The sequence below is a fragment of the Neltuma alba genome, unplaced genomic scaffold (genome assembly GCF_004799145.2).
Source record: "Neltuma alba isolate B1F8T4 unplaced genomic scaffold, ASM479914v2 tig00011345_pilon, whole genome shotgun sequence".
Classification (NCBI taxonomy): domain Eukaryota; kingdom Viridiplantae; phylum Streptophyta; class Magnoliopsida; order Fabales; family Fabaceae; genus Neltuma; species Neltuma alba.
The window spans coordinates 78,313-150,401 of record NW_021636046.1 but is presented as its reverse complement, the minus strand read 5'-3'; the positions used below and the strand labels follow the sequence as shown (position 1 = coordinate 150,401).

At 32.4% G+C, this 72,089-nt stretch overlaps 5 protein-coding genes, 1 long non-coding RNA gene and 1 pseudogene across 8 annotated transcripts; 1 reads left to right on the top strand and 6 right to left on the bottom strand.

Moving 5' to 3' along the window:
- Positions 1 to 2,325: 2,325 nt before the first annotated feature.
- Positions 2,326 to 6,234, top strand: LOC114712333 (formin-like protein 1; annotated as a pseudogene).
- A 6,485-nt stretch (positions 6,235 to 12,719) lies between these two features.
- On the bottom strand, positions 12,720 to 17,481 carry LOC114712329 (acyl-coenzyme A thioesterase 9, mitochondrial-like). 3 transcript variants are annotated; one of them, XM_028896848.1, is made up of 6 exons: positions 17,023 to 17,481; positions 16,094 to 16,271; positions 14,930 to 15,396; positions 13,866 to 13,994; positions 13,570 to 13,732; positions 12,720 to 12,892 (listed from the first exon to the last, which is right to left on the bottom strand). In XM_028896848.1, exons 1-5 carry the CDS (start codon positions 17,383 to 17,385, stop codon positions 13,586 to 13,588), a joined length of 1,284 nt encoding a protein of 427 aa, XP_028752681.1. In that variant the 5' UTR covers positions 17,386 to 17,481; the 3' UTR covers positions 12,720 to 12,892; positions 13,570 to 13,585. The 3 variants fall into 3 exon arrangements, with proteins under 3 accessions (XP_028752681.1, XP_028752680.1, XP_028752679.1); XM_028896847.1 differs by lacking the exon at positions 12,720 to 12,892 and adding an exon at positions 13,170 to 13,473; XM_028896846.1 differs by lacking the exon at positions 12,720 to 12,892 and having other exon boundaries at positions 13,170 to 13,732.
- Positions 17,482 to 21,040: 3,559 nt separating this feature from the next.
- On the bottom strand, positions 21,041 to 24,173 carry LOC114712332 (B3 domain-containing protein Os03g0622200). The gene is made up of 4 exons (XM_028896851.1): positions 24,108 to 24,173; positions 22,378 to 23,053; positions 22,009 to 22,091; positions 21,041 to 21,289 (listed from the first exon to the last, which is right to left on the bottom strand). Exons 1-4 carry the CDS (start codon positions 24,171 to 24,173, stop codon positions 21,041 to 21,043), a joined length of 1,074 nt encoding a protein of 357 aa, XP_028752684.1.
- A 2,683-nt stretch (positions 24,174 to 26,856) lies between these two features.
- LOC114712328 (uncharacterized) lies at positions 26,857 to 27,743 on the bottom strand. Its single transcript, XR_003737228.1, has 2 exons — positions 27,691 to 27,743; positions 26,857 to 27,375 (listed from the first exon to the last, which is right to left on the bottom strand). It is a non-coding gene; the product is annotated as an uncharacterized LOC114712328 (long non-coding RNA).
- Position 27,744: 1 nt separating this feature from the next.
- Positions 27,745 to 30,934, bottom strand: LOC114712331 (putative B3 domain-containing protein Os03g0621600; the record flags this gene model as incomplete). Its single annotated transcript, XM_028896850.1, has 4 exons — positions 30,757 to 30,934; positions 28,698 to 29,012; positions 28,076 to 28,613; positions 27,745 to 27,812 (listed from the first exon to the last, which is right to left on the bottom strand). Coding segments are annotated over exons 1-4 (969 nt in total), but the record flags the coding sequence as incomplete, so codon positions are not given.
- A 5,668-nt stretch (positions 30,935 to 36,602) lies between these two features.
- Positions 36,603 to 39,114, bottom strand: LOC114712327 (UPF0481 protein At3g47200-like). Its single transcript, XM_028896844.1, has one exon. The coding sequence runs from the start codon at positions 38,026 to 38,028 to the stop codon at positions 36,670 to 36,672; it is 1,359 nt and encodes a 452-aa protein (XP_028752677.1). The 5' UTR covers positions 38,029 to 39,114; the 3' UTR covers positions 36,603 to 36,669.
- A 3,832-nt stretch (positions 39,115 to 42,946) lies between these two features.
- On the bottom strand, positions 42,947 to 45,618 carry LOC114712330 (UPF0481 protein At3g47200-like). The gene is made up of 2 exons (XM_028896849.1): positions 45,556 to 45,618; positions 42,947 to 44,707 (listed from the first exon to the last, which is right to left on the bottom strand). Exons 1-2 carry the CDS (start codon positions 45,578 to 45,580, stop codon positions 43,323 to 43,325), a joined length of 1,410 nt encoding a protein of 469 aa, XP_028752682.1. The 5' UTR covers positions 45,581 to 45,618; the 3' UTR covers positions 42,947 to 43,322.
- Between the last annotated feature and the right edge of the window lie 26,471 nt (positions 45,619 to 72,089).

Sequence of the window (72,089 nt, the reverse complement as noted above, 5' to 3'; positions counted from 1 at the left end):
AAACCGAACTATAACCGAAAACCGAACCGAACCAAATTTAATTTCGGTTTTTCGGTTCGGTTATTTCGGTTTTCGGTTATATATTCGGTTTTTATTTTTTAAACAATTCGGTTTCGGTGTTCGGTTCGATTAGTAGAAAAAAATTTGATTATAACTGAATAACCGAAATAAATATATTATATATTTATATTTAATAAATATTATTATAATAAATATATATGTGGGTATATGTGAACTTTTTAAATATATTATATTCAATAAATATGATTATAATAAATATTATTATAATAAATCACATTGAATGATGAAATATTTATTAATTAATGGTTATAATTGTGTTTTATTATTTTAATTTAAAATTATTTTTCATATTTATATATTTCGGTTAATCGGTTAACCGAACCGAAATTTTCGGTTAATTCGGTTTCGGTTAGTTTGGTTATTCGGTTTCGATTCGGTGTTTAAAATTTACTCTATTCGGTTATTCGGTTAATTCGGTTATTACCGATAATCGAACCGAAAACCGAATGCTCACCCCTACAACTAATGTTGGTATGATAATGTTAGTATATATAGGGATAATGATTGGAAAAGATTGAAGCAACAAATTCAAGAAAAAGATAATGCATGGCAAAAGAAATATTACACTAATAAAATAGCCCACCATCCAGTTTTAAATATAAAAATTTGTGGAGAAATATATTTTAATTTTAAATGTAAAACTTCAATCTATTTTCTCTTATTAATTTATAACTTTTAGATGAAGGAAGTTTTTCATAAAGAAAATAATTTTTAATACAAATAATTAAAATGAATATTTCAAGTAAATTAACCCACATATTTTAAAAGATAACTAATTTAATCTATTTTATTAATCTTTTGCAAACTAATTATTTAATCCTACATTAAAGACTTAAAGGAGTATTAACATAAGTGGTTTTCTTAAAACTCATTTACACGATATTTTTTTGGCACAAAAATTTACATGAGATTAAAGTTCTTTCAATGGACAAAATGAAATTAAATAAAAAAGAGAATAAAATAAAAAATACTTTTATGATAACAATATTTTAAAAACGGCTAGATGTTGTCTTTGTATATATATAAAACAGATTCAATTATTTTAGCAACCGATCAAATTCAAATTCAATGAGTATAGTGACGATAGTAGGTTGTCACCAAAAAATAAAAACAAACTGACGTTAGTAGAATTTAATGAACTTAAAATAGAATTAGGTAATTGACACAACAACTTAGTACCCATGTCCCATGGTTAGTTAATTAACTAAACTGATAGGGAATTAATGATAATTAATTTTGACATCATTATCAAAATATCAATATCACTCATATATCCATCAAAAATAAATTGTAACCAGACATAATAGATCTGTTATCAACCAGCTCGGAGCTCAATTAAGTGTTGAGATAACGTTTTTGTTAGTACTTGCATTAAAACCTCAATCAAATGCTCATAAAAAAAAAACTTTTCTCACTCGAATTTAAAAAAAAAACTCGTATTTGATTATAAGACAAAATTTTATAGGATGTATCTTATATACTATAAAATAAGATAATATATAAATTTTAAGGTGAGTAATGAATATTCTCAAAAATGCCCCCTTGGCTTTAAGTGAAAAAAAAGATAAATACTATAAGAAAATAAAAAAAATTTATATAAGTTTTTGAAAAATATGAAAGTGGTGGAGAGTGATAATTAATACAGTGATATAGTAACATATAATTAATAGGAGTAAAAATGAAAAAACTAATTAAAATTTCATATATCATATACACGTAATAAATAAATAAAATATTGTGTCCAATAAACTACGAAAACCTGACATGATTAGGATTTAAGTGGATTTCTTAAATATGTAATAAGGGGTTTGATCGAGATGCAGATGAAGAGAGTCTCATAATCTGCACTAAATTCTTTTTTTAAAAAATTAAATTTTTAATTAACTTTTGGGTAAATATATATAAATTTTTCGAGTGAATAAATATACACGAGTTGGGGTTCCGTTGCCTCTCCCGCCAATTAGGTCTTGGAAATGGGGTCTCTTATTAGGCTTATGAAGGCAAAAGGATCACAGTGTTGTGCAGAATCTTAGCTGGATTCACTATCCTCTAAAGTCCAATTTACCCCTCTCTCCCTCTAATTTCCTCCTTCGCGCTCAACCTTTTCACACACACCGTAGCCCTCTCTCCCCCCGAAGTCGAAGTCCCCACAAGTCATCCCCATTTCTGCCCCTCTCCACCCAATACTGTCACTCTCTCAGAGCCACCCACAGAGAGAGCTTCAGAGTACTGCTCCCCGCCACAATGCACCCATCCTTCTTCTTCATCTTCTTCCTTTCCTTCTTTTCCTCTACACCCTTTGTTTCTTCTTCCGCTCGCCGGAGCCTCCACGAGCCCTTTCGGCCATTGGACAACCAGTCTCCTCCTTCCACCCCTCTTCCTTCTCCGCCTCCTTCTTCAGCTTCAGCCCCAGAAACTCCCAAGTTACCATCTTCCACAAATACCCCTGACCCTCCTCCTTTTTTCCCTCATCTCCTGCTTCTCCTCCTCCTCCTCCACCTCCGGTTGCTACCTTCATTTCTTACCCGGCTAACATTTCCTCTCTTGCTATCCCTCAAACTCCCAGACAGAAACCAAACTCTTCCGCCAAGCTCGTCGGAGTCACAGTTGCTGCCATTCTCTCCGCCGTTGCCTTCGTTGGGGTTTCTGCCTTTGTCTATTGCCGGTGGCGAGGACGGAGGCGGTATTCTGATGATGAGAAGGTTATCAGATCCGAGAGTAATCTCAGGTTGTTCTCTGATAATGTGGAAACCGGCAATACCAGTCGTAAGGTCCGGCATACTTCTTCCGCGAGCTCTGAGTTTCTTTATCTTGGTACTGTTGTCGATTCGCGCGGCATCGGCGACGATCGTGGCCTTGCTGATTCTCGAGGTAATGATAATGGCGGCGGCGGTAATCTGGACCCTCGCAGAATGGACTCTCCGGAGCTTCAACCACTTCCGCCGCTGGCCCGGCAAGCTTCGGGGCAGCAGAATGGACAGGAGCGTTATGATGTGCGTTCGACTACAACAGCAGACGAAGACGAAGAGGAGTTCTACTCACCGAAAGGGTCTTTGGGTGGCCGGGATAGTTCCAGTGCTACTGGGTCGGGTTCTCGAAGAGCGTTCGTGGCTAATGCAGGTGAAAATATTGGCGGACGAAGCAGTGACTCGGGTTCTACTTCGTTTTCTTCTACCTCAGGTTCGCCGGACCGGTCACATTCCGCAAGTCTCTCGCCGCCGGTTAGCTTAAGCCCCAAAAGGTCGCAATCAAAGTCACCGGAGACTACGGTGGTACAGATAAACCAGGTTGAATCACCGGCGTTATCTCCTGTTTACAATAATAATCAGCATGCGCAATCTTCTCTGCCATCGTCATCTTCGACCCCAGAGAATGCTTTTGCTCGTGATGGCCAATCTCCTTTGCTGTCTCCACTTTCGTTATCACCAAATAGAGCTTTGCAGAAGAGTTCTAATATGTCATCTCCGAGATTATCTAATGCAGTTTCAGAGGGAGTGGAGAAAAATGTGGGTGCTTCTCCAAGATTATCTAATGCTTCATATCAAAGTACGAAGTCTGTGTCGTCATCTTCAGCTTTTTCTCTGCCATCGTCGCCGGAGAAAGCATGGGAGCGAAGCTTTGATCAGTCTCCAAGAATTTCCAGCTTCTCCGATCGGTATAGGCAATCTCCTCTGTCTCTGTCATCACGGCCATTATCTCCAACCTTGCTTTCATCACCGGAAACGGAATTGTGCAAAATTCCAGTGCAAGATTTCACCCCACAGCGTAAACGATGGGAGATTCCGATTCTCTCGACAGCCGTTGCTCAGCCACCTCCGGTTTCAGCTCCGCCACCACCTCCGCCACCTCCACCGCCAGAACATCATCGGAAACAATGGGAAATTCCATCCCTTTCAACAGCCACTGATCAGTCCGTTTCTAGGCCACCTGAGCTAATACCTCCTTCGAGACCTTTTGTGTTGCAAAACGCATCAATGAAGGTTTCACCTGTTGAGTTGCCATCAAGTTCTCAAAATTCAGGGGAAGTCGATGAAGCCCAGAAACCGAAGTTGAAGCCACTGCATTGGGATAAAGTGCGAGCAAGCTCTGGTCGCGAAATGGTGTGGGATCACTTGAGGACAAGTTCTTTTAAGTAAGATTATTAGCTATCACTGTAGTGATTTCTTTTTGTTGTTTTTACTGTTTACATTTCAGATATGTTATTGCTGGAATTTTCTTTCCATGTTCCGGGATTAAGTACAGAAGTTTGGGTTTACTGCAGATTGAATGAGGAAATGATTGAAACTTTGTTTTTGAATGCGCCTAAGAATTGTACTCCACGCCCAGGTCTTTGCCAGCAAAGTGAGGAGGACAGAATACTTGATCCTAAAAAGTCACAAAATATTTCGATTTTACTACGAGCACTTAATGTAACTATAGAAGAAGTTTGTGAAGCTCTTTTAGAAGGTATATAATATCCCTTTCATTGAGAATAATATCATGGAGTTTGCAATCTTGAAGCCTTAGATTTTGTGGTGGTATCTAATATCTGGGAAGATGTGGCAATTTCATTGTTTTGTAGTTCCTTGATTTAATTTCTGGCTCTAAGGTTTTACCGACTTTTAAAGCCTCGTGTCTCTTTTTAATCATGGGAGTGTCCTCGTATTGCTTGAAATTTCTCTGATCATATGGTTTGTGTAAGTACAAGTGATTATAGCGCTGTCTTTGGAGATTTAGATGGTAGTTTTAGTGCACAAGACTTTAGTGTTTGGAAACTGTTCAATCCACTGCTGCAATATGGTTTTCATTGAGGTACACAAATTAAGACTAAAACCACTTTCCTCTGTACAGGTACTGCTGATACACTTGGATCAGAACTACTTGAAAGCTTGTTAAAGATGGCGCCGAGCAAGGAAGAGGAGCGGAAATTGAGGGAATACAAAGATGACTCGCCGACCAAGCTTGGTCCTGCTGAGAAATTTCTGAAGGCTGTGCTTGATATACCTTTTGCATTTAAAAGGGTGGAAGCAATGCTTTACATTGCTAACTTTGAATCTGAGGTGGAATATCTCAGGAAATCGTTTGGAGTTCTGGAGGTAATCAACCATTCTTGTAATTTTTGATGAAGTGTACTCAAACTTGAAAGATGAGTTTTGGGTTTGATCCGCAACTTGACTGCTAATTTTACAGGCTGCATGTGAAGAGCTGAAAAACAGTAGGATGTTCTTGAAACTTTTAGAGGCTGTGCTTAAAACCGGGAATCGTATGAATGTGGGGACGAACCGAGGTGATGCGCTTGCCTTCAAGCTTGATACACTTCTCAAGCTCGTTGATGTCAAAGGCGCAGATGGAAAAACCAGCCTCCTGCATTTTGTTGTCCAGGAAATTATAAGAATTGAAGGCGCTCGAATCTCAGGTACCAATCAAACTCCTAACCCTAGCTCCATTGAAGATGCCAAGTGCAGGAAACTTGGACTGCAAGTAGTATCCAGTTTGAGTTCAGAGCTAGCAAATGTAAAGAAGGCTGCTGCCATGGATTCTGATGTTCTCATCGGTGAAGTCTCAAAGCTTTCTCAAGGGCTAAAGAATGTCAATGGCGTTTTGCAACTAACCGAAACTGCCAAGTTGGATGATGAAAGCAGCCAGAAATTTTCAGAGTCCATGAACAAATTCATGAGAATGGCTGCAGAGGAGATTCTGAAAGTTGAAGGTCAGGAAAGAGTTGCTCTGTCCCTTGTGAAGGAACTCACAGAGTACTTCCATGGAGACTCAGCGAAGGAAGAAGCTCATCCTTTCAGAATCTTCATGGTGGTAAGAGACTTTCTTACTGTTCTCGACCGGGTCTGCAAAGAAGTCAGCATGATCAACGAGCGAACCATGGTTAGTTCTGGGCATAAATTTCCAGTTCCTGTAAACCCTACGCTTCCTCCTGGCTTGCATGGGAAGGAGACAATGCAAATATGCAATAGTTCTTCAGATGAGGACGATTCATCTCCATAGCTCTGTACCATCTTGCTTGCATCTTCTGTTAGAAACAATCTGACACAAGGTGATTGTGACTAGTTGAAGTGTGCATGTAAAATACTTTTGTAAAAATTAATGTAAAAGATTGAAGCTGTATGTTATATGTTATTGATAATATATAAAGTAGAAGATTTTCTTTGGGAAGAACTAGCTTTACCCCATGACTCCGTTCAAGGCGCTTAACATTTTATATGAATCTTGAATGTAGATATGAGGTGTGCCCTAGAAATGATGCAACATTTTTGATCTAGAATTTACGATAGTCCTTGATTTTCAGTCATGTTTGTTTAAAGGTTTTGATTATTTATTTTGATTCTTCTCCCGTCTTGCCATTTGGTATAATGGCCCGTTTGTTATCCAAAAAAATCTTACGAGGAAAAAGGAAAATTCAGATTTTTGGAAGTCATTTTCCAATGGCAGGACATTTTCCTCTAAAGATGGGAAGATGGTTTTTCACTATTTTTGGTGGGAATCCATTTTCCATCCGGTTAAGTAAATTTTTGGGACAATTTTATCCCTAAAAGAGAAAGGGATAGGTGATGGAGATGATGAAGGAGAAGAGGAAGAGTTAGATGGATCTCTAAAATTATACTGCTAAAGTAAGAAATGAGAGGAAACTTTTGAATATTTTCTAAATTAAACCACTAAACAATGAGTGGGCATTTTTAGATGAAGTAATCTGATTTGCCCTATTCAATACCTGAAAAACAATGTGTTCAATGTTGTTGAATGTGAATGACCTATGGAGGAGGAGATTATAGCGTTACCTAGCTCTTTAATGGCGACAAGGTATTCAATGTTGCGTTACCCAAATCTTTATAAGCTTTCCAATAATATATACCTCAATAAAAATGTTCTCATATGAAATATATACGATTTTTCAAATCTTTTATAAGCTTTTCAATAATATATACCTCAATAAAAATGTTCTCACATGAAATATATATGATTTTTCAAATCTGGAGAAAAACATTTGTGACTCTTGCTCAGTATTTTGATGATAACTTTAAAATCACAAATCATTTTTGAATGGACTTAAAGAGCTTTTCAATGATAGTTTCTTTGCCTAAATTGAATTTAAATTGAGAAAGTTATATCTAATTGAAAATTACTACTACTTCTGGTCCTTAATATAAAACATTGTTTAACTTTTATTTTGGTCATAAATATAAGACCCTAATATACTTTGTTTCTCATATTTCTGTATTTTTTTCAAGGTTGTCCTTCTAATAATGATAGTTTTAGCTGATACACTTGATTAATAAGGATATTTTAGAAAAGACAATAATTATTTATTATAAATGACTAACTTAACTTATTTTCATAATCTCTTCAAATTAGTCAACTAGCTCTTATATTTAGGACCAGAGATAGAATGTTTCAGTGCGTCCAAAACAGAGTGTTTGAGTAAGACATAATGGAATTCAAATTTTCTGCCAAAGTTAGAATGCATTTGTTGTTTTCCGACTTATAAAAAAAAAGAAAAAAGAATGCATTCGTGCATGAATAAACAAATTCCAATTTACATCAGTAAAACCATTGTTGAGTTTTAAATTATGACAAAGAAATGAAATAAGTACATTTAATTTGATGCAAGCGAATTCACATTTTCTTGTGTAGATTTGAATTTGATACAAGAATATTTTTGAATTTTCAGCATCAAATTTGATTTTACTTGCTGCTTTCTTTGTCATATTAAAGCCTAAATTTTATCAGACATAACTTTATCAATTTAAATATAAATTAGGTAAATGGCTTATCACTAAAAGGCTATTTAAATCTAGTTTCCAATGAAACAAAAATCTATTCAAAGATTTGAATTTGATACCCCATGGTTTGGAAACGAGAAGTTTTGAGTAGGGAGTGAAAATGCAAATTGATAGAAGTAACGAGAAATATGTTGACTAAAAAAAACCGTTGGAGGCATTCAGAACTACAAGCATTTGAAAGAGGGAGTTGTGGCAAGAAAATATACGAAAAAATTATATTGACTAAAAATAAACACTATCTTAATGTTTATATTTATATTATTTATTATTGTTATTTATTATTTTTAAAAATTAATATTTAAAGTATTTTTTATGAAAATCTATGATGATTTTTATATTTATATTGAGTATTTATATTTATTTATTTAAATTATAATTTATTATAATTTTTTATTAATTTAACTTTTTAGATTTTTGAATTTTTTAATAATAATATTATTCTTCAATGTTAAAAACATTTTTATTTAATAATGTTATATTTTTTCCTTAAGGGTAACATGGTAAATTGTATAATTTTTTAACCCATTTTTATTCAATCAAACATAAAATTTTTTATCAATCCACTTTCCATTTCGGTTCTTACCAAACATGTTATCACCAAAAATTTTTTTATTACTTTCCACTCTAACCAATTCTTTCTACCAAACAGGTTCTCTAAGTTTTAAAACGATATTGGCATACTTAATATGACGAATCACCCAAAAAATAGATTATATATCGCAGCAGAAATTTTTCCATAAAATTTAAGAGGTAAATGTACAATTTTTCTTCTGATTTTATTTTTATAAATAATTTTTTTGGTATGCAATTTTACTTCTGCTATTTTATCTGTGTACAATTTTACTCTTGATATTATTTGTCAGGTGTACTAAAATAAAAAGATAATGAGTACAATTGCACAAAAAATCATGGATAAAATTTTCCACAAAAAATCCGGATACCAGATGCATATAAAAAATAAGATCAGTATAAAATTCCACTTTTTTCCAAATTTAATTAAAAGACGCGGAATTGCTGTGATCATATGATATACCACCCACGCCTATTTATGGGTTATAAGTTGCCTTTTAAACTTTTCTATATTAATTTTTAAAATTTACGAATCAGCAAACATCTTTTAACACAGATATTGTTGAGTACTTGTGGCGGAAGGGTAGCTTGAGACATGGGTATTAAGAGTATCATTGAAAAGATGAAATAATTTTAAGATTATAATTAAAGATTAAGACACATCTAGCACTCTCAAATGCATTCAGTATTTTAAAATATTTTGTAATATATTTAGTATTCCGAAATATTTTTTCAAATGCATTTAACACTTTAAATTATATTTTGGTATAACCGGTATTCTGAAATATTTTATCAGATATATTTAGCATCATAAATTATATTTTTAGTAGATAAGTGTAAAACTGCACTAAAAATATTTCAGGATGTTAAATATATATGAAAAAATAATTTAGGCAGGTTAATGGACGCATAACAAAAACACCTTCATCCTATAATTTAATTTTGACTAATTTTCTTAAGTCACCAGTAGCAAGTAATTTCGGACGTGTACGGATACATTCTTGGTTTTTTTTTTTTTTTTGGGACTCAAGATACATTCTTGGTTATTCACAGATTCAGAAGCGTCCCTTTCTTTTCCGTCGTTTGGTTCCGCGTTCTGCAAAAACCTGGGCATGTGGTTGAAGTTTAATCCATTACCTGGATAGTGAAATTTTTAAATATAAGGGTCCTATGACCGGAGGGGATATTCATAATACTACCTCCGCTCTTTAATATAAGATCTTATTTGATTTTTATTTTGGTCCTAAATATAAGACCCCAATCCACTTTCTCTCTCATATTTATGCATTTTTTTCAAGGTATTCCCTCTAATAATTATAGTTGTAGCCAATATAGTTAATTAGTAAAGATATTTTAGGAAAGACAATACCTATTTATTACAAATAACTAACTTAATTTCTTTCCTTAATCTCTTCAAATTAGTTAACTGGATCTTATAATTAGGATCAGAGGTAGTATTATTATTATGGAGACACGCGCAGGGACTGTTATGAGACATTGAGACAATCTCAAGGCTGATTCAAACCTTGTCGTCTTCGAATGGGATTGACTCTGTACATTTGTGCCGTTGTAATCACTTGGCCGGTTTGTCACGTGAAGTCTGTGAAACCAAATACTATCCTTCTCTTTTCTTTTTACATTATCCCATCTTTTAATACCAGAATTACTTGATTAATTTAAATAGATTAAGAAAATTAGTTAAGTTAGTTATTTATAGTCAATAGGTGTTATCTTTCCTAAAATATCTTTGCTAATCAAGTGTATTAGTTAGAACTACGAAATCCTAAATAAAAAAATAGATAAACATGAAGGATAAAGTTTATTTAAGACTAAAATAAAAGTCAAACAAACTATTATATTAAGGGCTGAAAGTAGTATTTTTGTATAAACATGTGTCTCACTACCTCATTTCCAAGCATTACTTTAATAATGTTTTGTAAAATTTAATGGCTTAATACTACTTGTAGTTTTTGAAATCTGACCTTGCTTTGGTTTGATTTCTAAAATTTGAAACAAGTGATTTTGATTCTTAAAATGATTTCATTTTAGCCTGCCTGAAGACATTTAACCCCTAGAAACGTGTTTTTGGCTGATGAAATTCAAATTTCAGAAACCAAAACTAAAATAAGAATAAATTTCAAAAACTAAAAAAACCAAAATAAGATTAAATTTCAAGGACTAAAGATAATATTAATCCTAGTTGAATTTTATCATCATTCATGCGTTTGTAAATGTCACACTTGATAGTTTCTTTGAGAAGATTACTCATTTAATCCTTGTATTTCATCCAAATTTTGACTTTATCTTTATTATTATTTAAAAATTCATAAGTCCATTCAAGTGAATTTAATTCAATAGTTTACATAAAATTCCCGTAATCATGTTATTGCTGTTATTAAATCAACTACATACTCCTCTGGTTTTTAATATAGAATCCAATTATTGAGTTGGTTTTTATCCTAAATATAAGATCCATTTTTCATATTTATCAATTTTCTCTAAATTACCCCTATGGATACTCCCTTAACCATAATTAAGTAGAAGAGGAAGGAAGGGTATTAAAAAAGATGATTATGGTGTTTTAGGAAAAACGTGTTACATTTCTTATAATTAACTAATTTACCTAACTTTCTTAATCTAATCAAATTAGTTAAATAAGTCTTATATTAAGGACTAGAGAAGTATCATGTTATACTACTACAGGTAATTTTAACCAATCCACTCATAACTCAATAATAATATAAGGCATGCAATTTACACGAATTAATATCACTTCATTATTTTAATTTTATTCATTTTTTTTAATCATAGTATTCAAAATATTTATATGTATGAAAGGTCACATAATCGAATAAACAATAAACAAGTCAACACTAGCTATGTCACTGGTTGAAAAATCCCCATGTCAAAAAAAGACAAAAGAAAAATTCCCAATAGTCCCAAATCTAAATATCATATGAGAAAAATATATTCAGCTTAAGATGAAATGACTGGCGCTTCATCGAGTAAGTATGGCCCGTTTTAAAGAGTACGCAAGTAATTTGATTCCCATCATAATTTCTATTTCTTTGGGCACTGTTTTCTGCTCCACTACTTCTAACCAAGATTGAATGAAGTGTCATAAAGTGAAATATTTCAGAGTGTAATATGACCAATTGATTAATAAAAATATATTCTCTATTTCCATTATAACACTTTCTAGAAGTAATGAATAATGCTCATAATAAATCACCAAGCGGGGTATTAATTATATTTTTCAAAGATTGCCCCCTTTAAAATTTGATGCAGATACGCAACTTTCCTTCTCTACTTCTGAATAGAGCCGGGAATCAGGACCGGCCCTTCAGGGCTGAAGGGCTTAAAAGAGCCAGCCCTCCAGGGCTTAAATTTTAAAAATATCCCAATTTACTAAGCTCGGCCCTTAAGCTACAGGGCCAGGGCCAGCCCGCGGGCTTTTGGCCCGTTTAAGAAAAAATACTATTTTTTATATTTATCATATTTTTTTATAAAAATATAAAAATAAACCAATGAAATTATTAATAAAAGACATAAATATGAATAAAATTAAGTCACAAATATAAAATATTATTATATATAAATATTCATCAACATCTAAGAAACATCTAAAAAACATTCATTAACAATATAACAACATCTAAAAGTTTTATCTATAATGCAATTGTGCAATAAATAAACACTATCATTAATCTTTTGAAACTTCATCATCACTATAATTAATTATTTTTTTTCATAACAAAAATATCAAATTTTTCTTCTTTATAATAATTTTATTTTTAAATTTTGTAATCTAACTATTATTTTACTTTAATGTGAGAAATATTGTTGTTGAAACTCATGAATTTCTAATTCAAATTATAGAATCACAAGTTATATAAGTATAAAAATATTCTATTATCAAATATATATATAGTTTAAAAATATCAACGTATATAATATAAATCAAATCATTATTAAAGTCCAAATTAATCCATTTTTTAAAAATTTAATTGGATAAATTATTGTCTAAAACTAAATTTAATTTTAAAATGATAATAATAACTAAATATTTGAAATATTATTAACAATATAAAAAATTAATAACATTAATATTATATAAAAAAATTTAAAAAATAAAAAAATTATAAAAGGGCTTAAAAGGGCCGGCCCTAGGGCTCGGCCCGTTTTCCCGGCTCTACTTCTGAAGATGTAATTCATGGTTTTAAATATGGGTAAATTTGAAAAAAAATATATTTTATTTTCAAACCAATTTAATGGCTTGACCACTTTTCTTTGCCTCAGCGGTTGGAGGTGCCTTCTAATAAAAATCAGAGCAGTAAGATGGATAATCTTACTCAGTAGTATTGCTGCTAAGCACTAAAGTGTAATAATTTTCCCACCTCAATAACCAACAATAACTAACTTTTGAGATAGAGTTCTCCAACCTGTTCAAGTACTCATATTTATCCAAACTGCCCATAAGCCATTTAAAGTAGAGCATATTAGTCAGTGTATGTGATTTGAAGGCAGGGAACGGGATGAGAGACACAATGATAGAATCGAGGAGAAAGACTCAGTTTACTGAATGTACTGTATAGGTTTATGTACTGAAGTCATCTAATCTGAACTATATACAACTAAAACTGGTCAATACATAACAAAAATATATTAGCCAACTAAGTGGAGTACTGGACTATTAAGTTTCAACAGTCAGCGTATGAAAAGAACAGGGATCATGCTTCGAGCTTATTTAAAACAAATCCAAACACAAGTTGTAGCATTCTTTAGCAATTATAACGTTCGATGGTGTGTTATTAACAAAATATAACAACATTTATCAGAGTTTTATGGAAGATGTTACAACATAAGGCAAACTTGTGCACTAAGATACACGTGTGGCCAAACTTATCATACATAGAACTACTTATAAGGAGATCCCTTGTTCATCCCCAACAGATGCATGTATTTTTAAAGCAAGAGCTTTAAAGGTTTCCTTCTATCAAATAACTTATTCATTGAAAAATTCTATCTTTGAATTCGAACTTCCTGTAACCTATGACATTAGAGATAGCCTGATAAGGAACTGTGCATTTTTAAAGTTTCACAGCTAACTGCTGTCACTTCTATTTTATGAACAATGTACTAATACCTTCCTTTATTCTGAATCATTGCATGCTGTCAGCATCCATGCGTTCCAATATGAGGCGGGCTTCTTCCTCTGTCGCTGGAACCACGTTTCGAAGTTTAAATCCATCTTTTGTTGCTTTTGCCTCAGGGCGAACCGTGAAAGTAAAGTAAAAGGTATTTGATACCTATATCAAGTAATAAAATGACGCTGAGAAATTATAAAATAACAACAACACTGAGAAAACCTATATATAATCATTTGGATGCGAGAAAGAGCTGACCAATTGCTCATGTGTAAGTACAGTCCACCAAACTTACCTCACTGGTTCGCAGCTCTGGCCTAGTAACATGAGCCACAACTTCAACACTGATTAGTGGCTGATCTGGGTTGTGGAGTTCTGTATACAACACACAGGATTTGAATCGCAAGAAATCTCCAACATCAACCTGCAGCATATTAATTCCTCATCTTCAGGGTATATTGAAATTGGGCAATTGTTTGATTCTTGATTTGTTCACTCCTTACTATAGCAAATGAATATATTCCTGACAAATAAACAAGCAGGGGAAATGAAAGCAGAAAAAGATATGTGGATCTTCATCTGTGAAATTTGTAGGTACACAATGTGAAGGCTAAAACTACTAAAAAATTGAAAACAGTTGTTAAACGGAGGAGGCAATCACTCTGTCAAGGGTATTCTATGGGGAATGACGGAGAAAGGAAAGGAAGGCTTCATCAGAACATCTCCTTGCTGGGAGTTCCTTAAAAGGAGGGACGCAAGGAAAAAGAAGGATTTTCAACTAACCATCCATAATTCTTTAAAGTCCTCCATTCTTTGCAATAATAAGTTCCTTCAACCCAGGATTTCCGAGAGACCAAACATAAAGTATTATGTTATTAGTTATGTGTTATCACGTCAATCAACCAAATTATTCTGATTAACCATTTTAAAGAAAGGTAAGAACATACGAATATATTGTAACTAATTATTCTTTTTCTTATCATTAAATTTCTTACTTTGTTAATTTTAAATATCTAAACAAAGGAAATTATCATTTAATTATTCATTTCCATCCTCTGCACTTCTCTATCTTCGTATTCCTCTCTTCCCCTCTTAAATTCCACAAAACCAAATCCAATAGTTGATACATTTAGTAGCAGAAAATTCAGACATGCTCCCCCTCTGGCCATAGTACAAAATCATGTAACGTAGGTATACCTTTTGTTTTGCGACCAGTAGTGGAGTTAAACTAATTTAGGCTACTGATTTATTAATATTTAATGGATTTATCGTAACAGCAATTAGTTATAGGCAAGCAAGCTTTGATAGTTGATGATGATGGTGGTCGTCATAATAATAATAATCATAGTAGACACTCACAGGTCTTAAGAAATCAACATGATCAACTTCTAGGAAGCAAGGAACCGATCCAGCAAAAGCATATGCTGTTGAAAAGGCCAATTCAAATGCTCGATGCATCAGAAAACCTCCAAAGATTCGTCCATGGATGTTCCTCTGCTGTGGCTGGCATATTAAAGAGTTCTCAAGGCGAGTATCCCTTAGAAGAATACTGTCTCGGTCAGCTAATGCTGGCATGTCACAGAAAATTCTTCCCTCAGCCAGTAGTGCTTTAAGTCTGTTTACTTCCCCACTCTCAAAGTCCCTCTTCTCTCCTCGTTTCTTTTTCTTCAAATTATTTCTTGCTTCAGCTTGTTCAAAAAGAACCTTTTCTTGTTCAGTTTCTGGTGAAAGACGATTCACAGGAGCAGCCTTCCGGGTTTTTGAGTCCCGTGCAACAAATATGAAGTTTGCTGTCAGTGCTACAAAATCTGATGTTTCAGAGCCATCTGCATCATATCATTCATGTTTTATTGATCATTGCATTTCATATCAATGAAACTATGGTCAAATATTACTCTGACTGTTTCCTGAGAATTGATGCAGTTAATATTCTTCAACTTGCAGAGGCAAAGCAATATGAGGAAAATATTCAATAATCAGCACAAAATTGTCAAGGGGCTGACTCAAAACCAGATGGTGCATATCATAACATGATTTCTTAAAACTTCTCGAAGGTTAATAGATGTAATCTTCCAATAAGGATCTTATACAAGGGCACATTTGAATAATTTGAAAGATGATTTAAACATTAAAAATCAGATGCAACAAAACTGAGCAAAAACTCTTCACGCTTGTAAAGTGGCACTGGAAAAATACAAATAATTAAGAGCATCTGTCCAAAGAATGCTTCTAATAATGTGTCTGAAAAAGCCAGCAATGATTTTTTTTTTTTGGTACAGATGATATTCTAATAAACATACAAGTAGTGGAAAAAAAAAACCAAATGAACAAAAAGAAATTGGATTTGCATCTTATGAAAATCAACCTTGTAGGGCCAAGTTGTGGAACAAAATGAACTTATGTATGATATTTTGAAACACCAAGAGCAAACAGAAGGAGGCAATGAACGGATAGTTTGCTTTAAATTGTCATTGGACCCTACCATGCTTAATTTTCAGACATTTATATGTTAAATTTATGTACCTTCTGGTGATTGGATCACATCCAACTGAATCTCAATAGATGATCGCCCAACCCATATAACAGAACCAACAATTTTGAGATCCTTGTCAACACTAATTGGCTTCTTCAGCACAATCTTATCAACAGAAGCAGTCACCAGTAAAAGTGGCCTAGTTGTGCAGTCATCATCAGAACAGTGCTGTTTCACAAGCAAATGGAGATTGGCCAAGTCAAATCAGGTACCGAAAGACAGAGAAGTTGAAATAACGGCAATTTTCCTTCAAACTTCAGAAGCTAACAAGCCATTTGGGCAACACACCCAGATTAGGATTCAAATAAAACCATGGTTCTTATCAAAGTTCCAAACATAAAACGATAAAAGTATCAAATAACAGTTTCCTAAACTTAGCATGAACGTTCACCCACAATTGCCAGATATTAAACACAGTTCACTGTAAAGTCTGTTGCTCTCGATGAAAACTCTAATTTAATTTACTCTCCGAGAAATAGGTGCAATATCAGCTTGGTCCTCCTGACATTGTTTCTTTCAATTCGATTCCCTCCATCATTGAGACATTTGCAATGTAAACTTTTGAATTCCATTTTCATTTAAAATTTAGGTCAATACCAGTTTCTCGACATGGATGTTTACTGTGACTCACTACTAGAATCAAAGTTGTCATTCAATAATGTTAAGGCAAACAAGTTACTATAGAAGAGTGAGCAACCATATAGGCATTTTAATGATTGGGGGATTAAATAAATTGAAATAACTGGTGAAGAGCCAAAAGTTCAACTGGTGACTAGACTTTTCTTTAGTTGTCATCCACTTCCCCTATTAAGATAATAATATCAGAAAAACCAGCCATGTAGTCAATTCAGCTAAAAAGCTCAAACCTACAAACACAAAAAGGCAAAGCTGAAGAACGGAGAATTGGGCATGGGGCAACCTTCACCGATATAGTACCAGCCAAGGCGTCAAGATCTTCAAGCAATTTCCCAATCCGGACCTCGTTCCAGGGATCTCTGTACTGCTCTCTGAGGATGAAATCCGAGGAGAAGTTATACAGAATGCTAGTCCTGCTCTGGGAAGGAGTTTTGGTGAGCAATTCGCTCTGGGGTGGGGCGTCCACGGGTGGGTCTAGAAGCCTCTCGAAGATCTTCGACCTGGCTTCCCACAGAGCGGTGGTGACCGGCGAGTGGTACATTCCCGGCCACAAAGCTATGGGCTTCCGACCACCGACAGAGTTTGACGCATTCGGAATCGTGCCATTCACAGGGATTGTGTGGGAAGAAGGGTAGTTCAAATCCATGGAGTTACGATTGAGATTGTTGCAGAAGTGTGAAGTGTGAACTACCGAACTCCTCTTGAGGAGGAGTTGAGTCTTCAGACGATCAATGGCTCGTCTGGACGGCCACAATCCTCTCATGGTCAATGCACCTCGTGTGCATCGGCCAATTTTTATTATTTTCTTGTTTTTGAAAAAAAAAATCAATAAAATAGATTTTTTTGTCCATTGACCTATTTTCTCTCTTGCCCGGAAATTTAATTTTGCGTTTTACTAAATAATTTTTTTTACATATTTTCTGTTTATAGCATAAAATTACTTAAAATAACTTAAATTAAACTACCCACTTTGGGATTACCAAGGTGACTTCCAAACTGAATTCTTCACTCTAAAAAGTTGGAAAAAATAACTTTAAGGTTAAAATATATATTTGGACAGGCATTAGTAGTAAATGAACTTGTCCTCTAAAAGTAGTTTTTTCCCCATCAAAGTTTTACTTCGTTTATTTGGTACGAGGAAGACAGAGAAAAAAGAAGAAAAGAAATTTTTTTGATGAGTTTGTTTTAAAAAATTGAAAAGTGGGGTTAAAATTTTTTTATTTATTTTAATTATTCTTTTATCTTACATGTTCTTCTTATCAAAATTTTATAACCCCATTTCTTCAAGTTTTTATAACAAGCTCATCAAAATTTTTTCTCTCCTTCCTTTCCTTTCCTTTCCTTTCCCTTGTACCAAACATACGTTAAACCTTCTCCGCCGTACTCAGTGAGAAAAGTGGGATCAGCATGAGGTGAGTAAGAGAATGCTTTCTTTTCCTTTTTTGTTATAGAGAGGGTCCTTTCATTGATCTCTTGAGTTCTTTTTTTTTCCCCAGTCCCTTTAGTCGGTTTTTAATATCAATGAATCATCTTTTAAACAATAAATCTATTTTTTTTTAATTCACAATCATGTTTATAAGACTTAGGGAAGATTGAGAAAAAATTTCTGTTAAAAATTTAACTAGTAAGATTCAATTGATAAATTTTTATATACTAAGTGTAAATTTTATACATATAAAGCACTTGTATTTTGATTTAGATCTTTCTCACAAATTATATTTTTAATAGGTGGATTTTCTCCCAATTTTTCCTAAAATTTTAATATATTATTTTAATTTTAAATATTCTCAATAATAAATATTTTTTAAAATTTTAATTTTAATTATTTTTTAACAACTATCACATCATAAACATATAATATTAATATTTATTATTCAATAAAATTCATGTCTTTTTCTGTCACTTTACATCTAAATTTATTTTTTTTATTAATAATCTAAATAAGTTTCAACTTGTTAAATTGACTTTTTTATAAATGTCAATCCAAACATAAAATATGTTACACTAATTAACTTTTAACCTAACTCATGTTTGCAAAAATTAGATGAAGTATAAGGTAGTTTTACCATCACTGATCCAAACTCACCTTATAATTATTGGTCACATAACAGTCATGTAGCGCCAAAACTGTAGTTTCTTTTGTTTTCACTTTCTTACAAGTTAAATGAAAAAAGAAGAAGGAAGAGTTAACATGAAAGTTTTTTTTAAATATAATTTCTTCTATTGTGTTGTTATGATTTTCATGAATTCCTATAGTCATAATTTATTAATGTATAAGAGGAATAGCTGATGACGTGAATCTCATTTGGAATGCATGTAAATTAATTTTGCCACATGAATTTAAATAAAATAACATATAAATAAACCAGATTACAGATTATATAGATGCAAAGAGATGATTATGGCCATAGTAATTATCTTTTATATCAATAATAAATAAATTTCATTTAATCACTTTATTTTGTTAAAAAAAATCTCCTTTTTTATTTTGTATTTTCTGGCAACTTACATTATATATTACTTAATCATCATCCACATCAACCTTGTGCCTGTTTAGATTGACAGTTGAAAAAATATCTTATTTTTAATTTGATTTTTAAAAAGTTAGATTGAATAATATGATTTATATTTAAATTAACTTTTGTCAATAAATCAGTTTATAAGCGGAGTTGTTTGCATCATTATTAAAAGAATGACTTTTAAATACATGTACGTAATTTATTATTTCTCTTATGCTGTACCCTTTAGTCACATCTTTCCATACATTTTATTTTATATCTTTTCTTATCTATAATAATAGCATATTTGAAATAAAAAATACATTTATAACCTATTTATTACTTTCAAGTTTCAATTCATTTCAACCAATTTTTTGTCCCCAAATTTATTATTTAAAGCTTATAAAAAAAATAGAGAGAGTAGTAAATTTCTTAAAGATGAGACTGAACTATTTTCTAAATAAACAAGTTTGTAAAAATAAAGTTGTTTAGATTATAATTGAAATAATAAATTTAGTTATAAAATGATTGAAGATGAATTTTATTAAATATATATATGTATCATATGTGTATAATGCCATACCTTTAGGAGGAAATAACAACAACAACAACTGAAATGTATAGTGCTAATGCCGTACCACATTATTGTCATTTTGATAACATGAATGAGTAACCCTATAGACAAGGACAAAAACAATCAAAGCACTCTTGTTCCCACATTCCTTTTCTCCTCCACAGTTATTAAAACATGGCTGAAAAGGTAAAAATAAGATCTAATATGCTTCTTAGAATCGCACGATTTAAATAGCTTTTGGTCCATAAGTTAAATAGACCAAAACCTATTCCAAACAGAATTTAAATAGCTTTTGGTTCATAAGTTAAATAGACCAAAACCTATTCCAAACGGAGAAAAAATTATCCAAACATGCTTGTTAGTAATAAGTTGCTTAGAAATGGGTTGAACGCCAACCCAAACAGGGCCCTTAATTAATTAATATATTATGAGCATAGAGACTAACAGCTATATGAGAAAAAGCTTTAAGAACCTAATAAAAAGTAAAAGAAAAAAAAAATTATAGAAGCCTGATGCTTAAAAATCAGGAACTATAAGAATTGGTGAATTTTCTTTTTTTAAATGGCAGAATTGCATAGAAAAAAATGACCTTAAAGAGAAACTGCACAATTACATAACTAAATGAGTTAATCCTTTATTTTTTTTTGGGACCGACCGTGACTAAATGATTTTAAAAACCTTATTTTATTACTTATGATTGATGATTTTTTTCCTTAAAAGAAAACGAAAGTAAATTGCTAAATATAAGGGGTGCAGTACATGAGGAAACAAGACATGAGACTATGAGAGAGTCCCGCCCTCCAAATCATAGTTTGGCTTTGAACAGGAAATTAAGGGAAATTTTATTTTTGCTCTTCTAGTTTTTAATGATTTGCTTTATTATATATCTAATTTATTTAATTTGATTTCTTATGAATTGACATGAACCACAAAATTTATTCATAAAATAAAAATAACGTTTTTCTAATTTTATTTTCCCCTAAAGAAATTGAAGCCTTGTATTATCTCTATCATCAATTCAAAATCTCAACTGTTTATCACTTTGCAAAAACTAAAAAGTTTGACTTTCAATAGCACGCACACATATATTGACATTAATGATGATTAAGTGAATCCATCACATGTCTACATTTCATATCATATATAGGAAATACACACATACATATCAAATTCATTTCCTAATAGCTAATTACAAATTAACCCTACCATTTTACAAGACTTGTGATGAATTACCTTTGCTTATAAACAATGAACTTGGGACAATTACCTCTCCGAATCATTTCAAAAATGAGAACCTGTCCAATCATAAAGCGATTCTGTCGAGCAAATTCTGACCAACCCTTACTAAATCTAGCAAATGTTCTGGTTCTTTTCATGTGGGGAAGTAATGTGACTTTCCATACTCCTTTTTCTGTCTCAATCTCCACCTCTTGTCTCTCTTTTCTCATGTACTTATGGAAGAAGTCAGTTGGCATGCACTGCACAAATAATTACTCAATTACATTTTAGTCTAACCATCACTTGAAATCAACTCAATACCCAAAATTACTACACTATAGAAACTCTATCTGAACTAAAAGTATAAAAGATGAAACCTGTGTTTGATACAAATATAACATCAGAGATGATAAAGCATAATTTTAAACTGTATTTTATTAGAACCTTGCACTGCAAGAGTCTCGTCGACAGAACCAAAGAAAAGTTACTGCAGAAACAGCCAACAAATGGGGGTAGTTTGGATTTTTCATATTACTGGAATAATATAACTAAATAAATTGCAGATGATGCAACTGATTATTGCCAAAATCCTTACATCAAACAAACTCAAAGTACTGAACAGAGATTACATAGTTACAGAGGACAAAACAACTCACAAATCAGTGTTCTCTCCCTGAACTATGGTATAATCCTCTCTTGACCACTGGTATTGGCCATTTTAACTTCACTTTCTTAGCCGTCTATTATAGCTCTTAGGGAATGGTGTTGTAAATGTTTTGTGTATCTCCAGCTCTATCATACTTCAACAATATGTAACTTATTGTGTTGCTAAAGTTAGTGTTTTTTCCCGAATCCAGTGGAAACAATGAACTAAAGAGCATAAATATGTGATGACGATGAATGTTATAATGAAAAATTAAGGAAGGAGGAATTAAAAAAAAAAAAAAAAGAGCATATGAATGATCTCTAAAGAACTAACCATGCAACCCTTTTTTGCATAGGCGTGCTGGAGATGGATGCTGAATGAAGGGATCTTGGAGCCCAAGTTGCCGTAGTCCTCCCCTAATTAATCAAAATCTAAACTCAAATCTTACAACTAAATAATAATTTAAAAGGAAAGCAACAAAAACCTAACTATGCATAATTGGTGTCCAAACTTTAAAAACGTAACAAACGCCCACCACCATTATTTAAAATAGAATGATTATGTGTTCCAAGTTTAACATTGAGCTATAATTATTATACTCATTAATTCTGTAATTAGATCCTTGTTCAGAGTAATAATAGAAGCATGAATTTGAACAGAATTAGTAATAAAAGGCCAGCTTCTTCATGATGAATAGCTTACCAATATTCAAGATAGAACCATGAGGTTCAGATTTAACATCATCAAATTCATCACCTTCTTCTTCTTCTTCTTCTTCTTCTTCTTCTTCTTCTTCCTCCTCCTCCTCCTTTTCTTCTTCATCATCATAATCATCATCATCATCATCATCATCATCATCATCATAATCCTCATCTTCAGACTGGGATGCCCACGTTTCATCGCACGTTTCTTGGCTAATAGTGCCATATACGTCAGAATCTACTCTCTCCTCCTTTATCTTAATAACATCAAGACTTGGTCTTTCTTCAACATCGATTAGATCTTTTCCTTTCCCATTTTCTCCACGATCTTGAGTTGATGCTGTCTGTTTACTATGGCCTTGGCTGTGGAGATTCTGATAAGTACGTGCCTGTGCCTGTGCCTTTGCCTGAGTCTCAACCCACTTCTCGCAGGCAGATTTTCCACAGATAATAACTTCGAATTTTAACTTCCCATCAAATTTGAAAATTAGGAAGTCCCCAGTCTCTAAAGTGTTTTCTTTTACAAACTTAGTCCAACCTTCTTTGAAGTACAATTCTGTGGGATCTTCATCTTCTTCCTCGATATCAACCACCCATCGTTCTTTTGAAGAAGGATTGATCAGTATTACTGTGTTAGGTGTAAGACTAAAGCTGGAGACAAACAGTGGAGGGATTCGCTGCATCAAAAAATATTTAAAGGGAAAAAAAATGATTTGAGCATCACGCTGCACTAGAAGCTCAGGCTAGAAATAGTTCAATGTCTTTTTTTCCCTTTCAACCAGTTTTCGCGTAGGGATAATAAAAATCTAAGACTAACCGCATTTTTGGTAGGAGGAAAGAAAAAAATTTTTTTTAATAAGCTCAATTTAAAATATTAGAAAAGTAAGGTTTTAAAATTTTAATAAATAAAAGATATAAAATTAAAAAAGTAAAAAAAAATAAGTAAAAAAAAAATTTAACCCCGCTTTTATAATTTTTAAAATTAAGCTTATTAAAAAAATTTTCTCTTCATTTCCTTCGTAACAAACAACACAGCTGACCCAAGAGTCAAAAGAAGAAAAAAGAGAACAGCCAAAAGAAGTTTCGAATAGTTTTTGTATTAAAAGAAAGAAAAAAAAATAAAAATAGAACGGCAGGTTGCATTTGCTATTTTGGGATGATATGAGAATTTTTAATGAATTTTTCAATATAGAAAAAAATAAAAATAAAAGTGAAATGACATATTTATCCTTGACCATTGTTTCTCCCACTCCCCTTCCATCGTTCTTCACTCTTCAGAGCACAGCAAAATCACAGAGACAGATCGATGACCAGAAAAAAAAAAAAAAAACAAAAGAAACGAAAAGGCACAAATCGACCAAACCAAACCATAAACTGAGAAGCATAAGAAATCACATGAAACAGACGAGAAACTGATAACAGAGAAGGCAAACACACATCGACGGCAAGAAGAAAGAAAGAAAGAAAATTACCAATTTAGTCTTCCATTCGCCAATGAGGACTTTGAAGAAGCAAGACATTGTCACGGAGCTTTCTTCTTTGCAAGTAGAACTCACCAGGTGTCACTGAATCGACCCAAGAGACTTAGGTTGAAGAAGAGACGAAGGCTGATAATAATCACCATTTTTTATTGCTTCAAGGTTCCTTCCTTTTCTTCGTCAGAGAAAGAGAAACAGAAAACTTGCCCTAGCTGAAGAAGGAGAAGAAGAAAAGCAGAGGATGAATTCAAACCTTCGTTTTCTCCGTATGAGAGCTCAGCTCTGTGCGCCTCTGACTCTGTACAGGAGCCGCAGACATGCAAATCGGACGCGCAACCCGCCTGTGGACCCCACATGAGTGGACCCCACACACAGAGTAAGATTAAAAATAAAAGAGGAATTGAGTCAGCAAACTTTGATCTACGTGGGATGCTGACTCAGCCTACTGTTTCAACACATCAGCAAAGATCACATGGTGTTATGCCATGTTGGATTAAGGGTATGAAACTATGAGGATTAATTAAGCTCTTCAAGGATATGAAATTACAAGGATTGATTTTTTCCCCCCAAGAAAAAAAAATCAGAAATTTAAGAAGTATTTTTTTTTTGAGATTTTTTTCTTAATATTTAAAGAATTCTACAATTTAAAAAGACAGAAAGGTACTGCACTTAAATAAGAACTGAGTAGGCGATATAGCAGTACCGATATCCATATCCTCCGTACCCCTATCTGCTAGTTTACAATCAAGTTCAGTGATTATAGAATCCCATTTCAGGACCACCAAAAAGATTCCCTCATCATTTTATAGTAATCACCATTCGTAGAACCCGATTTGGGCTAGTTAATATGTCTGATGAGACTTGTCTAATTAGGATTAGAACCCAATGTATGTATGTATGTATGTATGTGGCCCAGCTAGATTAAATGGAACCAGGAAGGAGACTCACAAACCTGAAAGAGAATAGAGACGGTGGAGCAATAGCCGGCACTGCTTCAATGGAAGACCCGATCGAAGAGAATGCAACAGGAAATCATCAGGAGAAATGGTGGAGGACGATATCAAATGATCTGCAAGAACTAATGAAGCAAGAAAGTGGGCATGGCAGCAACAGAGAGGGCTGACAGGGAACCTGTAGATCTAGGCGACGAAGGACTTCCTACCTGCAGATCGGAGACTGGTGGGGAGAAAGGAGGCGCTGACAGCGAAAGGCAAAAGAGAAAACTAAGACGAAGCCAGAATAATGAAGACTAGCTTGAACAATTCAAGCTTTGTTGTGAACGTTTCTGCTGGATGTCGAGGAGGTGGACGAAGGGTAGAGAGACAGTGACGACGGTAAACGATTCAACGGAGATGAGTGACGACGGCACGGAGGGGCGACCGAGGCTACAGAGAGGGAGAGAGCCAGTGAAGGCTGGTGTGCAAGAGCGGAAGTGTGATTGTGAGCTATGAATGAAACAAGGTATATGCGCCCGAACAGAGATTTAGTGGGGGACCATGGCATATTGTACCATTCCTACTATCTCCGCTGCTGGCGTCCCAAGCGTAAATAGAGCTGGGAATGCGGGCTGGCGGTGCGGATACGGGTCAGCCCGCAGCGGTGCGGGCCAAAAGCAGTGCGGGCTGAAGTAGCCCGCACTTTGGCGGGCTGGCAAAGCCCACCAAGGCGGGCTGGCGGGCTAGCCCGCCGGCCCGCCTAACTTTTTTTTTTTTAAAAAAAATTATTACTTGTATAAGTTTGGACTTAGTTTGTAATGTTAAAATTGGATTTGGAGTTTTAAACTTGAGTAATGAGTTATAATAAAATAATGTGAGGATTAATTTATAATTTGAGAAGATATTTTAGAAAAACTAACACATATTTTTTTCTAAATAATTAATTTGACTATTTTTCTTATCCAAATTAATTAAGTAGATCTTTTATGTATGTATTACATATGCAATTACATGGATGAGAAGATGTAAATATGAAATTTGGGGGTTAAAATCCTCCAATTATGTTGTATAACATATTAGAAATTATATAAAATTTAAAATTAAAAAAAAAAAAAAAAAAGCGGGCTAGCCTGCCAACTGGCGGGCTAGCCCGCGGCGGAGCGGGCTGAAAACGGTGCGGGCTGGAGTAGCCCGCACCTTGGCGGGCTGGCATTTTGCCAACCCGAGCCCGCCATTTTTGGCGGGTTGGCGGGCTGGGCCCGCGGGCCCAGCCCGTATTACCAGCTCTAAGCGTAACGCGCCAATATATTTTCTCTCCCCAATTTATAATGCAATCCTAAAATATTTTTATTAATTGTAAGATATTTTTATCAAGTGTAGTTTCAATATACATAATTGAATCAAGATAATTTAAAAAAATTAATATATATTTGTTATAAATAACTATTTTAACTAATTTTTTAATGTGTTCTTAGAAATCAACTTTCTGGTCAACGCTCTCCCCTCTCTATTCCCATTTCATTCCTTTTCTTTTCTACACATTTCTGTTCATACCATACTTTATTACAGCCACATGGGATCATTATTCAATTGGCAGCACTCAATATTAGGAGAATTATAACAAGATCTCAAAAGAAAAAAAAAATAATTACTAAAAAGTCTCAATAACAGCCTAACTAGCTTATAATGACAAGTTTTAGAATGTGAATAACATTTTCTGGGACTTATTTTGTAATTTTTTTTGAGATCTCATTGTAATTCTCCCTTCAATATTTGTGGAGGTTAGTTAGCTGCCTGTACTTAATATAAGAACTAATTGGATAGTTGATTTAATTCTAAATATAAAATTTCAATCTACTTTTGTTTTTTAAATTTATGTTTAGAAGCAAATTTAATCTTTTAACTAGTTTCTATATTGACAATCTCTTACATTATTTAATAACCTCTGAATTTTTGGTCTGAGTGGCATAAAATGCACACAACTTATCTTAGAAATAAGAGAAACGTCCAGCTTGAATTTAAGACATTCCTACTTTTGTCAATAAAGAAGCAAACAAAAAGATGTTGCATCACAAATTAAGGAGACATTTGATTAAAACATGTTTCCCTACATTTCAGATCATACCCAGGATCCACACACAAATACAAAAAGATGCTTCACTATTTCCAAATCCATTTCATAGGAGTTTACAAAAAGGCAAGTGAAAGATCCTCAGCATGACACACTTATTCTACCATTTACATTGCCTATCGTGAGAAACTTTCTTAATTAAGCCTACCATTTACATGACCTATCAGGAAAATTTTTTGGTGCTACATGGATCTCTTACACTCTTAACATCGTTGCCTGTCAACAATAAACTTGGGACGATCACCTTTTCGGATCATTTTAAACAAGAGAGTCTCTCCAGTTTTGAAACGGTTCGCTTTGGCGAACTCTGACCAACCTTTGCTTAATCTGGCAAATGTCCTTGTCCTTTTCATATGGGGGAGTAATGTCACAGTCCATACTCCTTCTACTGTCTCAATCTCTACCTCTTGTCTCTGGTTTTTCATATGCTTCTGGAAAAACTCTGTTGGAAAGCACTGCACAAGTTCCTCAAGCACATTAATTAATCCAAATATCACCTCATCAGTAATCTTAACATAAATACATATATACAACATGGAAACTAAGTATGAACTAAAAAGTAAAAACATGAAACCAAATTTTGTTTGATATATGCATGCATGTGACATCAGAAACAAAAGGCATCATCATATTCATAACCAGACTACACCAGTGTCTGGTAGGATGATAAATGCATATATAATTATCACTACTCGACACGATTCATTTTGTTGTTGTCAAAGGCATTAAGTCAAGAAAATAAATCAATTGGGGTGATCAGAAAAACCTACCATGACACCCTTTTCTGCATAGGCTTGTTGCAGAAGAATTTTGAATGAAGGATCCCTCTTAGACTCCAAACTGAGGCCTTTACTAGATGATGCTTTACGCATGGGTCCATCATGCTTGTTGCCTTCCCAAATTAATCAAAATATAAGCTAAGATTTAGACCTTATAATGAATTAAATAGAAATTAACAAAAAGCCTGATTTCATAATTGCTGTACAGACTTCAAAGAATATAAAAACTTCTCCACAATGATTTGAACGGAAAAGGAACTTGTTCTAGTGACAACTATAGTTCTTACTAGTTCTGTAATTAGAAGTAAGTTCAGAGTAAAAACATTATGATTTTGAACAAGATTATCAATGGGAGCTATCTTTTTCATTAGCTTACCAGTTTTCTTGAGAGGGCAATGAGATTCAGGTTGAACAGCAATAGTTTCATCGCTTTGTTCTTCAGCTTCTTTCTGCGGAGCCTCTGTTTCTTGGTTAGAATTTTCATGACGATCATCATGATCAACCCTCTCCTCCGTTATCTCAACATTTGGCTTCGACTTTTGTCGATCAACATCAATGGGATCACTTCCTTTCAGATTTTCTTGATGATCTAGAGTTGTTGTTTGTTTATTATAATACTGTATGCAGTATTTCTGATTGATACATGGCTGATTCTCAAGTTCCTTCTCACAAGCAGAGCTTCCATAGATCTTAACTCGAAATGTTGAATCCCCATCAAACTTGAAAACTAAAAAATGTGCAATTTCCAAAGCATTATCGTCTACAAATTCACTCCAGCCAGTCTTATAATATAACCTTTTGTCATCTTCTTCCACAATATCAACCTTCCATGATCTGTTTGAAGAAGCTCTCATAAATGTTACTGTTTTTGGGACCAGAGTAGAATATCCGGAGACAAACAATAAAGGGATTCTCTGCAATTAAGGGGGAAAAAAGATTTAGAGGGATTTTTCAGCTGTCGAAATAAGAAAACACCAGTGAGGAAGAAAGAAAATTACCAATTTAGTAGTGGACTCGCCATTGATGAGGACTTTGAAGAAAGAAGACACTGACATTGAGGATTTTCTTTTGAGGTAAGATTTTCCGTAGATGTTGGCTTTAAATGTTGAATCCCCATCAAATTTGAAAACTATGAACTCCCCAGTTTCTAAAGCATTGTCTTCTACAAATATATTCCAACCTCTTTTGAAATACAATTTTTTGTTATCTTCTTCCTCAATATCAACCGTCCATAATCTTTTTGAAGAATAAAGAAGTGTTGCTGTTTTTGGTGCAAGACTAGAAAATCTGGAGACAAACAGGGGAGGTATTCGCTGCCAAACAAGAGAAAGAAATTAATATGTTTGAATTGAATTCTCTGTATTTCTAGAGTTGGCATTTAAGGGGGGAAAAAAACACACAGAGAAAATTGGGCAAACAGAGAATCACACTTCACGCCCATATCTGGTGTATCATTACTAAACATTCATATTCCGAATATAGCACGATACTTCCTTTCTAAGGAAACTTTTCTCTATTAACTGCTTTTTTGGGGAGAAGAGAACTGCTTGAAATTGTTAGATTTCAATTTTCTTTTTTGAATTTTGTAAGAATATCAATAATCATATATAAAAAGTTAAGATATAAAATCTTTTTGCACCAAAAAAAAAAGAAAGGCATATAGAAATCTTTTTTCATTACAAAAGCAGAAACTAATCTGAACACCACAGTAAAATAATTCTCTGCTACTTTTAAGCTGAACAGCAAGATTTTTTTCTTCTTCCCCAATTGGAACGGGACAGAGACGTCTCATCTTTTTTTGTAATTTTTAAAAATTTTTTAATTTGAAAACTAACTATACAAGAAATGTAAAAACTTATAATAAAAACTATGTAAGGAAAATAGATAAAAATGACAAAATACTAACAAAGAAAAATGTTTTCTGTAATCATGAGAGACAAAAAATAAACAAACCTAAAATATTTACTACAAGGAATATCATGTAACTCATACAAAAATAACTTATAAACAAATAAGAAATAACAATTGATAAATATCATTACCAAAATACTATTACAGTGGTAAATAAAATAAATATATAACAACTAAAAATAAAAATATTATATTAGGACGGGACAGGGACGGGACACTCCCGTCTCACGTCTCATCCCATCTTGAAACAATTTTGTCCCGTCCCGCTTTCGTCCCGTCCCAAAATAACTGGAATAAGAACGAGATATTGGGACAAGACATAGTTGAACACCACTACTTGGCACTCACTTAAAAGAAGTGCTTTGACCAAGTCAAATAAACTCATTTCACATTCTTACCTTATAAAAAGGGAAAAAAAAAAAGAGGAGGAGGAGAGATCAAAATAAAACATCAATGAGTAGATTCGAATTCAAATTTTCTGTATTTAGAAAGTACAGTACGCAATAAAAAATAGAAATTAGGAAAATCGGAAAAAGTCCATATTTAGCGCAACACTAGGAACGGAACGTTCATGTTCTTGAATTGGCACTATAAGCATAGACACCGTATGGTTGGCTTTTTTGGGGCCAGGGGATTTCGACTTCGTTTGGAATAATTTATTAATAGATATTTTGTCTGTAAATTATAATTAAAAAATTATTTATAAACCATTCTATTCTGTTCTTCTTTAGCGAGTTAATGACATTTATTTTTTATTATAAAAAAAAGTAAAAGCGAAATGACACTTTTGTCCTGGACAAGTGTTCCCCTCCTCCATCGTTCTCATACGCTGAACAACAGCACAATCAGGCAAAAATTTCCAGCACAGATTGATACAATGGCAGATCCATACCAAAAAATTTGTTTGAAAAAACAGAAGCCGATCGAATCCGAGAAGTGGAATAAGCAAATTCAATCAACCAACTGAACAAAACCAGAAACTGAACAAAAAGGAAAGAAGTTAGGTTGAGGGTGGGCTGCCGGAGTCCGATCGGAGCCGACGGCGGGGATCATAGCCGCCGAGAACAGAGAACGCAAACACATGCACAGATGACGATGAGAAATTGAGAACGAAGAAGGAAATCATTCAGAAGAAAGAAAAATTACCAATTTAGAAGCATATTCCCCAACGAGGACTCCGAAGAAGGAAGACATTGACACAGAGGCTTCGCTTTTCGGAGGAAAGCAGTTTCACTCAAAGCATAAATCCACTGACGGCCGGTGATGAAGCTGAAGAAGACGGGGCTGACCAGATTGAGCGTCACAGGTACGGCTTCAACCGTGATCAGTGGTACGAGATACTCAAAAAAACAAAAAGAGAGAAGATTTACTTAAATTATATTTTATTTTTAATGCATTTTCAATATCAATATAGTCACTAAATCTTTAATAAAAAAGAACATCATTCTTTAATTTTATATAATTCATTCTTTAAATGTAAACCTTTTTTTAATAATTTAATAATTTCTTGAAATTAGCTCGTTGTATGATATTTAGGTAAACTAGCATGGTGCTATTGTACGGGTATGAATTGGTGGTTTCTTTTATATGAGATAAAAAATTGAATTACCACAAAATAATTAGTTGAGTATTACATTACTATTTTAAGTCATGATTTTAACTTAATTTAAAATAAAATATAATTAAAATTTTGAAATTTGCAGTACAGGTAGATCCATTATCAACATTTTTAGAAATATACTATATGTGTAGGTATATAAATGGATGTTCCTTTAAAAAGATTGAATTAATGAAGACAAAAGGGTTAATGGATTTAAACTCAAATATTTGATTATATTCAATAATTACATAGATAATGTCATGATCAATAATATTATGTTGGACAAATATGATATCTGATTCTTTGTAAAAGTAGGCTATTTAATACAAGAAAAATTAATGGAGACAAAATGGTTAGTGAGTTAAAATATTTTGAAAACCATACAAAAATATACTCCTATAAGTTGAAACTAGTTGTCGTGATCAATAACTTCAGGAATTGACAATATAAACTTAAAATAATATAAAACTACCAAAACAATATCAAAATATCTATATTCAATATAAAAATGGAGTCCCGTGGCCATCGCCATAAACAATAATAAAATAAGACTTCTAATGTAAATCTTTTAAGAGTGATAGCCATGTCATCTTAGTTATCCATGTGAAAAAAGAAAAGGAGGAGTAACTATTTAGATAACTGTGATAATTGACTAACTATCATAGCCCCCATAACCCTCCTCCACCATACACAAACATCATATGCACACTGGTTGTTTCCTCCCGAAATCTGCATATCCCGTAGAGTTAAGATTGAATTAGGTATTTAATATAAAACATAAAATGTGTTGATTATTGTAATGAGAATTAGAAAATTTACTATTTGAGATCATTAATAATAGACAAATGTCAAATAAAATATAAAATAGGTTCACTATTCAATATATTAGGAAATTGAATAGTTCGTATTATTAAAATTACATACTAGCATTAAAGAAAATATCTTGACTAATATATTTAAGTTTGTATTTTATTTTTTTGATTAAGCTAATCCATAAAAGACATCGATTGTTTTCCTTAAAAATTAACACTTTATTTTATTCTAAATAAATTTTAATTCTAAATATCAAAAGTAAAATAATTTTTCACTTGAATTAGATTTCAAAATAATTCATAAATAAAAAAATAAATATTTCAGGTATAAATAATAGTTTAGATTTAGAGCGTAGGATATTATTTTCAATATACTAATAGATCAGCTGAAATTAAATTTCAAGCATAATTAATTTTAAATAATACCATTAAATTTCAAATTTTGAACATACATCCTGCCTCGCATATATGCCATGATTTTCAGGATAAGAGAAGTTATATAATTTTATTTGTTTTTCTTAATTTAAAATATTTCCATATAAAGGGTATTTTGATTTTTACAAAAAAATAGAAAAAATAAGACTCATTGTTGGAGATAATTGCAATAAATTGGAATTAATTGAATTAATAAAAAATTATAAAAAAGTAGATTTATCTACCATTAACAAAAATCATTTATTTTGCAAAAATAAATAGAGAGACATGAAACGTGCACTCAAATAAATATGATCGAACTAATTCCCAAGAAAAACACATAAATAGAGAGATCAAGGGTAGAAATGTGGCTTTAACAAAAGTAAAAAATAAAAAATTTATCTACAGACAATTCAACTAAAATATAAATAAACAATACATCCTAAGAATTCAACTAAAACCATTTAAATAAAAAATACTGCATTATGAGATATAACTAATTGATTCTACCACAAAAAGAGATAGGTAGTGGGAATAAGGAGGAACATGTATTATGGTGGTGAATAACGCATAAATAGAGAGTTGGACATAAAATCTTAGTTTTAGAAAAAAAGAAAAAAAACCCATTTATCTACATTCTGATGAAGTCAAGTGGCAGTCTGTTAGTAAGTTATGTTTTGTACTCTACTTTTATATAGTAATAGATGAATTTTGTGTTAAGATTGATAAACAGAGCACCATGCATTTGAATTGTATTGATGTGCATATTGAGAAGTTGATTTGCTACATAATTGAAATTGAATATGTATAATAAATAATTTAAATATAATAATAGGGGCAATTAAACTATTTAATAAATGATTGTGCGTTAAGAAATCAAATGGATACACACACATATCTGATTATTTCCCCAAGATTTAAAGTGTAAACTGTTTCAAATAGGTAAAAAAAAAAAAAGCATATTCGTTTCCATTTTTTAACTTAATTTCTTGATTCTCCACGTGTTCCAAAGCAAAACTTGCCCCTGCCTTTGCCAACAGTTTCTTGTAGGACACATTTTTCTAAAACATGGGTTAAACGCTAAGTGGTATATAATTATCTTTGTGATTCAACATGCACTTATTAACAATGATTTTTAATATAAGAGTTAGATAACTAATTTACAAATATTAAATAAATTAGTTAAGTTAGTTATTTATAACAGATATGTGTTAACTTTCTTAAATTATCTTAATTGTATGTATTGGAATTATCTTTTGACAGAAATCATTTACAATCAATAAGAATATTTGAGAGAAAAAAATTATCAATTTGGAAGACAAGCTAAGTTAAGGTCCTATATTTAAGATCAAATTCAATATTTAACTAACTCTTGTATTAAAAATCAAAAGTAATGTCCAAAGTCTTAAAATTTACACTTGAACACGGATGGCATTATACCATGAAAAGGAAAAATTGTTTTAAAAACTCGCAGAATGGTAAATGTAAAGATGTGGGGCTCTCAAGTGTCAATAAGTATGATGGAAAACGATTACAATGCCTTGACGGATGCTAATCATATGACATGCTTATTTGCATATGCAATTAGCATTTGCATTATGTAATAACATAAGAACCCATATGTGAATAAGCATCTATTATATGTAATTGACACCCGTATTATGTAATAACATGTAATAAAAATCTATATGCAAGTAAGCATCTGTATACAAGTGAGTATTTGTATTGTACAATAAATCCATATACAAGTGAGCATATGTCATATTTAAGTGAGTATATGTCACATACAATTAGCATTCGTATTATACAATAAACCCATATTAAATAGGCATCCATTATATTCAACTGGGCATTCGTCATATGTAATTAATCATATACAAATGAGGATCTGTGAGGATAAACTTGAGGGAAACAAGTGAATAGTTGCCTATTTTGTTGCTATATGAGTCCCTAGAACATACAATACTTTTGTTAATATCTTTTGACTTTGACATTATCATGGAGGTATGCTTCAATAACTGCTATTTTAACATGTAGCCTACGATCATAATAGATACAATCTAAGGCATTATACTAAGTGGTTGATGCATATATTGAAATGACATATGAGCAAAAAGAAGATTACCTGAAATTACACACCTATGCTGCTATTTGAGACAAGTCTCTTATGATATTATTTTGTTAATTTCATAAGTAAGGATATTAAGGCAATTTGAGTTTTTTATTGGCTTGAGAGGGATTAAATTTGCCGTGAGAAAGTGTATATGAATAGATCTAGAACATCTATGGCATAATATAATATTGAAATCAAACTATATGAAGAAGACTATCACGTGTTGATCTTGGAAAGACATAATGCCTAGACAGTTATGACAAACAATTAATATGAAAGAAAGAAGAAAAAGAAAAAAGCAACTTCTAACAATAAATCTACCAAGTCCGCATGGGAGATGTTAGACCATGAGTTGATCCATTCTTGATAGATCAGGCCTAAACCCATTTAAGTTAGGGCCTAAACCCATAAAAGAAAGCTTGTATGTTAACGATAATATTCACCATGTTATTAAATTTTCATGGTAGCAAAGTTGAGATAGCTTAGTTAGGTTGGGAGTGGAGAGAATTTAGGAAAAAATTGAAGGCAATTTATTTTGATAATATATTGTAAATATACTCTTCATTCAGTCTCGATTGAAAAAAGACCCTCTTCCTCTTCTCTTGATACATTTTACTATATAACCAATGTTCAACTCCGTTATTACGGCCGTTATTATGATCAGATCACATCACATGCAGGCAATGAAAGAACTAGAGTGTATGCCAAGTATACCTGAAATCTCACAAAGTCCACTTTAGATTCACTGCCACCAACAACCTTCTATCTTCTAAGAGATGAAGCTGCCAAGATGCAAGACTCATCTATCAAAACCTAATATCTAGAAGTCTAAATGCCTTATAAAAATAAAACATTGATCTTATTAAAATAACCAAATTACCCCTTTGCCTTTTACCTTTCATCATATGCTACTGTACCAACGGCCTCCATCAACATTTGCCAACGATAAACCTCAACATGTGAAAAGTTTAAGAATTTATAGAAATTTATTATAAAATTTTATTTTCATAAAAAATATTACCCATACATAATTTATTCTTTTTTCTAAATATTTATATCTTTTAATTAGAGACAATCTTATATGATATATTGTCTCGCACTAGCTTATCCTAAGAAGTTTGAAAACAACACTTTCGGCCAAAAAAGTTTTTAAAAAAGCCCCAAGAAGGGGTCATAACTGTCCTGTAAAAAAGACATTTCTTTTTTTTTTTTTTTGGGAAACAGGAAGATGTTTCATTTTTCATTTCATTTTTGCTGCTCTAATCCCTGATTTTTGGTCCACTGACATTGGAGAAGTTCGAAGAGTGAAGATGAGATGCAAAACTGCATCTGTATGTGTTTCTCTGATTCTCTCCACTTGATACGATGCCGTTTCAAAACCCACCTCAATGCCCTCGCGTCGTATGCCCTTTGAATGTACAACCAACCCAATGTGCCTGATACCTCTCCCCGATTTGTGAGATGCAAAGATTATTCAGAAGGCCTGAAGATTACTTACAACCCAACCTCGTCCTTTATTAAACCTTTTTCATCCTTCTCACTACTGTAAGTGCTCTCGGAATCCATAGCAATTTTTATAGCATGCGAATCAATCCCTGGAAAGTTTGTTCTGTTTTTGTTTTCTTGTTGCTCTCAGGTAAATCTCCATAGTTTTGAAGGATTTGCTTCTCTTAACTTCAACTTTCAGAAAGATATGCCTCTTGACATTAATTTGCATCAACACAGAATTAAAATTTTATTGGAGGACACCTCCTCTTTCTTTCATCTTTTTGTCCCTGAGTTTTGCGTGTAATTCTTGCAATCTCAACAAACACTATAGGTGAGATTGCAAGTTTAATTTGATACAAATCTAATAGAAAAGGGGGTACTCGGGGAAAAGATCACGCTACAAATTTAGTTACTACTTGAGAGTTATTCAAGGTATAAAATTCCCAAGGCATTCTTAGAGATCTAGAAAATGCACATATAATTTGAACTATCTAATGTAGATATGAAGGATTTAAATCCTCTTAGAATGAAAAAAAAAAAAATTTGGATAGTCCATCGTTGATTTTGACAAGCCAAATCAGATAGAAAACTTGCACATTTCAATTTGTGTTACACAACTACTTTTGGCCTGCCTATTTATTAATAAAGGGGAGAGAGCATATTGTTTGAATTAGAGTGAGTATAAGGAGCAAAATTGCAGCAATAAAAGATGCTATTCTCCAAGGGGTGCTCAAGTACTCATGCTTAAAGACTGCCTTGTACTTGTGGTAGGGATTCTCGTAGAACTTGTTCAATTCTTCACATAGAGATTGATAATCACTGTTGCAAGTCATGAACACAGTATTTTTGTCAAGGCTGTTGACTAGGGAAGCCACTTCATCATTGCTGCCCAACAAGTTGTCCATGATTCCTTTCTCAACTAGCAGCTCAATATCTTTTCCAGTGTCAATAAGATAGTTCAAGAGGGTCACATAATCAGTCACATAGCTCTCAAGAGCAAGGTGACACTGCTCAAATGCAACCATATTTCTAATCACCATCTCAGTCCAATCACTGATCTGAAAATATGGTATCTTCAACACTCCCTTTGAGTATTTCAAATGAGTAATGCTTTTCTGTTGTTCATTGACCTGAAATTTGATCCCTGCCTCTCGTAGTTGTCTTGCACCATACACAGGCTTCACTTTGCCAAATTCTCTTCTTGGTAATTGATTTGGTAGGTAAAACATCCTTAGCATAGCATTCAGGTGATGGATCACTCTTGTGACTGTAGATGATTCAAATTGAGTAGTAGTCGTCTGTTCAAGGTAGTGTTGTTGAAAATACTTAAAAGTAAACTTGCAACGGAGTTCCTTTTTTGTAACAATATGGTGTAGGAACACTCTCCTAAAAAAATTGAAGGCTATCTCAGTGAATGAAAACCTATCATTGAAGCCAGTGGGAAAAGTTAGGTCAAATAGGCCTTTAAGGACGAAAAATGGCAATTGATTCTCGAGTAAAATCAAGTCTAGGTTTATGTCACACGTTGGCCATAATTTAAAACGCCAAGGGTTTTGTTCTAACAGCCCTAGATATGAGAGAAAGTACTCAATGATGAAGCAACCATCGGTTAGAATCATGCTTACAAAATCATTGCTCTTCATCGGTATGGTTTCTGAATAACAACGTCTAGTTTCATCTTCCCAGTCTCTTACAGCTTGAACATAATCCTCCAACAATTTCTCTTTACTCCTCTTTAGAAAGTTGTTAAGGCACCACAGTTTGACCTCCTCCATGGATTCCAGTCTCTTGTCTCCATGATGAAACGGACCAATTGATATCAAGGTAGGGGTGTAGGCTTCTTCATTCACTTGCCGAATTTTTGGTGGCACTTTGTAGATGCAACATCCTGATGATAAGGGAAGCTCCAAAGAATCTATAGCTTGTAATTTGGCTTTTAAGGAGCATAACAAATCTGTTTTTTCTTCATTTTGGTTGTCCAATATCTCCATTTTCTTACAATCTTTTGATGGACCTGCAAAAAATTTAAAAATGCAAATTGATTATATTCTCTTCAGCCGTAATGAAATTTAGCTAACAAATTATGTTCCAATTGGTAAGTGCTCATCATCTGCCTCAGAAGAGCTCGAGTATAAGTCTTGTTATTCATTTAAGTATCTTATTGGCGGATTGTTTGTGCAAGCCTCTAGCAAGATAGCCTTTTATTAAATTCAATCCCTTTGCGATGTTTAAAACCCACGTACCACCAAACAGAAGTTATACAACCTTTCTTTTGAAACAGCCCATTATATCAAACATGTTTGTAAAGGCAATTTTTTATCCTTATCTTCATTCTCATTCCTTCAAAATCCATCTACATGCCAAATGTGGCCTGCAGATCTTATTGGTGTGACTTTTACCCTAAGTAAGTTTCTTTTACAGCCCAACTCATCACCAAAGCTTTCAATTTTCAACGAAAATAAACATTTTTTATGCTTAAGATTTTCTAATGACCTTCATCTTCCTTGAATTGACTCCCTGAGATTAGGCGACACTAAATAGCAGAGTATATATTCCTCTAAAGGAACCAGAATGCCATTAGCTATACTTTGCTTATCCATCATTTGCTCTGCATTTTTCGTTCTTTCTAGGAAGTTTGAGCATATGACAGGAAAATCTATCCTTTTTGGTGTCTGAATCGTATCTTTAAAGCCTCAGAGTTACATAGAGAACAATTAAAAAGAAAGATTGCTGCAGATATTACAGTAAGAGATATACGAGAGAGGAGAAACTTGACCTGATATGTTGAATGATGTAGCCGTGAAACTGAAGAAAATATCAGATATCGCCGATCGGAAACCCAAGAGACCTCAATTCCACTTGTAAACTCGTCAAGTGCCTTCTACTTTAGACATTCTCTCTGCAGTGCAATGGTCAATTCAACTCAATCAACCTCAAGCTAAGTCTCTGGATATATATATATATATATATATAGCAATATCATATAATAGTAATATATCCATTTTTTAAAAAAAAATTTGGTTGTAAGGCACATGGTGCACTGTATTTATTTTCATTGGATTAGGTTTATTTATTTGAAGTAGAACAAATTCCAATCCAAACGAGTGAGCTAACAGTAAAGTGGTCATGCCAATTCAACTGCTTCCTTAAAGCTCAAATTTTCTAATATTTATTTATTTTAAAATTCTGCATATGATTATCAATAAAATATTTTAATCACGTATTCCAACTTTTTTTGGCACCAAACTGTAAAAATAAGGAGAAAAATCAAAAGGCAACAACTGACATATCACATGTCTCCTGTTAAAGTTTGGATGATACCAATAATTTTTATTAATTTATTTATATATTTGACCTAAAAGACTGTACCAATGTTTGTTTTGAACTTTCGAGAATGTCTGGTCCGTATAAAAAAGAACGAGCAGGAGCCAAATTGATGGATATAAAAGAAGTCGGCAACAATTTTTTGGGTGAAGAAGTCGGCAACAATTTTGTCACTAGCCTAAATATTTCCTTATTTGAAAATACATATCAATACAGTCCGACAAAACAAACTTATGGGAGCGAAATGAATTAAAAAAAGGAGAAAGATACCTAATACCTAAAATAAGATTATTTGCAAAGTTGCAAAAAGCAAATGGATCTATGAATTGGTTACTATAATTAATATGCAAGGCTTTATAGTTTCAACTAGTTTTTAGTCAGATTTTTATAATTTTTTTCTTTTTTATCATATCCTTATAATTTTAAATATTTTTAATCAGGTCTTTATAAATTTTTTCTTTTTATCAGTTCCTTATTCTTTTACTTTATTTTTAATTAAGTCTTTGTAGTTTTTATTCTTTATTATATAAATAATAAATTATTATAATAATCTTATGTTGATATTCTTTTAAATTTTTAGTTAAACATATATATTATTTATTTTTCAATTCTAATTTTTATAATTATAAAATTATAATTATAATAAAAAATTTTCTAAAATTAGAATATAATTATAATATTTTATAGTTAAATATAATTGATTATTCTGATTAAATATTAATTACTAAATGATTATATTAATTATTTTATCCAATTATATAATTATTAATTTAAAAATGAAATTAATGTTAAAGAATAAAGTTAATAAATAATTTTTTTAAAACCATAAAGGACATAATTAAAAAATAAGTGAAACTATAAAGACATGATAAAAAGAAAAAAATGGAAGGATTTAATTAAAAACATGAGAAAGTAAAAGAATCTAACAAAAAGAAAAATTTTTATAAGGACCTAATTAAAAATAAGATGAAACTATAGGGACCCAAAGATTAATTATTCCTTTAATTAAACAATGATAAATTTGGTTATCTTTTTTTTTTTTTTTGGGTGCCATTGGCTGTCTTTTCAATTATATTTAGCTAATTTTAAATATATTTTTTATTTTTTGTCATAACTCCGCTACTTATTATATTTATAGATAATTTAAAATCACAACCTCATATTTACAACAACTTTAAAAGAACTATTTAGTGTCATTTAAGTCTTAAGATCCTCACACATGATTCGGTTGGGGAGAATTTGACCCAAAAAAAAAAAAAAGCTTAAAATTACCAAATTATTGATAAAAAATTCTTATAAAATTTTTTTTGTTATTTGAAAGTTTATTGTTATTAAAATTTATTAAAATATTGTTATGAAATCTGATTTAAAATTTAATAATTTTGAATTTCTTTTTATAGATTCTCTCTCTGATTATCTTTTTTTTTTTTTTTTTTGAGATACAAGAGAGCCGGTTCGAACCCGCCCGCATACACTCAACACACACCATACCACTGGGCCTAAATGGATAAAATGAAGTATGATTTATAAGCTAACACATGGCGAATCCTTTGTTTATTTTTATTTGGTCAATGTGAAAACTGAAAAGTTAAAACGCGGGGGATGCACATTTCCACCCAATGCCACATCATGTCGTGTTCGCATTCGGTGCTCTTCATGCTCACCACTCAAAACATGGCAGCAGATAACCATTTCTTTCTTTTTTTTTTTCTTTTTTTTTTTTAATTTTTCATTTTTTTCGCTACAACTTTTTTTTGTCTTATCACATGCAACAGTCTCCTAAAATTTTTCAATCTGATTTTGTTCATCTTTAGTTTCTCACTTTATTGGACATTACTAAAAGGGTATCCAAATTAAATAAAATGGTATTGATGTGCGAAAAAATTTAGGATAAAACTGTATTTAGTATTGTTATATTTTTTTTTATTTGTATTCAATATCCTAATGTTATATGTGATGCATCCAATATTCTAATTTTATTTATAATATATTTAGTATCTCTGGATCATAAATAATATTGTGGTCTTGGATGTAACTGGAAAATAATTTCAGAGGTACTGGATAAGCAAAAAAAAAAAAAAGCTAAATGTACCATAAATAATATTCTTCCGATCCTAAGTATAAAATTTTTTGTAGTATAATTTAAATGTACTGTAAATAATACTCTTCCGGTTCTTAATATAGGACTCAATTCTTGAGTTGGTTTTGGTTCTAAATATAAGACCTCTTTCTCATATTTATCAATTTTCTCTAAATTACCCCTATGGATACTCCCTCAATCATAATCAAGTAAAAGAGAAAGATGGGGTATTAAGAAAGATGATTATGGTGTTTTAGGAAAAATATTTTACTTTTTTTATAATTAACTAACTTACCTAACTTTCTTAATCTAATCAAATTAGTTAAATAGGTTTTATATTAATGACAGGAGGAGTAGTATGTTATTTTATTATATAACCAATATCCAACTGTTATTATGATCAGATCATGAGCGAGTAGGGAAAGAACTAGAGTGTATGGCAAGTATGCCTGAAATCTCACAAAGTCCACTTCAGTTTCACCGCCACTGACAACCTACTATCTTTTGATAGATGAAGCTGCCAAGATGTGACTCGTCTGTCAAAACCTAATTGCTGGAAGTGTAAATGGATTCATTAACAATATATATACATATGCACTGTAAAATAAAACATTGATCTTAGTAAAATGACCAAATTACCTCTCTGCCCTTTGCCTTTCACCATTTTGCTACGGTACCAACGGCCTCCATCAACATTCGCCAACAATAAATCTCGACATGTGAAAAATTTAAGAATTTATAGAAATTTATTATAAAATTTCACTTTTTTTAAAAAATGTTACCCATACATAATTTAATTTCTTTTTCTAGGCACAATTATCTTTTAATTAGAAACAATCTTATTTGAGGTATTATCAGGTATTTATGGAGTTTAAAAAAAAAATTTGGCTAAAAAAAGTTTGAAAAAAAGCCTAAGAAAGTGTCATAACTGCCCTGTAAAGAAGATTTTTTTTTTGGTTTACGGTAAACAAGAAGATGTTTCATTTTTCACCTTTTGTTTTTGCTGCTCTAATCCCTGATTTTTGGTCCATTGACATTGGGGAAGCTCGAAGAGCGAAGATGAGGGGCAGGACTGCCTCTGTATCTGTGTTTCTCTGATTCTCTCCACTCGATAGTATGTCTTTTCATGACCCAACTCAGTGCCCTAGCGTCGTATGACCCTTGAATGTATAACCAACCCAATGTGCCAGATACCTCTCTCCGATTTGTGAGATTCAAAGATTGTTCCGAAGGCCTGAAGATTATTTACAATCCAATCTCGTCCTTTATTAAACCTTCTTCATCCTTCTCACTATGGTAAGTGCTCTCGGATTTCGTAGCCATTTTTATAGCATGCGAATCAATCTGTGGAAAGTTTGCTCTGTTTTTCTTATCTTGTGGCTCTCAGGTAAATCTCTAGAGTTTTGAAGGTTTTCCTCCTCTTAACTTCGAATCTTTCAGAAAAGATATGCCTCTTGACATTAATTTGCATCAACACAGAATTAAAATTTATTGGAGGACATATCTCCTCTTTCTTTCTTCTTTTTGTCCCTGAGTTTTGCATGTAATTCTTGCAATCTCAACAAACACTATAGCTGAGATTGCAAGTTTAATTTGACACAAATCTAATAGAAAAGGGAGCACTAGTGGAAAAGATCACGCTACAAAATTAGTTACTACTTGAGAATTATTCAAGGTATAAAATTCCCAAGGCATTCTTAGAGATCTAGAAAATGCACGTATAATTTGAACTATCTAATTTAGATATGAATGGTTTAAATCCTCTTAGAATGGAAAATATAACAAAATTTGGATAGTCCATGGTTGATTTTGACAAGCCAAACCAGATAGGAAACTTGCACAATCGCACATTTCCATTTGTGTTGTACAACTACTTTTGGCCTACCTCTTATTAATAAAGGGGAGAGAGCATATTGTTTGAATTAGAGTGAGTATGAGGAGCATAATTGCAGCAATAAATGATGCTATTCTCCAAGGGGTGCTCAAGTACTCATGCTTAAATATTGCCTTATACTTGTGGTAAGGATTCTCGTAGAACTTGTTCAATTCTTCACATAGAGATTGATAATCACTGTTGCAAGTCATGAACACAGTATTTTTGTCAAGGCTGTTGACTAGGGAAGCCACTTCATCATTGCTGCCCAACAAGTTGTCCATGATTCCTTTCTCAACAAGGAGCTCAATATCTTTTCCTGTGTCAATAAGATAGTTCAAGAGGGTCACATAATCTGTCACATAGCTCTCAAGAGCAAGGTGACACTGCTCAAATGCAACCATATTTCTAACCACCATCTCAGTCCAATCACTGATCTGAAAATATGGTATCTTCAACACTCCCTTGGAGTATTTCAAATCAGTAATGCTTTTCTGTTGTTCATTGACCTGAAATTTGATCCCTGCCTCTCGTAGTTGTCTTGCACCATACACAGGCTTCACTTTGCCAAATTCTCTTCTTGGTAATTGATTCGGTAGGTAAAACATCCTTAACATAGCATTCAGGTGATGGATCACTTTTGTGACTGTAGATGATTCAAATTGAGTAGTAGTCGTCTGTTCAAGGTAGTGTTGTTGAAAATACTTAAAAGTAAACTTGCCACGGAGTTCTTTTTTGGTAACAATATGGTGTAGAAACACTCTCCTAAAAAAATTGAAGGCTATCTCAGTGAATGAAAACCTATCATTGAAGCCAGTAGGAAAAGTTAGGTCGAATAGTCCTTTAAGAATGAAAAATGGCAACTGATTCTCAAGTAAGATCAAGTCTAGGTTTATATCACACGTTGGCCATAATTTAAAACGCCAAGGGTTTTGTTCTAACAGACCTAGACATGAGAGAAAGTACTCAATGATGAAGCAACCATCTGTTAGAATCATGCTTACAAAATCATCACTCTTCATCGGTATGGTTTCTGAATAACAACGTCGAGCTTCATCTTCCCAGTCTCTTAGAGTTTGAACATAATCCTCCAACAATTTCTCTTTACTCCTCTTTAGAAAGTTGTTGAGGCACCATATTTTGACTTCTTCCATGGATTCCAGTCTCTTGTCTCCGCGATGAAATGGACCAATTGATATCAAGGTAGGGGTGTAGGCTTCTTCATTCACTTTCCGAATTTTTGGTGGCACTTTGTAGATGCAACATCCTGATGCTAAGGGAAGCTCCAAAGAATCTATAGCTTCTAATTTGGCTTTCAAGGAGCTTAACAAGTCTTGCTTTTGTTCATTTTTGTTGTCCATTATCTCCCTTTTCTGACACGCTTTTGATGGACCTGCAACACATTCAAAAATGCCAAGTGATGATACGAATTTAACCCTATGGTATTCTCTTTAGCCATAATAAAATTTAGCTAAGAAATCTTGTTTCAATTGGTTAGTGCTTGTCTTATACCTCATGAAAGCTTGAGTATCAAGTCCTGTTATTAATGTAAGTATCTTCTTGGTATATAGGTTGTAGGTACAAGCGTCTAGCTCTATGGTCTTTTATTAAATTAAATTCCTTTTCTATGTTCAAAACCTACGTACCAAACAGAAGTTATACAACCATTCCAACCGAATTACCTATCACACCAAACATGTCTTAAAAGCCAATTTCTATTCTTATTTTCATTCTCATTCCTTCAAAATCCACTTCCGGTACCAAATGAGGCCTTAAGATCGTATTGGTGTGAGATTCACCCTAAGTTTCAGTAAGTTTCTTTTACAACTCAACTCATCACCAAAACTTTCAAATTTCTAAAAAATAAAATAGATTTTTCTGCGTAAAGATTTCCTAATGACCTTAATGTTCCTTGAATTTTGTTTTTTGGCCAACTAATCTTGAATTTTATTTTGCCAACTAATCTTCCTTGAAGTAGCTCCCTGATATTAGGCTATATTAGCAGAGTATATATTCCTCTAAAGGGACCAGCATACCTTTAGCTATACTTTGTTTATCGATCATTTGCTCTACATTTTTAATTCTCTCTTGGAAAATCTATCCTTCTTGGCGTCTAAATCTGATCTTTAAGCCTCAGAATTATTAGAACAACAGAATAGAAACATATTCAAAACTGGTAATTCTTAGTTTTGTTGCAGATATTACAGAAAGAGATATCCAAGGGAGGGAGAGAAACTTGACCTGATATGTTGAACGAAGTAGCCATGAAACTGAAGAAAATATCAGATTTCGCGGATCCGAAACACCAGAAACCTTACTTTCACTTCTAAACTCTTCAGGTGTTTTTTAGGTCTTCTGCGGTGGTCAATTATATTCAATCCACCTCAGGCTAAGTCTCTGGTTGTTGTTGTTGTTTTTTTTTTTGGGGGGGAGGGGTGTATGTATGTGTATATATATTGTAATACTATAATCCAATAGTTATCCATCTTTTTTATTTTTTGTAAAATTTTTTTTGGATGCATAGCACATGGTGCATTATACTTTATTTATTTTCATTGGATTAGGTTTATTTATTTAAAGCAGAGCGCATTCCAATCCAAATGAGTGAGCTGACAAAGTATAACGAAGTGGTCATCGCAACTCAACTGCTTCCTCAAAGCTCACTTTTTGGCACCGAGCTCTAAAATTACGAAGATAACTCAAAAGACAACAGCTGACATATCACATGGCTCCCGTTGAAGTTTGGATTGTACTAATAATTCATATTTATTTATTTGTTTGACCTGAAACAGTGGACCAATGTTTATTTTGAACTTTCTAGAATGTCTGGTCCCTCTGAGGGCCCCCGCCCGGGGGGGGCGCATGAATGGGAGCCAAATTGATGGGTATATAAGAAGTCAGCAGCAACTTTGGCCCTACCCTGAATATTCCCTTATTTAAAAATATATATCGATACATTCTGACAAAAACTAATGGGAATGAAATAAAGGAAAAAAAACGTAGAACGATACCTAATACCTAAAATAACATTATTTGCAATGTTGTGAAAATCAAGAGGATCTATGAATTGGTTAATATGCCAGTTCACGGTTTATTAATTAATCAATGATAAATTCCGTTGTCTTGTTTAATTACCAATTTTTTTTTTATATTAATAACTCATACATTATATTTTGTAATGTACTAAGAAAATATATTGTCAATACCTATTATTATAGTTGTCAATCTTTACACTTTAAATTGTCAACGACTGTTTTTTCAGTTGTTACTATAAATTAAAAAAAAAAAGACAATTTGATAATTAAGCAAATAAAATTTATTGTAATAAGATCCCTTGGGACTTGAAAAGAATTTGATGATTTTAAGGGATTTTTTTTGTATTTGATTCTTTTGGGTGGGACCTTATTACAATTTTCCTTTTTTTTTTTTGCCACTAGTTGTCTTTTCAATTACATTTAACTAATTTTAATTATATTTTTTATCGACACAATTGTTTTTTTTCATAACTCAGGATTTATTATGTTTATAGATAATTTAAAATCACAACTTCATATTTACAGTGTCATTTAAGTTTTAAAATCCTGACATATGATTCGGTTGGGGAGAATTTAAAAAAAAAAGCCCAAAATTACTAATTATAGATAAATAGTTCTAATTAAAATATGTTGTTATTTATAAGTTCAGTGTTATCAAAACCTATTAAAATATTGTTACTAAACTTAACTTAAAATTTCATAATTTGAAGTTTTGTTTTGTGGGATTCTCTGGTTTGGTTATCTGCATCTTGTAAAGTCGATAAAATGGAATATAATTTATTAAAAAAAAGAATAAAATGGAATATAATTTATAAGCTAACACATGGGGAATCTTTATTTGATCAATTTTTTTTTAATTATTTGAAAGTAGGACGAATCTCAATGTGAAAACTGAAAAATGAAAACGCGTGGGAAGCACATTTCCAACCAACGGTATGCTATGTCCTCCTTCTAGAATAATGTACCGTACTACCATGTCAAATTTTCAATTGATTATGATAATAAAGAACCACGAGAAAATGGATTCCCAATCCTCTTCCTACGAGCCGTTTTGTGAAAATTATTAATTTAACTAAAAGTAATAAAAATAGGTGAAATTAATTATTATGCCCTTACTCATAAGTTGATAAATGAGAGAAAAATAATCATGATGGAAAAATAAAAAGAGAGAGAAATAATTAGAAAAATGATTGAATAAAAATCAAGGTTTAAAGAATTAGACCGGTCAAGACAACAGGTTAAGAGTTAATGGGTTAGAATCAAACAGGTTATAATTAAAAAAAATAATTTAAACAAAATATACAAAACTAATTATATTCAACTATAAAAATATTATGATAAAAATAATATTTAAAAATTACCATATTAAACAGTAAAAATAATGCATACTCCTCTGGTTTTATTTATAAGGTACTTCCAGCATGTTTCATACAGACTAAGAAAAACTTTAAACTTTATTAACTCTCATTTAAAATTTAATGACTTTTCAACTTTATCCCTATTTAATATACATTATACCTCATATAAACAAAGTCAATGCAATAATAAATGAAGGGTAAAATTGTACATTCATACAAAAAATTTCTCTCACTATCCTATAAATAGGACTAAAAAATACCTTCTTTCTCTATCCTATAAATAGGACCAAAGGAGTATTGCAAAAGAACTAATGAACTCATAGCGGCATGTGTCGTAATAATATTTTATTTACTTATTTATTTTTTTTGGATAAAGGATTAGAGGAGGAGAGATCACACTTTCAAGATAATAAAAAAAAAAAAAAACCTAAAATGATGCAAGGCATGGGCTCATAGCTACAGATTAGCCGTCATTTGCTTGAGCGTTGAGCCTTCCTCTTTTCTTATTCCATGAGTTTATCTTTCCCAATTCACATTAGCAAATCTTTTTATCTTTGAGTTTCATGCCCAGAACTCATTTTATTCTCACCAGCATATTGATATGCATTTGCACGATCCGCCTGCCTTATCTTCTTCGATCTAACCTATTGTATAGCCACCCTCACCTCTATCCTTATCTTCTCTTCTCTAGAGAAGTGGACTTGGTCTCTTCATCTAGCTTCCGAGGCATTTTTCCTGTTTGAACCAGTATGGAATTTCTTCATCAACTTTTACTCGGAGTACTTGATTCACGGCTTTTTGGCTGCGTAGATCCTCATCGGAGTGCCCATTTTCTCCTTCTCTAACTTCCTTCTCTTCCTCCTCTCCTTTCTTCTTTTCTTTCCTGGTGACTCCCTTTTTCTTTTTCCAACTCTACGTTTTTTCCACCACAAAGTGAACCGGTAAACCACCAAATACAGCGAGTTACCCGGTTTTTGACCAGTTTACCACTGGTTTAAATTCTTCCCGGTTTAAGAAGTGTATCAGACCGGACAAGTGACAAATTCACCAACTTTTGATTTCTACCGGTCAGTCCGGTTCTATTTTCTGAACATTCAAAAAAATGTATAAGAAAAATTAATTAATAATAAATTAATAAAAATTCATTTCGTTCTCTGAAAACTTCAAAGTGAATATTATAAAAAAGGAACGAGGGATTCAAAAACTTGAATCTTATAGAAAAAGACAAATAGAGCAATTACTATTTTTCTTGTGTGTTGTTAAATAGGATTAAGGTACATCAACAAACATCTTAGAACTATTTTTTCAAAATGCATCTAACATCTTAAAATTTTAATGGTAGAATTTTACTTTTTTTTTTTTGATATAAACTATCCGGTATCCAACCGCGTCTTTTCTGGGTCCCAGCCTCTTTGGGCCAGTTGTACCCGAGCGATCGACTAGTCCGGATTCGGGCCGGGCGACAAGTAAAGCCCTCCCCGGTACCCTTTTTAACAAATGAGGATTTGAACCCCCGCCCTCAAAGAGCAGAGACTCGCCTCACTTGTGGCCTAGCCAGTCACCACTAGGCCAGGAGTATTCAGGTAGTAGAATTTTACTCTTAATATATTAATTAAAAGTGGAACAAAATTTAACCAAATGTTAACATCGGTTTTCTCCCCCTCATCCCGGTTCAAATGACGGTGATCTCAGCTCACGGCTGTGGCAAAAATCGATGGCGGGAAGGGCGTATTGTTTGCTTGCTTAGTGCTTACCCAAAAAATGCGGGAATCCAAAGACCCTGCAGGTAAGCTCTTGGGAAAGAAGATTCCATTACTGGGTGAAGGCAATGATTCTGTGATTCTGTCTCACGTGTGGCCATTGATGCCGAGAAAGCAGGAGGAGACGACAGAGGACAGAACAGATGAGGAAGATGATGAAGCAGACGAGGCACAAGTTAGTGGGTAAAGTGAGTCCGAAAATGATCAACAGATGACCCATCCGTTTAACTAACAGCTTAAACAAATCGTGGGTCGGCATTGCTTTTTCACTTCTCCTTTTATTGGGATTGGATATGATGTCATATATGTTAAGCTCTTAGTGCCAAAAAAATTTTCTAGTTTCGAAAATCTTTTCTGACTGGAGTTTGCTTGAATCTGACCTTGGGTGATTAATTAATTAATTGTTCGAGTTGTTTTCTGAAACCCAACACTACATCTAGTCTTTTCTGATCCGATATTATCATGTCTACTACGCTTTTGAATCGTCAATTCAAGACTCCTTTATTTTTCAGGTGATGTTTCATTTTTAGTACATGGGGAGTTATGGAGATCGCAGATTTTGGCACGGGAACTTCCTTCAAGTGAGATATATATATATATATATATATATGGACTAATATAAACTTTGGTTTTTAAGTTTGCCCTTATTTTGGTTTTGATTCTTCAAGTTTTAAACGATAGGTTTTGATCTCTTAAATTTCTTTCTATTTAAAACATTAATTGTAACGTACTGTAAAAAAAAAATCAATCAAAATCAATTAATTAAAATAATATAATATATTAAAAAAAAACAATACCCAGCTTTTCCACCGAAGTCGGTGGAAAAGCTGGGCAATTAGTCAAGAATAAAGAAAGAAGAGGTGCAAGAAGTAAATGGAGAAAGAAATAAGGGGTGGGCATTAAATTGAAGTAGGAAAAATGGGGGATGGGGTAGTTAGATGGTGAAGAAAAATAGGACAAAAGAGGGGGAGAGGAGACGGAGGAGGAAGAGAGATCGAAGGAAGAGAGAAGAGAGTGAGAAGCAAAGAGGGAAAGAGAGAGAAAGCTAAGTTGCAGAGCACCTGACAAGTTTTGGGAATTATTTAGGTACACAAAACTACTTCTTTTTATCAAATTTCCTTTATGAATATTTCTTATATATTTATAGCTTTATATTATTATTATCATTATAATGTTTAGAGAAAATTTTACTGTTTGGGTATAGAGTAAATATGGAGTTTTGACAATATATGACCGTAGAAATTTAAAGATACATTATTAAGGAATTTTAATTAGTTTATTTTTGTTGAATGATTATTTTGAGAATTTTAAACTAAGATTTTAGTTGAAAAGTTTGTTATTTAGACTTGTAATATGTTTTTACTGATTAAATTTGAGTTAAATAATTTATTTGAGTTATTTAATATATTATTGAGGTTTTAATCGGTTTAAATATTGAATAAATTAAATATATATTTTTGAAATAATTTTTGACTTGAAAAATTATAAATTGAGAATTTTGTGAAATTAGATAAAGCTATAGTTTGTTTATAATTTAAAAAGAAGTTGTTTGGTTTGAGGAAAAATTTTAAATGAGGTTATAATAAGTAATTGAGAATTTTAATATAAAATATTTAGATTTTAGGTAATAAAAAAATATATATACTTTTTTTAAATTTAAATAGCCTTATATGTAAATTATTTTTCAAAATAATATCTATTATAAATGCCTAGATTTGGGAGAGTTAATATATTTATATAATTTTGGTTTAGAGGGTAGTCTTAGAATTTTAGAGTAGCTTTGGAGTAGTTTTGAGTTTATATTAATAAATATTTATGTGCAATTTTGTAGACTTGAGAATTTTGGAGTAATCTTTGTGTGATGTAAGCTAAAGAGTACCAGGTAACTCTAAAAATTCTTTCTTGTACATGTGAATTGTGTATGATTGTAGTATGAATTTACTGTATTTTTATATATTGAAATATAATATTGTGATTTTTCAAATGAATGTTTTGGTATGTTATTTGATTTTGTTAAGATTTATTGCTGTTAATTATGATTAATAATTAAATATATTGATGGCTATGGAATTGTCATGAGTTGTTATTAAATGGTATATAAGTTTTATTGCTATCTTATTTTTAATATATTTGAGGACGTATTTATGATGTAATATTATTGGCATCTGACATGCATTGTTGGGCTAAGGATAGAAGGAGATTGCATGGATATAAAATTACCACGTGGTTTGCCATCACTCAGTGCACAGTGGATGGTACTTGTCAGGGCCCCTTCTTCCATGTTTTCCTTTGGCCGGGAATTCATTGGAGCTGTGGGACATGTGACACCTCCCTATTCACAAAGGAGGGGAGCCATAGTCCGAGCTTGAGCTCTATATCTTTGGCCGGATATATCTCTACTATCGGTGAGCTTGGAATAATTCAGTAAAATGGATTAGTTTCTATCGGACTATGTGTTAGCCTATGGCTCCAGTCAGCGGTATAACGGTGGACGGTGATATAAGGGAGGCAGCATATTGCATTATTTTTGGATATATTAGAAAAATGATATTGGTATATTGTTGGAAAAATAAAATAAAATTTAATTGGATGTCTCAAATCCGTGATTTTTAATATATTTATATACACACACATAAACGGATTTTTGGTTTATCATATATGATTTGCTTGTATAGGTTAGAATTTCAGTAGTTACTGAGACGTTTGATCTCACCCCCTATATTAAAAATTTTCAGGCGAAGGATCTAGTAGAAATCAAGGGAAGGCACCAATGGAGTGAGCCGTGAAGGCTTCTGTGCTCCTCAAGCACATGCTATGTTATATTTTTATTTGCCATGACTATAAGACTTCAATAGTTTATGTTGTTAAGTTATGTTAGAAATGTTTTGAAATTTTGACTTATTTGCGGTATTAAAAATATGTATGGACTTTTAAATTAAATATTTTATCGAGTATATTGATATAATTATGTGAGGTGTTACATTAATCCTTATAATTTAATAAAAAATCAAATAATTTTGCCTCTAAAGGACCTAAACCTATAGACTGAAATTTGAGGATCAAACCAAAATGAAAACAAACTTGAGAGATCAAAAATTATAGTAACCCTCTATATATATCATACTAAAAGTAAAACATCTCAATTGAAAGTTTTAGAGCCAAATAATCTGTCTCACAAAACTGATTATTCCCTCCTTTTACTTCATTCGTATTCCATTGCTGCCATTAATTTTTGTGACAGCCATGATCACCATCAATTGAAGGGGAGAAGAGGGAGAAAACGGACGTTAAATGTGGGGTGAGGAGTAATGCCCCGCATCCCAACGTTTCATTTCATTAATCAAAACGAGGTCATTTGGAAGTGGGAATCCTGACCGCTTATTCTAATCATACTCAATTCTACCCATTCATTGTTTATAATTTGAAACCATCGTCTTTCTCCTTACCTTAAGGTCGCGTTTGGTATGAAGTATTGAAAATGAGAAGTAAGAATGTGGATTGAAATTAAGAAAATCCATTAAAAAGGTATTTAGTATGAGGAATTAGTTATTACTTGGACTTAGATAAATTCATGTAAGTGGGATTGGAAAATGCTATAAGGAGAGGTGGTATAATATTGACATGGCATAGTATGATAAAAAAGCAAGCACTTATATGAAAGATAATGCTACAAATTTAACCAATACTTGAGAATAACTTAAGGAACCTAGATTTCTTAGACTAGATATGAATGGTTTAATTTCTTTTACAATGAAAAATCAATAAAACTCGGATTGTCCAGAGATGATAATAATATATATCATATATGTAACCAGCACATTTCCATTTGTGTAGTACAATAACTTTTGACCTAGTAATTAAGCAAGGGAAGAGAGACTATTGTTTGAATTAGAGTGAGCATAAGGAGCAATATGGCAGCACTGAAAGATGCAATTCTCCAAGGGGTGCTCAAGTACTCGTGCTTAAAGATTGCCCTATACTTGTGGTAAGGATTCTCATAAAACTTGTCCAATTCTTCACATAGAGATTGATAATCACTATTGCAAGTCATGAACATTGTGTTTTTGTCAAGAGTATTGACCAAGGAAGCCACCTCTTCATTGCTACCCAATAAGTTGTCCATAATTCCCTTCTCAACAAGCAGCTCAACGTCTTTTCCAGTGTCAATAAGATAGTTCAAGAGGGTTACATAATCAGTCACATAGCTCTCAAGAGCAAGGTGACACTGTTCAAAAGCAACCATATTTCTAATCACAATCTCAGTCCAATCACTTACTTGAAAATATGGTATTTTCAATACTCCTTTTGAGTGTTTTATCTCAGTAATGCTTTTCTGGTGTTCATCAACCTGAAATTTGATCCCTGCGCCACGTAGTTGGGTTGCATTATACACAGGTTTCAGTTTGCCAAATTCTCGTCTTGGTAATTGATCTGGTAGGTAAAAGATCCTTAACATATCATTCAGGTGATGGATCTCTTTTGTGAAAGTAGATGATTCAAATTGAGAGGTAATTGTTTGTTCAAGGTAATGTTGTTGAAAATACTTAAAAGTAAACTTGCCACGAATTTCCTTTTTTGCAATAATATGGTGTAGGAACACTCTTCTGAAGAAGTCGAAGGCTATCTCAAGAAATGATAATCTACCATTGAAGCCTGTGGGAAAAGTTAGGTCAAATAGGCCTTTAAGAATGAAAAGTGGAAGTTGATTCTCAACTAAAATCAAGTCTAGGTTTATGTCACACGTTGGCCATAATTTAAAACGCCATGGGTTTTGTTCTAACAGACCTAGACATGAGAGAAAGTACTCAATGATGAAGAAACCATCGGTTAGAATCATGCTCACAAAATCATCGCTCTTCATGGGTATGGGCTCCGAATGACAACGTCTGGTTTCATCTTCCCAGTCTCTTGCAGCTTTAACATAATCCTCCAATAATTTCTCTTTACTCCTCTTTAGAAAGTTGTTAAGGCACCATATTTTGACTTCCTCCATGGGTTCCAATCTATTGTCTCCATGATGAAAAGGACCAATTGATATCAAGGTAGGGGTGTAGGCTTCTTCATTGACTTTCCTAATTTTTGGTGGCACTTTGTAGATGCAACATCCTGATGCTAAGGGAAGCTCCGAAGAGTCTATAGCTTGTAGTTTGGCTTTCAAGGAGCATAACAAATCAAGATTTTGTTCATTTTTGTTGTCCAATATCTTCCTTTTCTCACAATCCTTTGATGGACCTGCAACATACACATTTCAAAAATGCCAAGTGATTAATAGGATTTTAACACTTTATATTCCCTTTAGCCATAAAATAAAATTTAGCTCACAAATCTTGGTTCAATTGGTAAGTGCGAGATATACCTCAGAAGAGCTTCAATACAAGTCTTGCTGTAAAAAAAAAAAAAAAAGACAATTATTTTTTTTAATAGAAGATATTATTTGCATCTGTTATTATTTTAATCGACAAGAAAAGTTTCTCATTTTCGTCAGATATCTATATAACATACTATTTACGTTTGCTTGATCTACGTCCCCCTCAAAGTAGACCAAAACAGGCTTTCAAAACAGACATAATTAACATTTTTTCAGTTGTATTGATTATCATATGTATAAATAAGCCTATGACAATATAGCCTTTTATTAAATTCAAGTTACTTCGCAATACTTAAAACTTATATCGCAACTAAAAGTTATACAAGCATTTCATTCGATTTTCCATTTATACCAAACATATTTCCAAAGCTCATTTTTATTCTTTCAAAATCCATCCCTACATAATAAATAAAGCCTTAAGATCTTATTGGTGCAAGGTTCGTTCTAATTCATCACCAAAGCTTTCAACATTTTCTGAAAAAAATAAAATATTTTTTCTTCCTGAAGATTTTCTAATGGCCTTCATCTTCCTTTTAACTAACTCCCTGATATTAGGCGATACCAGCAGAGAGTATATATTCCTCTAAAGGGACCAGCCTGCCTTTAGCTACACTTTGTTTATTCATCATTTACCCTACAAATTTCATTCTTTCTTGGAAGTTTGAGCATTTGATAGGAAAATCTGTCCTTTTTGGTGTCTCTGAATCAGATCTTTAAAGCCTCAGAATTATATATAGAACAATAAAATATCGAAAGATAGTAAGTTTTGTTGCAGATATTACAGTAAGATATGTACGAGAGAGGGAGAGAATTTGACCTGATATGTTGAATGATGAAGCCATGAAACTGAAGAAGAAGATAACATATATCTCCAATCATAAACACAAGACCTTAATTGCCAGTTCTAAACTCGTAAAGTCGTTTTTAGGCCTTTTGCGCACGATATATTTATATAATAGTGGTCAATTCAATAAATCGATCTTTTTGTTTTGGATGACACATGGGTCATTATCTTTTACTTTTTTGGGTTTATTTATTTAAAGCAGGACAAATTCCAATCCAAATGATTGCTAATAAAATATAATAAAGTGATCATGACACCTCAACTACTTGTTTAAAGCTCAAATTTTCTCAGATTTTCATGTATTTTAAAATTCTGCATATTGTCCTCGTTAAAATTGATCCTAGACAATTAACATCGGTTAACTCTAAAAAATCCCGAAATTTCACTATATCTCAAAAGACCAAATTTTATGGGCAAAAAGACAAACATACCCTTGCTTCTTTTTGGGTTGTGAATTTTTTTATATTTCTTACAAATTGCCAAATTTGAATTGCAAATCATCGAATTTAAGTTGTTTATTCACAGCAGAACAATTGTACTTTGGGGTTATAAATTCCTTTATATTTCTTGTAAATCTTTAAATATGGATTGGTAATCATCGAATTTGAGTTATTTATTCAAATTCGGTCATTTACAAGGAACTTTTTACCAAAAATAGGTAAGGATATTTTTGTCTTTTCACTCATAAAAATTTGTTTTTTGAGAGTGCAGTAAAATTTCAAATTGTGCCACATCACGTATCTCCCGTTGATGTTTAGATTATCCCGATAATGTTTATTTATTTATTTGTTGACCTTAAAGATCATGCCAACGTTTTTTTAATCTTTCTAGATTGTCTGGCCCCTTAAAATATATACACAAGGGGGAGCCAAATTAATGGATGTGGTCGGCAACTTTGGCACTAGCCTAAATATTTTATTTAAAATAATTAATATCATTTTTAGTTGCTGAAATTTAAAATTGGTAATTTTGATCTCTGAAATTTGGTTTTATTTTAGTTCGTCTAAAGATTTTTAGTGCTTGAAATAGTGGACCAAAATTGTTGCCTTCATATTTCAACAACCAAAAATAAAATAGGATTAAATTTCAGTAACTAAAACTAATTTTAATACTAGAAGGACATTTTTCAATGGAAAAATGTCTGATTCAAGTTGACGAATGCACATTTAAAAATTTTTTAAAAAGAAAGTTTTTGATAGGGGTGTTCATGGGACGAGACAAAACTGGACAGGGGCAACCCTGTTCTAGTCTCATCCCAATAATTGGGACGAGATGGTTTTTCCGTCCCGTGTCCCATCCCGTCCCAATTGGGAGGGGACATAACTGGGATAGGATAGGGACCTCCAATCTCTCTTTTTTTTAAATTTTTTTATTTTTTAATTTGAAAAATAACAATATAGGAAATATAAAAACTTATAATAAAAACTATGTGAGGAAAATAGATAAAAATGAAGAAACAATGACAAAGAAAAATATTTTTTTGTAATTATGAGAGATAAAAAATAAATAAACCTATACAAAAACAACTTATAAAAAAATAAAAAATAACAATTGATAAATATCATTACCAAAATACTATTACAGTAGTAAATAAAATAAATTTATAACAACTAAAAATAAAGATAATATACTGGGATGGGACTGGAATGGGACACCCATATCCCGTGTCCCGTCCCATCCCGAAATAATTTTGTCCCATTCCACTTCGTCCCATCCCAAAAACATTTGGGACGGGACACAGTTGAACACCCCTAGTTTTTGGTATAATTTAGACATTAAATGCCTCAACAAAAAAGCTTAATACTTAAAGAAGATTATTAAACAATGGTCAATTATTCATGATAGAATTAGTTATCATTAAATCCATATGTTTTCACCATATATCAATTAATTCATATAATAAATAAGAATAGAATATTAATTATCATGTAATGAATGTGTTGCAAATTTAAAAATATTACTAAACATATGGGAGGAATTGATGTGTCGTAACTATTGAATTATAAATTTTCATCTTTTTTGATCCTTGATCAAAAGTGAAGCTTCCCTTTTAAACAACAAGATGCTGTTTTTTCTCCTCCTGAAATTTTCTCACAATAAAAATAGAGAGAAATCCTGTTAGATTTTCCTGACAAAGTTTTCTTTCCATGACTGTCCTCTTGAAAATTTGTGAACAAATAAGAGAGAAACATATATCTTTCGAGCAAAGCAACAGAAAAAAGGAGAGAAATTCAAGCATACGCGCTGTCTCGTGTTATCCTTAAGCTTTAATTTCTAATTATTTAATCCTTTACTCTCTCTTTTTTCCACCAGCTATTTAATCCTTTAATTAGATTTCTACAATTTGGTAATCTTCGATGAGAGAGCATCTCCGGTCGCTCCTTGTAAATTGAACCAACTCACGAAGAGCTTTTATAGAACTTATATGTTTTATGATAACTAAGAAAAATCTTAAAATGTAATAACTTTTTAATTTTACTCTTATTTAATATAGGGTGAAGGGCAAATGTACTTATTAAAATATTAAAAAGGAGTAGCAAACAGTATAATGAAATATTGGGGGAAAAAATACACATAAATATTTCAAAACAGGGCATACTGTCATCTTTGTTAAGTGCTTCAAAAACTCTGTTGATTTCTTTTTTGTGGCTACCACCAAATGCACAAGTGTGAGCTTCTAGTTCATCTTTTCTTTCTCTCTTTTTCTTCACCTTTCCCCTCTTATCCTTCATCTTTCTCATGACCGTCACTCTCTCCCTCTCTCTCATCACTGTCACTCTCTCCCTCTCAGCATCTATGTCCCTTCTTGTCCTTGAAACCTTGCTATGCAAAACAACAGAAGTGATGGCATACTGAGAAGTCCTCAATATAGGGGTTCTGAAGCATAAAAAATGCTCATCCAGTTAAAGACCCAACTAGCCCACCAACATGTTCAAATAATTTATAGTTTCAGAATGCTTACATAGAGGAGGACGTAGAACGTTGCTTGGATGATGACATGGACATATGCAAAGCTTGACGTGACATATAAAAAGCCAACCCCAAAGTCACCATGGCATGTAAGTAGTTGGAATATGAGTACTCAGATCTTGAGAAAAACAAGAGCATGTTCTAAGAGCCTGAAAGGAGCATTTGAAGCTAATTCCTCTGTTATTGAAAGCCCAACACAATTATACATGCATGGAAGAGTCCATTAGAGGTATAGTCTCTTAAATTGGGGCCTAAATGCATTGTGTTATGGATCATGAGAGTTCCAGAACGTGATTCAACCATATTCAAGCCCAAATGGATGTCTAGAAAGCCATACATGCTTATGAACTTGAATAGCATTTATGAAGATCCATTTGGAAGGTCCGAGAAGATTCAAGAAGCATTAAGAGTGGTCTTATATGCCATTAATTATGATTTAGTTTGTTTTAATTAGTTTCCTATTTGTATTGATTGCTTCTTGAAGAAAAAGACTCACCTATTTTGTATTTTATTAATTAGTAGAGAGTCAAATAAGATCCTTCTCATTAATGATGGGATCCTCTTAGATAGTGAGTGATCTAGATTATTCTATCTTGACTAACAAGTTAGAGTAGTTTAGAAGGTCTTCTGATTTTTCTAATTTTATTGTATTTTCGCATCTATTTTTGATGCATTTTATTTAGTTAGTGTTTTAGGCTCTGATAACTTATAATAGGGTTTTAGGGCTTAGGTGTTCAATTAGGGTTTTTATATTAGGGTTTTCAAGAGTCTTAGCTTATAAATAATTCAATATGTATTGTTTTAAGGAGAGATGATTTTGAATAATATGAGATTTTTTCCCTCCGTGTGAGTTTTGCTTGCATCTTCGTATTTTCATGAGAATATTTGACAGTATCAAGGGAGTAACCTTGTAAGAAACAGGCTCTCTTAAGGTCCTATATAGATAATTCTAGCTGGTCCACATGTTCCTTTCACATCAAGAAGCATCCCCACCCTCTTCTTCCTTTGCCCTTTCCCTTTCTCTCTTCCACCAACCCACACCCCTCTCTTCCCATTGACAGTGGTAGGCAGCCGCAAAAGAAGATGATGCTGTTGAATGGATCATTGATATTTAAATAACGCTGGGATGCATGAATAGCATTCAAGTAAAGCCATGAAGCATTTGTAGGGTTCCTGAGAAGATTTGAAAAGCCAAAGACAAAGGCTACAATTATCTGCCTCGGCTTGGCCATCGGACCCTTCCACAGGGGGTTTAGAAGCGATCTACAAATCATGGAAGAGACCAAATGGCACTACATGCACAAACTTCTTAAGCGTCCAACACAGAATGATTTGCCGTTGAGGATTATTGAAAGTTGCAGTGAGCGTGCCATGGGGAGATAATAAAAATGGTAAAGGAAGAAGAGCGTGGGGATGCTTTGTTGTCCTCCAGAGCAAAGTTTCAGAGACGGGAAGGGACGGAGACAAATGGTTCATATCAAGGGCATGCTTTTGTTGTTCTTTCAGCTTCATCAACGATGGAAAGAAGCACGTCCATGAAGTTGTTTTGCTTAGGCTTGCCTTGCCCTAGACCAACGTCCCTGTTGCATTTGTGTTCATCTACCCAAAACTGAACAAACTAGTCTAACTCTTTTGCTGTCTTCTTCATGGCCTTCTCTTGGCCACCTAAATCCCAGCCAATACAGCAACGTATCTGATATCACGAATGCCCCACTCAGATCGAAAAAATTCCTTAGTGACGGTAATGAGAGAGAGAGAGTCCACAGTGATGAGAGAGATGGAGGATAAGAGGGCAAGGGAGAAGAAAGAGAGAGAAATGAAGGATGAACCAGTTGATACTTGTTGGGCACCACAAAAAAATTAAAAGATGTTTGAAGCATTTTTGTTCTATTTTGAAATGTTCATATGTATTTTTATACACAACATTTTATTATAATACTAGGTGCTTTTTTTAATATTTTAATAAGTAAATTTGCCTTTTTATCTTTTAGTATATATACTCCTCCGGTCCTAATTATAAGACCCAATTGACTTATTTGAGGAGATTAAGGAAGTAAGTTAAGTTGGTTATTTATAATAAATAAGTGTTGTCATTCCTAAAATATCCTTGCTAATTAAGTATATTAGCTAAAACTATCATTATTAGAAGGATTATCTTGGAAAAAAAATGCATAAATATAAGAGACAAAATGAATTGGGTCTTATAATTAGAACCAAATAAAAAGTCAAATTGGGTCTTATAATAAGGACCGGAGGAGTACTTTCTAAAAAAAACAACAATCTACAAAAATTCACTTTTTTTGGGTTCTTTTATTTTTTTTTTAATAATGCCACCTAAGCACCTCTGGTTGGAGAGAAGAAAAAAAAAACAGACTGGCTACTGAACTGGTCTAAATAGTAAGTCAAAGATTAGTGGATTAGATAGAGGTTAAACCAGGGTTAGATTGGCCATATTAAAATAATGTAATTAAATTGAAAATAATAAAATACAACATTCATAAAATAATAATCATCACTCAATAAAATATAAGAAACTACAAAAATCGTTTAAATGTTTAATTGTAATTGTACCAAACCAACATTAATGAAACAGTTGAGGTGGTGTTGAGAGATTGTATAATTTGATTATATATAATTATATATTGTATCATGTTTGATTATGTTAAATTAGAAATCATATAGATTAATTGGTTAAAATTCAAAAGATTATGCATGATTTTATTTATTTGTGTGTATATAATATTTTGACAAAAATTAGTGAAAGATCCTTATTTAAAATTTTAATTGGCAAGAAAGGCCTGAAATTATACAACTGCAAATATGATCCGTGAGTATAATATACCAATTTTTCCTAATATTTTTAATTAAAATATATAAAAAAATTTATATTTATTATAAAAAATAATATTTAATCATATATATATATATAATCTATTTCTTTATTTTGCATAACCCTTTCTTTTTTTATAACCTCTCTCCTATTTTAAGTGATTGACATGCAACATTACATTAATCATCACGCTTTCTTCTTCACTGTTTACTGTTCCCTTTCCCGTTTGGGCTGCTCCTTGGCGTGGAAAAATTATCTTTGCCCCAGTTCGAAGCATAACATCCACGAGAAACTTTCTCCCTTCTTCACGAATCTGATCGGCTTTACTTTTATCAGAGGAGAATAACAATGACCGAATAAAATGTGATAGAGCGACGACGGTGACACGTTTTTCCCCCCTCTTCCTTGACTCCTCCTCCGATCCTTTATCGTTCAGATTTGACCGTCCTCCTCTCTCCCTCTTCTCCCCTCTCTCCTTTCGTCTTTTCTTTTATAAAAAAAATTCAACCGAATAACCTGCTCTAATCGGGAGTTCGCATAAGGCGCTCAACGCATCTATGAGCACCTCATGCTCAAGGCCAAACGAAGTCGCTTCTGGGTGAGAAGAGGCCCCTTTGAGTAATTTTTTCTCCACCCGTGTGATACCTCCATTTTCCCATTCTTCTCCCCTTTTTAATTAGGGTCCCATTGGTCTGAGGAAGACTGAGAGGAGGGGAGGGCAGCACAAAGTTTAATAAGATTGATTTAAAAAATTTTAAAAATAGGATTAAAATTTTTTTATTAATTTTTATTACTCTTTTATATTATTTTTTAATTAAAATTTTAAAACCTTATTTCTCTAATTTTTTAAATAGAGCTCATTAATATTTTTCTTCTCCTCTCTTTCGCTCCATTTTCTCATACCAAACAATACCTTAGGGTATTACTAGCCACACTTTGTTTTTTAAAAAAGGTTACTCATTTTTTATTTAGCATATTTGAAATTTAAAAAAAAATCAAACATTGCAGTTATTTTTAATAATTAACACACACATACTATATGTATTTTTTTAACTAGGCATAGGCATATCCTCTTATTGAAAGGAATCTTGTTTGAGATGTTGACCAAATGTGCACACATTTTTCAAAAAAAAATTTGAATATTAGTTTGTCACGTTATAAGATACCAACCCTTCTGTTAAACTTAACCCTTATTAATACATATTATATGTATTTTAAAATTATATTTAAATTAAAACTAGGACTCCAACAATATTTTTAAAAAAAATCCTAATACACAATTTGATTGCCCATAATTTTTATAGAGTTTAAGATATATACACATAACATTCTCAAGTAATTTTTAAGTACCATTCAGTATATAAAATCAATTTGTGCTTCATCTACACCCCAAAATATTTTCTAGTACTTAAAAATATTATAAGATGCTAGATATATTTTAGCTCCTATAAAAATTACTAGCAATCAAACAATGTTGTTAGGATTTTTTTTGTGTGAAATATTGCTGGATGTAACATCCCAAATTTTAGGTTTAAAAGTATCATAATTAGCTTGAAATGGACAAGCTACTAGGCTTCTATTGGTAGGAGTTCTAGATGTTTCTTGGAAGGATAAGAAGGATTTCAAGGATTAAATCACAAAGTGTTCTCTAGAACCACGAGAGAGATGAGTTGGAGACTCTAATAAAGTCTCCAGGGCTCGACTATAGGAATTGGATATGATTAAGGGCCAAAAGTTATGCTAGAAATCTTAGTAAGATGATTCCTAAGGCTAAAACCGAATAGGGACCTAATCATAATTTTGAAAAGTTTTGGGCCAAGAAGGACAGTGATAGAAAGTATGCCTGAAAATTATAAAAAAAATTAAAAAAATTCCAAAAAATGATAAATGAAGTTTTGATACCCATATGAGGTTAAAAATGATAAAAATACCCCTGGAGCATATTGATGAAACTCTTAGGGTTTTGGGCTAATTATGAATATTGGCTAAAATTGAATTATTTATAATACAAGTAGTTCTCAAATAATTGAAGAAAAATGGAGAATAATACTTGAGGAATTATCGCAAGTTTTAAAAATAATTTTGTCTCCAGAAAATGAAGATGTTGGTTTTAACAAAATTTAAAGCCTGTTTATACGCTATTTAGCGAAATTCAAAATAAACCATTTATGTGTTGACTTTTGACTTGAGAAAAATTATAAAAAATTTTCATGATAAAAAGACAGTATTAGTACCCAGAGATAGTTTCTCAAGGTCATGGACCAATAGAAAGAATTCAGTCAAGCTTACTCCGAAATAAATATTATTAAACGTTTTAATGAGAGAACAAAGAGAAGAGCATCATTTTCTCTTTATGCATGTTATATAATGTTGTGTGAAGTTATTTTTGATGAAAAAGGGGTGCCAAAACATGTCCCAAGATTATCGGGTAAGTTAAGACCTGAAAAAGTACTCGATACGACGTAAAATTGTAAAATAGGTAGAAGAATAACTAAGGGTATAATCATGCATGAATTTTTCTTTATTTTTCTCTCCATTTTGTTGCAAATTTGATGAAGGGATATGGATGAAATAATATATTTTGTTAAGGATTAAGCTTGGAAGACTGGAATTGTGTAATAAAATATTATGCTTTTTTCACATGTAGAATAGGTGGCATATGATGTGTCTCTTGAGGTGGCATTTACTAGGATTGGTAAAACGGGCCAGCCCGCAGGTTGCGGGTTGGACCGTGGCGGGATGCGGGTTATTTGGGTTGGGCTCAAAAGGCCTGTTGTCTGGCAGGTTGGTATTTTGCCAACCCTAACCCACCAGGTGGGTTGGCTAGTCAACCCACCAACCCACCAAATTTTTTTTAAAAAAACTTTTCTTATAAATAATAAAAAATTAAAAAAAACAAAAATAATTTAAAATATTCCAAGCATTCACACAAAATTACAACACATTAAAACACAAAATATACAATTGTCCAAAGTTCAAACTCTAAACATGATAAAACACAAGTTCAAACATAAATTTTTTCTACATTTCCAGCTCACCTCCCGATATTTTAATATATATAAAAATTAAAAAAAAATTTGGCGGGTTGGTAGGTTCAACGATGGTCGACCGTCGGCAAGGGTTGAGCCTTTAAAAAAAAAAAACAAAGGGCATTTTTATCATTTTACTAAATTTCAAATTTTTAATTTGAGAATGACTTCCCTCTCTGTCATTTAAAATCCTTAGCTTCCCAAATTGGGATATCATATATTCAACCTTCTTTATTTGTCATTTTCCATTGTTATTATCAAAACATAAATTCTAACAAGATCAAGAATGAAAATTTGCATTGTTTATTTACAGTATTAATTTCCCAATAAGATGCAAGATTTGGTTTTTTTTTTTAAAATGAATTTCCCATAATGATTAAGCAAATTGGAAGTGAAAATTTGAATTTTGCAATATCAATTTAATTCAATTTAATTTCACTCTTTCCCTTATTTATCAGTGTTTTTTTTTTTCGTTTTCTCCTTATTCATTGGAAATTTATCAGCATTAAACCCCGTCTAAGAAAATGGAAATCATTTGTACACATTAGTAGACAAACGGAACAACATCTTTGAAACATCCTTTCTTAAATCCTCTTTTGTATGTATTTCGAAGCGTTACGATTCAAGCTAGTCACGAAACAAGCACGTGAACTTAAAATTTGAAAAAATTTTCTCGGGCTACTGTTCACGTGTAAATTCCAGATTTTTTGTTCAATTTTAAAAAGTCATAACTAATTATAGAAAAATCACATTAAGGTGGTCCAAAATTCTATTTGAAGTGCTTTCAATTATCTATAGGAAAAAAGAATATAAATATGCATTTACCCATTGCCAATTGATACAATTAATTCGTGAAAATTTAGTGTTTATTTGATAAAAGCTGTACTTTTTATTTTTTTTGCCCTAATTTTGAGCAGTCATAACTCTTAGCAAACACATCTATTTCATATGATCTACTACTTGTTTTAAAACTCAAGATGTGTACTTTAAGTACATCAAATTTTACAAGCAGATTCTATCATTTTATTTCCACTTCATTACAAATTTATAGCTCATTTTGGGATAACTTACCCCTTTTATTTGCATTAATAATTTATATTTATTTATTTCTTATTTCATAATCATGCCAATATTACGTAACTCATTCTCATGCATCATCATCATCCAATCTTATATATCATTATCATCATTTAACATCACATAAAATTAATGACATATTTATATCATACATTGACATACAAATTGCATAATGTAATACAACACATTTTCTCAATTCTTTTCCTCTTTTCGTTGCTTCCACTTCATGCATTCTCTTACTTGCTCATTAATACTTATTAGGGTTGGCTAAGGAAGGGTGAGATTTGGGAGAATCTCAATAATAAATAATTACCCAACCTTGTAGCTTTAAACAATAATAAACATACAAGAAATAGATCAACATTCAATCTTTCATATTCTAAATCATCATCAAGTAGCATCAATACTCAAGCATAAATATCAAGCACACAATAAGGGTGAATTCACTACCTTGTAGCTTTAAGTTTTCTCTTATCCTCTTTGGCTCCCTTTTGCTACCAACCTTGAGGTTACCTATTCAACCTTGGCTATTCCTCTTGCTTGATGTCTCATGACCCTAATTGGATCAACATATAATGCTATATGCTTAGTAGAGCCATGAAATCAAACACATTCCATCCTTTACTCTTTCTTGAACGTAGTTTAGCCTTAACTTTTAAGCTTCATTTTCAATCTTTATAAAATTAATTTCACATGCTATTCCTACATAATTTTGCATGCAGAGTCTATTTCTAAGTCAAAATTATCAAAAACAACCCCCTCCTTACTCAAATTGATTTGGCCGAAACATAGGATCTTAGGACTCAAAATTCCATTTTTAATTTCAATGCTTCCAGACTTGTTTTCTCACCTCTACCCACATAATTTGTCATTCTAAACACATTGAAAGTATCAAAATCATCAAAATCTAACCCTAAACCTAAGAACCAGCTCTGGCCAAAATATATTCCTAGGTACACAACCATTAAATCTTTCACAAATCATCTCAAAATCACTTGATTCTCATTTCTTTTAAGCCTTTAAACATGATTCTAGCCTCAATCAATCTTTTCATAGTTTAAACATAATTGAACACCATCTCAACCTAGGGTTTCAAGCTTTCAAAATCTATCAAAACCATGGCTAAGCTCGACAAGATAAATAGCAAGACAAATTACATCAAAAACCATGCTCTTATCTTGTCTTGAAGCTCGGATTTGTCTTGAACCTCATGATCTTCTTCTTCTCCCTTTTGCCTTGTAGAATTTCGTGCTCCTCCCTCCTTTTCCTCTTGTGCTAGCTGAAAAACTCATGCAAATAGGTGGGAAAGTGGTATTTATAATATAAGCCGAATTTAACTTATGGTAAGCCTTCAAATTTACCATTTACTTTCACCATGAACACTCGTATAAATCTTGCTTCACTTTTCCTGTGATTTGGCTACATAAACCCTCTTAGGAGTCCTTATTATTCAATGAAAATGCCACCTCAAGGGACACCTCACATGCCACCTATTCGATATGTGTGCAAAATATAATATTTTATTACATAATTTTATTTCTCCAAACTTAACTCTTAACGAAATATATTATTCCATTCATGTCGCTTCATCAAATTTGCATTAAAATAGGGAGGAAGGTAGGGGAAAATTCGTGCATAACTATACCCTTAGCTATTCCTCCACCTATTTTACAATTTTACGTTGTATTGGATACTTTTTTAGGTCCTGACTTACCCATTAATCCTGGAACATGTTCTGGCACCCTTTTCTTACCACAATTAACTTTACATGGCATTATATAACATGCATAAAGAGGGAGTAATGCTTTTCCTTTTGTTCCTTCATTAAAACATTTAACAATATTTATTTTAAAGTAAACTTGATTGAATTCTCTCTATCAATCCATGACTCTGAGAATCTGTCTCTGAGTACCAATATCTTCTCATTATAGAAAATTTCTCTAATTTTTCTTAAGTCAAGAATCAACCTCTAGATGGTTTATTTTGACTTTTTTGGGATAGCATATAAATAGGTTTTGAATTCTATTAAAGCCAACCTCTTCACTTTTGGGGCAAAAAATCATTTTTGAACCTATGATAATTCTTCAAGCAATATTTCTCATTTTTCTCCAATTATTTGAGGCCTCTTCATGTTTTGAATAATTTAGTTTCAGCTAATATTCATAATTAGCCAAAACCTAGGAAATTTTATTAATTTGCTTGAGGTATATTTCGTCATTTTTAGCTCATAAGGGCTTCAAAACCTCATTTCCCAATTTTATGAAAGTTTTTGAGTCTCTAACTTGCTTGTCTCGTGATTCTAAAAAACTCTTACTTTATGATTTAGTCCTTAAGAATCTTCTTGTCCTTTCAAGGAATGTCTGAAACTCTTGTCAAAAGGGATCTAGTAGCCTACCCATTTCAGACTAATTTTGGTACTTCTAGGCTCAAAATCTAGGATGTTACAATCTTTAATGTTGCAATAGCATTAACATTCTACAACCATCCAAAATACATTAGTTGATATGCCATGAACCACTACAAAATAAAGTAATAGTTGCCCCACTAGTTAGTTGGATAATTTTGTTAAAAATATACAGGGACTAAAACAAGTAACAGCACATGTCCCAAATGTCCAATATATAATAGTCTACAACCCAAAGTACACAGACATGAGGATAGAGACCCCTAAAGCTAATGCCTTTCTCTCTTTTAAATGGACTTTGATCGACTTGTTGAGGCAATCAGTGTTTGATCTCTATGTTTGAGGAGATGTGATGTTGGACATCACAGGTGATCCTCTCCAAGTCAAGCCTAGAGGTGCGAATGGCAAGTTTGATGGAGCTAAAGGACTTGCTCCATCACCTTGATATTGGACCACCCTAGACCCAATGACATTTGAAGTAACAGAAACACTCCTTCTCATTTCCCTCTCATTTGGAATGGGGAATCTAGCTTTAGTGTTGACATGATGATGCATATATTCCTCACTCGTCCCCTCATTTAGCACAACTTTAGGCCTTGGAACGTATGCATCTTCTCTCTGTAATGGGAACATATACATAAAGTCATAGTACTTAGACAAAAGGTAACACCTTAAATACATAATCCACATAATTGACAAAAGTACTTCGTAAATAGCCCATAAACATTTCAAGTGTCCAAACCAAACAAAAAGTATGAGCATTTTCTAACAAAAAAGAATGTCATAATTTCAAAATAAATCCTTAAGGTATCATGTCAAAATGAAAATAATAAAGTCTTAGGATCATGGCAAATAAAAATAACATAACATGTGATCAAAGAGTATAAAAGAGCCTTCATGGCTCACTCCATTAGCGCCTTTCCTTGCTTCCTACTAGATTTATCACCTGAAAATGTTAATGGAAGGAATGAGATCTAACATCTTGGTAACAACAAAAATTCCTAACATATACAATTTAAAATATATGATATTGAAACTCAGTTTATAAATATTGATTCGTATAAATATTAAGTACTTAGACTGTAAAAAATATGTTCATTATTAAGTCAATATGATAATCAATCCGTATTCATTTACAACAGGCATTTCACAATAATAAATGCATTATGTAGCCTCCCTTATATCACTATCCATTCTTATTTCGCTGACTAAAGCTACAGGCTAACACATAATTCAATTAAAACTAATCTATTTTATTGAATTTATCCCAATCTCACTAATACTTGGCATATACCCAGCCAAAGTTATAGAGTTCAAGCTCGAACTTTGGCTCCCCTTCTTGGAAAAACCAAAACTAAGAAGGTGTCATATGTCCCCCAACTTCAATGCAATCCCGGCCAAAGAAAAACATGGACGAAGGGGTCCTAACAAGTGCCATCCATTGTGCATCGACTACTTTAAAATATTTTTATGGTGCATCTAGCACTTGAAATTAGTTTTTTTAGGTGTGTCCAACATCATAAATTATATTTTAGTATATCCAATACTCTGAAATATTTTTTAGGTGCATCGAACATCTTATAAACTATTTTTTTACGCATCTAACACCCTATATTGCTATGTATAAAATTATGCCAAAAATACTTTTGGATAGTAAACCCATCTGAAGAAACACTTCATAATGCTAGATGCACCATAAACACTTTAAGTATTGAAAAAAATATTTCAGGATGCAGAAAACACATGTACCCTATTTTTATTCCTTATTTTTTAACTTAGTAAACATTAATTTGCAAATGAAATTTATCATTTTACTAGAAGGACATATAACAAATTTATTATTTGGATCAAATCACAAAGCCCTTGCTTTGATGGAGAAAAATAATGAAGGAAAGAAAACTAAAGAGAAAATTGAGAAGGGAAGTAGGGTTTTCCCATTTGTATAGGATAGAAAAAGTGAGACTAAATAAGAGTTGGAGAAAAAGCTCATTTTTCATTCTTTCATTTTGATATTATATTTTTAGCATTTATTAATAATGTTGAAAAATGTATAGTTATTTCATTTTATTATGCCTAATTTTTTAAAAAAAATTCAATTCTTATGTTTTTCATTTGAAAATTAAAATTTTTTTACCTTCAAAATAATATGTTTCTCTAAAGTGCTATTTCCAGTTCTTAATATAAGAGCTATTTGACTAATTTGAGTAGATTAAGAAAGTTTGTTAAATCAGTTATTTGTAATAGATATATGTTGTCTTTCCTAAAATACCTTTGCTAATAATGTATATTAGTTAGAATTGTCATTCGATGGAACCTTTAACATGTGCAACTATTATAAGTATTACTTTAAAAAAAATAGATAAATATGAGAGACAAAATAGACTAAGGTCTTATATTTAGGATCAAATTAAAAGTCAAACTAACTCTTATATTAAGAACCGCAGATAGTATATGATTTTAGAGTATAGTAACATGAAAATAAATCTATCAAATTATTTGATTTTAGATAATTTAATGACATTATTGCGAATATGATTTTTTTAATTGATGTACCTAATTTGATTTTAAACATGATATATTTTTACATAAAAATGCATTTTAGTTATTCACATATTTGCTCATTTTTTCCTCTATGTTTTCTCTTGTTCATTCAAACAAAAACGGTGATTACATTTTTCTTTTCAAATTTTCTCTCCTCTCATTTTTTTTGCCTTCCAACTTTTCTTCCTGTTTAAACAAAGCATAAGGGACCTATAACCCCCTTATTTTAAATTTTCAAAATATTTTATCCTTAAATAAAATTAACTGGATCTTTTAGTTCTTGAATGCTATTTTCCATGCAATTTTGGATAAATTATTATAGTTTCTTGCACAAAGACTAATGAGATATTTTTACTTTTTTCCCCTTTGTTTTATTGCATTTAAATGCAACTAAATAGAGATGTTCATGAGACGGGATGGGATTGTGATAATTCTATCCCGGTCCTATCTCAATCTCGTTCTGATAATCGTGATAGGGTGATCTTTTCATCCTGTATCCTATCTCTTCCTAATGGTGTCTCATCTCATTTGGGATAGGACATGACCGGAATGGGACAAGGACTTCTCACCTATTTTTTAATAAATTTTTTATTTTAAAACCAAGTGTATTTTGAACATAAAAACTCATAGTGAAAATTGAAAAGACCTCTTCTTAATACATAATTATAAAACCATTTTTAAGATGATAACCTTGGTAGAAAAAGAATTGAGTTAGAGCGTTAAAATACTACTATGGTTATAAGGAGTTTGTCTTATTCTGAAAATATTCCAAGAGGCTTAGGATACATAAAGCACCCATGAGTTTAACAACACATAAAACAAGGACTCAGAGCACAATAACCACCCACAAGCCTCAACATAAACATTCATCCCATAAAAACTTAGGGCACAAGAAACACAGGGTACTCAACCCAGCTCACAAGTCATACACATAAGAGTAACACATATAGCAGGGTCTTATGACCTTCAGTCATTCTAACAGCATTTCATCAAATACAGTTGTATCCAAACAAAAGAAAGTATATGTCAACAAAGTCATAGGTCCTAGGATGGCAATATACATAACATTACATGCTCAAACCAAAAGAGAACTACTAGGCTATGCTCGCCTATACCTCTGGTTGCTTCCCTTCGTGCCCAGCCAAACTAGATGGCTCTCCTAAAAAGTATCAATGAATAGCAGGGTGAGACATGAAGTCTCAGTAACCAAGTATTAATTTATGACATGTACAAGTAAGATGGCAAGTTGTTGAAGTAGTGCTTAAATATAATTTAAGTAAAATGATGCTTTAATAAATACAATCCATATGAAAGGAGTATGTCTCACCATCCACAACACAATTCATACAAATGTACACATATGGAACAACACAATAAAATATGCTCTCCCATCACTATACGTCCTTATGACTCCTTGACAAGGACCTGGACTTTCCTGCTGAGTAACCTGACCAAAGGTCACCCCACTCACATCAAGCAGCAAGCCTCTTCTTGTACCTACATTGCCCAAGAATGGACTATGGTGTAAGAGGTGTCAATCCAAGAGTTTATTCTCAATT

What these genes read in the sequence shown, in the direction of transcription:
- LOC114712329 (XM_028896848.1), bottom strand. Translation starts at nt 17,385, where the DNA reads ATGGATTTGAACTACCCTTCTTCCCACACAATCCCTGTGAATGGCACG. An exon ending in CTGGTACTATATCGGTGAAG is followed by an intron (nt 16,272 to 17,022) that starts GTTGCCCCATGC and finishes CTTGTGAAACAG; the next exon opens with CACTGTTCTGATGATGACTG. An exon ending in ATGTTGATTTCTTAAGACCT is followed by an intron (nt 13,995 to 14,929) that starts GTGAGTGTCTAC and finishes AATATGCTGCAG; the next exon opens with GTTGATGTTGGAGATTTCTT.
- LOC114712332 (XM_028896851.1), bottom strand. Translation starts at nt 24,173, where the DNA reads ATGTCTGCGGCTCCTGTACAGAGTCAGAGGCGCACAGAGCTGAGCTCT. An exon ending in CTCATACGGAGAAAACGAAG is followed by an intron (nt 23,054 to 24,107) that starts GTTTGAATTCAT and finishes TTTTTGATGCAG; the next exon opens with CGAATCCCTCCACTGTTTGT. An exon ending in TGGTTCTATCTTGAATATTG is followed by an intron (nt 22,092 to 22,377) that starts GTAAGCTATTCA and finishes TTGATTAATTAG; the next exon opens with GGGAGGACTACGGCAACTTG.
- LOC114712327 (XM_028896844.1), bottom strand. Translation starts at nt 38,028, where the DNA reads ATGGAGATATTGGACAACCAAAATGAAGAAAAAACAGATTTGTTATGC.
- LOC114712330 (XM_028896849.1), bottom strand. Translation starts at nt 45,580, where the DNA reads ATGGCTACTTCGTTCAACATATCAG. An exon ending in TACTTCGTTCAACATATCAG is followed by an intron (nt 44,708 to 45,555) that starts GTCAAGTTTCTC and finishes AATGTGTTGCAG; the next exon opens with GTCCATCAAAAGCGTGTCAG.